Source organism: Benincasa hispida, chromosome 3 (genome assembly GCF_009727055.1).
Source record: "Benincasa hispida cultivar B227 chromosome 3, ASM972705v1, whole genome shotgun sequence".
Taxonomy (NCBI): Eukaryota; Viridiplantae; Streptophyta; class Magnoliopsida; order Cucurbitales; family Cucurbitaceae; genus Benincasa; species Benincasa hispida.
Window position 1 is genome coordinate 62,012,538 of NC_052351.1, and position 72,089 is coordinate 62,084,626.

General features: G+C 33.9%; 3 protein-coding genes and 2 non-coding genes across 7 annotated transcripts; all 5 read right to left on the reverse strand.

Annotated features, from left to right (window-relative positions):
* Positions 1-1,918: 1,918 nt before the first annotated feature.
* LOC120074830 lies at positions 1,919-2,127 on the reverse strand. Its single transcript, XR_005481109.1, has one exon. It is a non-coding gene; the product is annotated as a small nucleolar RNA U3 (small nucleolar RNA).
* Positions 2,128-13,857: 11,730 nt separating this feature from the next.
* LOC120074832 lies at positions 13,858-14,064 on the reverse strand. Its single transcript, XR_005481111.1, has one exon. It is a non-coding gene; the product is annotated as a small nucleolar RNA U3 (small nucleolar RNA).
* A 2,728-nt stretch (positions 14,065-16,792) lies between these two features.
* Positions 16,793-20,055, reverse strand: LOC120073932 (magnesium-protoporphyrin IX monomethyl ester [oxidative] cyclase, chloroplastic). Its single transcript, XM_039026852.1, has 5 exons — positions 19,507-20,055; positions 18,902-18,966; positions 17,841-18,168; positions 17,435-17,533; positions 16,793-17,204 (listed from the first exon to the last, which is right to left on the reverse strand). Exons 1-5 carry the CDS (start codon positions 19,984-19,986, stop codon positions 16,941-16,943), a joined length of 1,236 nt encoding a protein of 411 aa, XP_038882780.1. The 5' UTR covers positions 19,987-20,055; the 3' UTR covers positions 16,793-16,940.
* An 8,997-nt stretch (positions 20,056-29,052) lies between these two features.
* LOC120072906 (probable protein S-acyltransferase 1) lies at positions 29,053-33,156 on the reverse strand. Its single transcript, XM_039025436.1, has 6 exons — positions 32,463-33,156; positions 31,240-31,419; positions 30,848-31,153; positions 30,226-30,447; positions 29,545-30,006; positions 29,053-29,384 (listed from the first exon to the last, which is right to left on the reverse strand). The coding sequence occupies exons 1-5, from the start codon at positions 32,565-32,567 to the stop codon at positions 29,590-29,592; spliced, it is 1,230 nt and encodes a 409-aa protein (XP_038881364.1). The 5' UTR covers positions 32,568-33,156; the 3' UTR covers positions 29,053-29,384; positions 29,545-29,589.
* A 3,236-nt stretch (positions 33,157-36,392) lies between these two features.
* On the reverse strand, positions 36,393-41,259 carry LOC120072888 (histone-lysine N-methyltransferase, H3 lysine-9 specific SUVH1-like). Of its 3 annotated transcripts, none has more exons than XM_039025417.1 (3): positions 41,106-41,259; positions 37,894-40,284; positions 36,393-36,842 (listed from the first exon to the last, which is right to left on the reverse strand). In XM_039025417.1, the coding sequence occupies exon 2, from the start codon at positions 40,099-40,101 to the stop codon at positions 37,957-37,959; it is 2,145 nt and encodes a 714-aa protein (XP_038881345.1). In that variant the 5' UTR covers positions 40,102-40,284; positions 41,106-41,259; the 3' UTR covers positions 36,393-36,842; positions 37,894-37,956. The 3 variants fall into 3 exon arrangements, with proteins under 3 accessions (XP_038881345.1, XP_038881347.1, XP_038881346.1); XM_039025419.1 differs by having other exon boundaries at positions 37,853-40,284; XM_039025418.1 differs by lacking the exon at positions 41,106-41,259 and adding an exon at positions 40,971-41,078.
* Between the last annotated feature and the right edge of the window lie 30,830 nt (positions 41,260-72,089).

Here is a 72,089-nt window from a genome sequence, read left to right on the forward strand (position 1 = left end):
TTAAACATATATAAATTTAATAACGTTGTAGTATCAAAATTAACAAATAAGTATTTGTGTGAGGGAAATTTTTTATTGATAAAAAAAATGTCAAACTAGTTACTAAAATACGAAAAAACACTAATAGATAACGATAAACTTCTTATAACCGCATTAGATCATAGGTATATTTTTCTATTACGCTTTCTATCCATGATGACCGTCGATAGATCTTCTACTCTCGTATCAAAGAGATTTCTACATTACTAATATAATAAGATATCTAATGCTGTGAATGTTTTCTCAGTTTAGTTTTCTTATTTTTCTTACCTTTTTTAAAAAACTCCTATGGTGTAATGTATTATAAATTATATAATATTACAAAATAATTCAACATAATTTTTAAACATAAAACATTTTTCATAAATTAATTTATAGTCAATTTAAAATTTAGTCCAATGGCACAATTAGTTTTATGGTTTATAAAATATAATATCAAACCCATTTAAAACAACGATTTAAATTAAAATTCAATTTTTGAATCTGCTCTTAAACACATATCTAAAACAAAAAATAACAACTTTATTTCATTGAATCATTGATACAACCTTGTTTTCATTGAATTCTTTGTTTTTAAAATTTTTTGTTTTTCTACTTTGTTCTATCAAGCAATATAGACCCTAAATGTTTTATTTTATTGAATAAAAATTTTAAAAAAGAAATTAAGAATGAAAGATATTGAAATTACGGGTTTTAGCAACCCATATTGAAATTTTGGTCACAATCAATAATTCAAATAATCACAAAAACAAGGAGATTTCCTTCATAGGGTTTACTACAAACAAGCGCAATTGTGATTAGAAACTCATTGGTGCTATTTCTTTCATATGGAATCATAATGAAATATTCAAAATATAGATGATTATGGAAAACTCGTGAAGGATTTACTTGCACTTGATCTAACATAATATAATGGACAACTCGTGAAAGATTAAATTGCATTTCGTGATTATATCCACGATACAACTTTTCCCTTATAATGCATAAGAGTCTAACTCTGAATCTATAATGGAGTGATCTATAGTTAATGAATGAAAAAAATAATTTACATACCATCCAAAAACAAACAATCAATTTGAGATATCAATAAAAGTATGGAAAGGTGTCAATCATATAGATAATCTAGGGTGTTTCAAAGTGCGAAAAACCTAAGCAATGGTGTCATGGCTACTCTAGGGTTGAGCTTTGGTGTAATTCTACATACCAACCCTCATTGAAAACTACTGCGCCTTCTACATTATGGGTACTAGAAACACCATAAACGCATCACTTGAACCCAACATGGAATGTGATAACCACAACAAGCTTCTTCACATCATAGTGATAAAGAACAGACAGACAAGTGCAAAGATGAAATAACTCACAACTAATTAACAAAATCTACATAACCATAAAACAAACTCTGATATAAGTACAACCAAATTTAGATAAATGAAGTAACTGACTACATAACTCACAACACCAGACAAATGCAAAGACGACGGAAGAATGGAAAAGAAGAAAAAACATTTCAACAAACACCTTACGAGCATAAACCAAATAAGTAAACACCCCCCATCCTTCTTCTCTTCACACAACACCATATAGCAGTAGCAGAAAATCGAGCCCCCATTCAAGGAACACATAAAATTAGAACAGAAACACCTTATGAATTAGCCTCTGATATTGGAGACATTTCATCAAACACCTTACAAGCATAAACCAAATGTCCACCATCCAAGTAAAACTCCCCCATCTTTCTAATCTTTTCACACCAAACCACATAACAGTAGCATAAATTCAAATCCCCCATCCAAGCAACACAGAAAACGGAAGCACCCAAATTTGTTTTAGAGAAAAAAAAAGAAAAAAACTTATATGAGGAGCAAAAAAGTTAGGAAGTCTGTCAGACAACCTTGCAACCATCCCAGCAGGTTGGAGCCTGCTGAGAACGATCCTCTACAGCCACCGGACCGAGGCCCATAGGTTATTAATCACGCTCTAGTCACAAGGGAGCAATTCATCCACCAGACTTTGGTTCTTGTCTCCTTAGAACTCAAGGACACAGTTGTACAACCTATAGAACAGATCCTGTTCAAGTAAGGTCGTGCTCCATTAACTTCCTCTTTCTATTTAAATACCGTAGTTTTCTACCCCAAGTTTTCAATGTGGGACTTGGCTGTCAACATGGCACAGGTGTTTAAGTGCGTGGATTGAATTAAGTTAAAAGAGAGTTCTTTTTATGAAATCTAATTTAATTATTGCCATTGTAAATTTATTTTCAACTCAAATGAAAAATGATAAAACTTATACTCTAAAAACAAAATAGATAAAACTTAGGTTAAAATACTATTTATGAATTGATTTAGAGTGTGTTTGGAATGCTCTCTCAAGTGATTAATTTAAAAAAAGATTATTTCGAAAAAAAAGTTTAAGTGTTTGGCAATCATTCAAAATAGATTTTGAAAAAAAGATTATATCATTAGCATTTTGGTATACAATGTGAATATTTTGGATTTATTTCATAAACATACTGTAATTCTAAAACGTCCAGCTCAATTATGCTCATTCTGAATAATACAAATGACTAAACTACCAACATAAATTAGGTTTAGGTTTTATAAATGACTGAACTGCCAACATAAAAGTAAGATAACAAACCGCAATATCAATGCAAATAACAAATTCCTTTCATAAATGCCATTAAGTTTGAACATTAAAGAACTGTTTGAAGAGGGAAACAAACTGCGAAGTAAAGAAAAACAATACTAAAAAATATAACACTATAAGTGCATTCAATGATGTATGGATCCTTGCAAGACCTACGATTAAGACCCCTCTTACCGCACGGACTACAGAGGACTGTAGCTTTGTCTTCTAAACAAGACGTGATTCTTTTTTTCTTAGGCCTCCCAACTGGATGATTCACATTAGGAGGAAGAACTGGATCATTGCCAACTGCATGAATTGCAGTGAGTTATTGAACATTGCCAATAGGCCGCGTTTCCTTTCTGTAAAACAAACGTGGATTGGAAACACGATAGAAATCATGTGCGGATGACTACAGTTGAAGGTTCCTACGAGACAATGCAATGCATGCATGAGAGCACGGGATCATGTCTAGGTCCCAACGCCGACGTGAGCAAGTACAATTCAGAATGTTAACAACAAATTAGTTTGAGCGATCATGCACTTCAACTTCATACTGGTTAATGGGATATAACTGCAAAAAAAAAAAAAAAAAAAAAAAAAGTCGATAAACTTACAATGTTTACTATTAACAATAGGCTCAATTGAATACAAATATTGTGTAAATAAAAGAACACTTACATCCATTGACCAACTGTCACTTAAGGCTGATCAAATAATGTTCTCTGCATACGATGACAATTCAAAATGCTGGAAAACTCCAAATGACTACGATGTTTGTAAAACCATTTTTGAACCAAACTGCGGATAGATTCAAGGAGGCTAATAACGAGTAATTTGCGTGCTTCCTTTAAAGCTAAATTCATGCATTCAGATATATTGGTTGTCATCAAGGAATATCTTTTCCTCCAACAAATGCCCTAGCCCATTTGGATTTGCCAACATCCTCAAATTCAAGCCTAATGGACGGAGCAACCTGATCCAACTGCCTCATGTAATACTCAAATTCACCAATTGTATATGCTCTTGCACACATATGGAAAGTGTCTTCAATTGGACATGACTTATGGTTCTTAACAAGGTTCTTATACAAATGAAATGCACACAACCCGTGTTCAGAAAAATCATAAACAGAGCTAACACCATTGACTATACTTTTATGACCATCCGACACAATAACATGGTCGTTAGAATCCCCAAAAACAGCTTTAAGATTACGAAAAAACTAAGACCATGATGCATCACTCTCAGAATCGACAATGGCAAATGCAAGAGGTACAATCTATGAATTGCCATCAAGTGTGTAAGCAGACAATAATGTCTCAAAAATTTGTTCTTTAGACTAGCACTATCAACTGACATAATAGGAAAACAAAATTTTCATGCATCTATGGAAGCAGCAAGGGCCATAAAGTAATACTTAAACCTACCTTTATCATCAAATTCTTGTGTTGTATATGTTCCTATAAGGAATAAACGTTTAGATTGATTATACAAGACAAAATAGACTGTATGTAATTGCTTAAACTAAATATAGACAAGAAAAATACCATGATTGTTTTCAACCAATGTAGCTAAAATGGTGACAAAATGGCATGTGAGGACTCAGGAGTCCCCCTGAGGGAATTAAGGGCAATCTCACGACCTCTCCAAGCTGTATCATAACTTATATTTACACCATGTTGTAATCTCATATAGCTTACAACATCACGAGGTCGGCATGGGACTTTGTCATTCATTTTAAAAAATGACTTTGTACACTCAGCAACAATCTAAGATGTTGCTTGTCGATGACCATCTTTATCAATGTCAATAGAACATTGATGGATATCGATGTATTTCCCAACCATCCACACACCACCCCCTCTATATACAGATTCACGTAGATACCACCCACAAGACATATCCTTGCAACAAATTTCAAATGAAGTTTTTTTTACCTAGTAATAGTAAGTTCAAAACTGTTTTTAAGAGCAAACAAATAAATTGCTTTCTTCAATACAGACTTGTTGCTAAAAAGTAAACCTACTCTAAAGGAAATACCAGATTGAAAGGAATCGAAGTCTTGAAAATCAACGATTTCAATGTTGCCCTCGTTTGGTTGGGAAGAATGATCAATGTTTGCTAATTTATTATTCAAATACAATGTATTTCAAGTGTTTGGGGCAACAGATGAGACATGGTCAACCACCACACATAAATAAATTTTGGGGGAGTCTGATAACACTAACATCAACCACAAAATATCTTTATCTTCGATAATGCTAACAAGATTCGAATTGGCAGAACCAATCCGGTATATTATCAAACGAGATATACTTAACTCACCAGAGGGAAAAAGTTTACCTTGGATATATTCCACAAATTGTTGGAACGATGAATTTGATGAAATATGTGCCTCAAAATTTTGAAAATGATGGTATTGAGAATTCTCATCCCATCGACCATTAACGAGGAGTCTAATCCATGTTGGGTTTTATGTCCTAAAACTCGTGGTTTGTAAACAATGGAACTAATTCTAAAAATTCAATAAAGGTGTTATTGAACAGATGTATTGCTTGATAGAAATCTAATAAACCTAAAAATCCCTTGACTATTGGGTGAGTACTTGAACTTTATTTGGAGACATAACGGTGGATCATGTTCGAGTAAATAGTCAAAATGAACTATAGTATATGAATAAGGTTGGGTAAGGTTAGGTACCTTATTCTGGTAACACTATTGGATGTGGCCTGCTCTGTAGTTGTTACAAGAAGTTATAAAGTGCTACAAAGGAAGTGATCCTAATTCGTTCACGTTTGACATGAGGAATGAGGGTGTCCATGTGCAAAAGAGTTTGTACAAGATCGGACCACAAAATTAGTCACTCTTACTTTATAACACTGTTTATTGTTTAAGACTGACTATTTCAAAGCGATGACTAGGTAACTTGACCTTAATCTTGAGCTAACTATGAACTCCTGTTTATTTGGAATTATCCTTAGATTTGCATAGGTGATGGTTGGCTCAACAGCACCGGCTCAATAAACCTCCCATTTTAGGGTTAAGACTGGATAGATAGCTAGGGACATAGGGTGCAAGACGTAATTCACTCCTACCTACTTTAGGTATAGTAGAGAGGTTGTTCCCTTAAGTGCTAATTTTGGATCTTGAACAAGGGGCCCCGCCCTCTCACTGGCCTGAGAGGGACTCAGTTTTGTTGATTGGATCACAAAACAATTGTTCATTAGGGATCAGTGGAGACTTAAGGAACAAGAGGTAATTTCAGGTAAAACAGAGATTTGACCCAGCCATTATTACGAATAACCTGTGAAGGGTTGACTTACTAATCATGGTTATATCGAGTGGACATAAAATATCTACAGGGGAGTTCAACTATGGGCTTTAGTGGAGTGACCCATTAGTTAACGAATGGGGGTTAGATTAGTCTAATGTGTTTAGTCGGATCATTGGAGCCCATGATCTGTAGGTCCACGAGGTCCCCTACTAGCTCAGAAATTAATTAGCTCTAGAGTAGCGTGATAAGTTAATTTGAAATATTCAAATTAGAATCAAATGGAATTGGAGAATGTATATTAAATATATGAAGATGGATTTATGTAAAAATTAATTTAATATTGGATATTAAATTAATTAGAATTATTTAAATTATTTAAATAATTATTTATTAATTTTATTATAAAATTAATTTGTAAAATTAATAATTTTGGTTTTAGAAATAAAATATGGTTTTAAAATCAATTTTGGATTTTGAAAATAGAAAAACACAAGAAAATGAAAAATTAGATTTTTCAACTTCATCTCCAAACTAGCTCACAAAGAACCCACTTCTTCAACCTTCATTTACTCTAAACATGAGCTGCATCTCATGCAACAAATTCTTTGCATGATAGTCTGTAATATATTGAAGAGATTGGAGTGAAGTTGAAGTGAGGTAACTGATTGAATTTTTTTCAGGTAGAAGAAAATGTTCTTCATATGGGTTGTTGTAGTGAGCTTTCTCCAAATTCCCATTGATTCCAGCTTATTTTGAGTCCCACAACTCAATCTAGAGCACCAAGAGAATAGTAGGGAAGATCTTGTGGTGGTCTGCACAAAGATTTTGATGATTTAGCAGCTGGAAATAGAGATTTCAACGGTTCTTCAAAGATATATTCTTGAAACCCATTAAACTCGGTTTAAGCATGTTTTCATTTTTGCCAAAATTAATGAATTAGAATGCTTATCGATCCTCGTCACTTCCGCTGCGTGCTGGTGCCTTTTCATCAATCCATTGTAAAGCCAGCTTGTTAAAGAAACCAAAAGAAAACCTAAATCGATGAACACTTTGTGTGAGCAATAAAAGTTATGGCAATATACGGAGTAACAATTCAACCGATTCTTGTGCAATCAACTATTTTTTAGGAAGTGATATTTCTTTTTCCCAAATCGTTAAAATAATAGCAAAAATAGTATATACAACTAATTTATTAAGAATGTGAAAAATATACAACTAATTTATTAAGAATATATATATAAAATTATGAGAAACAATATAAAGATCTAAATAAAATTGAATACGTATAAACCATTCAAAAGATTTGAATAAAATATATGGATAAAATAAATTATAATAACATATGGATATTTCAAATATAAATTTGGTAGAAAAATCTGGATATTTAATTAAGGTGATATTAATTCGAAAATTGGTTAAACAGAATCTAAAATAATAATAAAATATAGAGATTATGTTAACGCAAAATTAGGAGGGCAGTTGTCCTTGACAAATATCAACAATTACCCTATATATATACCTTAACCCTATATTCTATTCTAGAATTATCTAGTATTTGTAGTTTCATCAATAACAACACCTACGAACAAGGCAAGGGCAAATTAGGGATTTAGAAATTTGTGGATGTGCATGTCACGTAAGTTATAATTCTTATTCCTGCGCAATTTTGCCATTTTTCAGAATGCAACCTTAAATTCTATCATACGCTCCAATTCCTCTTTAGACTATAATAACTTACCATTTTTTTTAATAAATAATCAAACAATATTTTTTTTTTTATAAGTAACAAGATTGGACAGTTTATACACTTTTTACATTCTTTTCAAAATTCACTTTTCATCTCAGAATATTCGATTAAAAAGATATCGTTCATTTTCTGCACATAATTTTTATATTCACATTACACTTTATATATTTTTGTTTGTTTACATATTATTTTTACATTCACATCTACTCTTATAGGTTTTTAAAATTAATTTCAGAGTTCAAGCAAAGGATTATTTACTGTCATTCGTATAGATATACAAACTTGACAAGTAAGTTTTAAAATCTTCTTAGATTTTAAGTATTTATGCCTTTAAATCTATATAATGGAATGTAATATTCTTATTATTAATACTTTTATAGATTTAATTTAAAATTATGGAGAGATATTATAAAAGAAAAACAACAATAAAGACGATAGAGGTATCATCTTCAAAGAAGAAAAATGTTTTTTATTCTGATTGATCTTATACAAAAATCAATCTAGAAAAACTAGTTGCATATCCTGGTCTAAGAACCAAAATTTATTATTATAATTATAATATTCGAGATCAAGTTCGTAGCATATTTACTAAATGGTCCTTGTCAACTTCGAAATCATACTTTTTCACTTAAAATTTTTGGTAAGAAGTCAAGACAATGTAATATAGCTTGGTTAAGTGAATATTCTAATTAGTTAGAATATAGTATTTCAAATGATGTTTATGTTACTATCTATTCAAACCAGAAGTAAGTGAAGAGTTAAATCAATTTCAAAACAAGAAAACTTGTAGAGGGTAATTGTAATGTAATAAATTAATTAATATTTGAAGTATGAATATTTTTTTTTTTACATTCATTTATAGATTTTTTTTTTTTTTTATTAGACTTGTACATATAACGTCCCCTATATAAAATTTTTTACTCCACCACTGGCTACAATCAAAGCTTTCAATTACAATGTGAAAGAATGTTGACATCTTAATTATATGAAAATACCGAAAAAATGTTGATGTTGATAAATTTTCGAATAAGTTTAAATTCACAATCATTAATATTAGAGTCATGTTATTAATATCAATATTACTGGTATAGGTATTTATATTTAATTGGATATGGGTTGGATTGAAATAGGTCAAAAGATAATTCTTTTAAGTTAAATTTCAAATTTAATCCCTATAATTTTGGAAAATATTAGAATTTAGTCCACATTATTTAAAAGTTAGAATTTGGTATTTATGGTTTGATAAAACTTCATAAATAGTTTTTATGATTTAATAAAATCGTCATAGTAGTCGCTAGAGATTAAATTTTAAATATAATATAAATTATAAGGACTAAATTCTAATTTTTTACGTCAAATTGAGCATAGCTCAATTGGCATATGAGTGTATTCAAATTCCCCACCCCAATTGAACTTTAAAAAAAAAAAAAGAAGAAGAAGAAAAAAAAAACTCTTCCATTTCAATAATATAGACCAAATTTTCAATTTAGGAAATCTAATTAAATTATTTGAGTTATAAATTGATTTAACTCTATGAGGGCGTTTGGGGTACTGAGTGGGTTATAATAGTCCGTGGCTATTATAGTCTATGAGTTATAATAGTCTGTGAGATATAATAGTCTGTGTTTGGGATGCAGATTATTTTAGTCTGTGTTATAATAGTCTGTGTTTGGAGTGCAGGTTATTATAGTCTGTGTTATAGTAGTCTGATTTGGTATACAGGTTATTATAGTCTGTAGTATAATAGTCTATGTTTGTTGTGCAGGTTATTATAGTCTGGGTTATAATAATTTGTGTTTGAGATGCAGATTATTATAATAGCTGGTTATAACAATATATAAACTAAATGCATGTTATCTTAGCATATATCACAATTGATTCTACTTTTCTATATATCAAAGGAAAAAATGTTAAATGAAAAAATATCATATTTTCACGAACCTAAATAAACTTGTTTGTTCCACCAATTTGTATAAAATGTGTTGAATGTTGTATTGTCCATTCCACCAATTTTAACCTTGTTTGACGTATCAAATTTCGTGAGCATGCAACAAATACAATTCCATTATCTTCAAAGGATATTAATCATTACCCAACACATAAATGTATGTAGAGATAGAGAAATTTCACAAACAACAAAAAAAGAAAACCAAATCACATTCATGTTCATCAAATAGTACGGAGTCAAACATAAAAAAATATTATAAAGTACAGGTCATAGATATGTCCAAATTAAACATGGAAAAGCAGGTGATGAAAATAGTTGGCCAGGCGTTGTCTAGAAGAAGCAGCTCGCAATACTCCAATTTCATATCCACTGGAACAGACAAAAAACACTTTGTATTATACACACTGCGGAATATGATATTCATAAGCTTCACTTTCTGTCGGATTTGCAATTCCGGAATATCGTTAAGTTCATTCACAACCTTGGCACGTAGCTTAACCCCTATTGCACGCTACTCTTTCGGCCTTCTATCAAGTTTGCAGTTTTAGAATATCGTTAAGTTCATTCACTTTACTAATAATTTATCAATAAAAAATTTTGTTTGCATTTTTATCAAATATATTAAACCATACCAAATCAAGGTAAGTAGTTTATCTCACCTTCTCTTTAAGTGTTTTATAGTAGTGTACCTTTGATATGTTGCTTTATTATGTTCTTATTGTTATGTTGCATTACATGTTTAAAACACGTTTCTCTACAAGGGACCACATGCATTATGTTTGTTTACGATTATGTTAAGATCAAGTTTTAATTAGGTATAGGTTATGCTTCCAGAGCTGACAGAGCATGTATGGTTGCACCCCTCTAGGCCCAATCTTACGTTATGTTTATGCTAGGGACTAGCAATGTATGTATGGTTGCACCCCTCTAGTCCAACCTTACGTTTATGCTATTGGTTAATGTTAGATGCGACTCTAACCCTACTGATTGCATAACCCACTAATCATAAGATGAGTTAGTTTTCGTTTAAGTCCTCATATCTTCCAACCAGGGCGGAGGAACTTACGTTGGAAGCATAACCGACCACCTCATGCTGTTATAAGTTTATTTTGGGTCCCAATCATGTGTTTTCATGATATGTTGCATGTAACTGTGAATTTGGTCACTACCTTAAGTGAGAACTACTTACTGGGTATATTATATACTCATCCTATTTTACAGACTTTGTAGGTAAGGACACAACGTAGGTGGCATGACTAGACGTCGCTCAAGTGGCCAACCATCAAACTCACTATTTTCTTCATATAGGCATTTTGTTCCACTACGCTAATGTTTAAGGATCCTGGTGTTTTTTTAAAATAAACTTTTATATAGTTTTGATACTTAATTCATAAAATTTTAGATGTGTTTTTTTTGAAATTTTTACCAAAATGCATCCCATAATAGAAAATCTAAGTATGCATGTCGTAATGGTCAGACCTTATTATGTAAGAATCTGGTCGTTACAGCAAGCGTATCGAGTGACCATGAAGTTGGGTATTGAGTGACCTTTAACCATGTTTTGAATTCAAAATAATTGAGTATAAAGTAATTGAGCATCGAGTATGACGTCGATATGATCGAGTATACACGTGCCAATTGCAGCTGTATCGAGTGACCATGAAACTAGGTATTGAGTGATCGTGCATCGAGGAACATGTGATGAGCCATTGAGGATAGAGTAATCGGAGTAAAATAATCGAGCGTATAGGAGTAAGGAAAACGAGGGAAAGTAAGGAAACAGACCAAAATAATCAAGCACTTAAAGGAGCGTTTGGGCTCCAACTATTTTAGTTGAGCCCCAAACATTGGGTGGGCTATTATAGACTACCCACCCAACCATAAATAGGGGGCCCAAATGCCCCCTAATACTTTTAGTACAACAATTAACTAATATATAACTTATGAAATATTTGAGTTTGGTGGTTGAAGATACTCTATATTAGTTTAAAATTAGTACCCAGAGAAAAGGTTATTTAAGCATCTTTGTACTAATTTCTAAACATGGATTGTGGATCAAATCCTAATTTATACGTTTATGAATAATTACACCCTAACAAGGGTTTATATGGTTGACAAATCAAATTCTATTTTATGTTTTCAGATTCATTAAATTCAACAAATATATATTTAAAATAATCTCAATTCTATTTCAGAAAATTGTTTACAGATTCTGTAAATTAAATAGTATAAATTCCAAAAATAACATTTTTATATTTATAATATAACTAGATTTTGAATTTTAAATTTTAAAATGCATAATTATATTTATTAATAATGTTATTATAAATTAAACATATATAATTTATAAGTGTAGTATCAAAATTAAAATAAGTATTGTGTGAGGAAATTTTTTATTGATAAAAAAAAATGTCAAACTAGTTATAGAAATAGCAAAAAAAACACTAATAGATACAGATAAACATCTATAGCATTGATCAATGGTATATTTCTATTAGTTTCTATCATTGATCGACCATGATAGATTTCTACTAGCCTGTATCAAAGAAGATTAAAATTGTGATATCCTATGTGAATATTACATAAGATATCACAATTATGATTTCTATTAGTTTTTCTTATTTTTCTATTTTTTTAAAAAACTCCTATGGTGTAATGTATTATAAATTATATAATTTTACAAAATAACAACATAATTTTTTTAAACATAAAACATTTTCATAAATTAATTTATAGTCAATTTAAAATTTAGTCCATGGCACAATTAGTTTTATGGTTTATAAAATATAGTATCAAACTCATTTAAAACAACGATTTAAATTAAAATTCAATTTTTGAATCTGCTTCTAAACACATATCTAAAACAAAAAATACAACTTTATTTTCATTGAATCACTTGATACAACCTTGTTTTCATTGAATTCTTTGTTTTCAAATTTTTGTTTCTACTTTATCTATCAAGCAATATAGACCCTAAATGTTTTATTTTATTGAATAAAAATTTTAAAGAAATTAAGAAGTGAAAGATATTTGAAATACAGCCGTGTTTACGCACCCATATTGAAATTTTGGTCCAATCATAATTCAATAAATCACAAAAACAAGGAGATTTCCTTCATAGGGTTTACTACAAACAAGCGCAATTGTGATTAGAAACTCATTGGTGCTATTTTCTTTCTTATGGAATCATAATGAAATATTCAAATATAGATGATTATGGACAACTCATGAAGGATTTACTTGCACTAGACCTAACATAATCATAGATAACTCGTAAAAGATTAAATTGCATTTCGTGATTATATCCACGATACAACTTTTCCCTTATAATGCATAAGAGTCTAACTCTGAATCTATAATGGAGTGATCTATAGTTAATGAATGAAAAAAATAATTTACATACCATCCAAAAACCAACAATCAATTTGAGATATCAATAAAAGTATGAAACGTGTCAATCATAGATAATCTAGGGTGTTTCAAGTGCGAAAAACCTAAGCAATGGTGTCATGGCTACTCTAGGGTTGAGCTTTGGTGTAATTCTACATACCAACCCTCATTGAAAACTACTGCCTTCTACATTATGGGTACTAGAAACACCATAAACGCATCACTTGACCAACATGGAATGTGATAACCACAACAAGCTTCTTCACATCATAGTGATAAAGGAACAGACAAGTGCAAAGATGAAATAACTCACAACTAATTAACAAAATCTACATAACCATAAAACAAACTCTGATATAAGTACAACCAAAATTTAGATAAATGAAGTAACTGACTACATAACTCACAACACCAGACAAATGCAAAGACGACGGAAGAATGGAAAAGAAGAAAAAAACATTTCAACAAACACCTTACGAGCATAAACCAAATAAGTAAACACCCCCCATCCTTCTTCTCTTCACACACAACCACTATTAGCAGTAGCAGAAAATCGAGCCCCCATTCAAGGAACACATAAAATTAGAACAGAAACACCTTATGAATTAGCCTCTGATATTGGAGACATTTCATCAAACACCTTACAAGCATAAACCAAATGTCACCATCCAAGTAAAACTCCCCCATCTTTCTAATCTTTTCACACCAAACCCATAACAGTAGCATAAATTCAAATCCCCCATCCAAGCAACACAGAAAACGGAAGCAGCCAAATTTGTTTTAGAAAAAAAAAAAAAAAAACTTATATGAGGAGCAAAAAAGTTAGGAAGTCTGTCAGACAACCTTGCAACCATCCCAGCAGGTTGGAGACTGCTGAGAACGATCCTCTACAGCCACCGGACCGAGGCCCATAGGTTATTAATCACGCTCTAGTCACAAGGGAGCAATCATCCACCAGACTTTGGTTCTTGTCTCCTTAGAACTCAAGGACACATTGTACAACCTATAGAACAGATCCTGTTCAAGTAAGGTCGTGCTCCATTAACTTCCTCTTTCTATTTAAATACCGTAGTTTTCTACCCCAGTTTTTCAATGTGGGACTTGGCTGTCAACATTGCACAGGTGTTTAGTGCGTGGATTGAATTAAGTTAAAAGAGAGTTCTTTTTATGAAATCTAATTTAATTATTGCCATTGTAAATTTATTTTCAACTCAAATAAAAATGATAAACTTATACTCTAAAAAAAAATAGATAAAACTTAGGTTAAAATACTATTTATGAAATTGATTTAGAGTGTGTTTGGAATGCTCTCTCAAGTGATTAATTTAAAAAAAGATTATTTCGAAAAAAAAAGTTTAAGTGTTTGGCAATCATTCAAAATAGATTTTGAAAAAAAGATTATATCATTACATTTTGGTGATACAATGTGAATATTTTGGATTTATTTCATAAACATACTGTAATTCTAAAACGTCCAGCTCAATTATGCTCATTCTAATAATACAAATGACTAAACTACCAACATAAATTAGGTTTAGGTTTTATAAATGACTGAACTGCCAACATAAAAGTAAGATAACAAACCGCAATATCAATGCAAAATAAAATTCCTTTCATAAATGCCATTAAGTTTGAACATTAAAGAACTTTTGAAGAGGGAAACAAATGCGAAGTAAAGAAAAACAATACTAAAAAATATAACACTATAAGTGCATTCAATGATGTATGGATCCTTGCAAGACCTACGATTAAGACCCCCTCTACCGCACGGACTACAGAGGACTGTAGCTTTGTCTTCTAAACAAGACGTGATTCTTTTTTCTTAGGCTCCCAACTGGATGATTCACATTAGGAGGAAGAACTGGATCATTGCCAACTGCATGAATTGCAGGAGTTATTGAACATTGCCAATAGGCCGCGTTTCCTTTCTTGTAAAACAAACGTGGATTGGAAACACGATAGAAATCATGTGCGGATGACTACAGTTGAAGGTCCTACGAGACAATGCAATGCATGCATGAGAGCACGGGATCATGTCTAGGTCCCAACGCCGACGTGAGCAAGTACAATTCAGAATGTTAACAACAAATTAGTTTGAGCGATCATGCACTTCAACTTCATACTGGTTAATGGATAAACTGCAAAAAAAAAAAAAAAAAAAAAAAAGTCGATAACTTACAATGTTTACTATTAACAATAGGCTCAATCTGAATACAAATATTGTGTAAATAAAAGAACACTTGCATCCATTGACCTATTGTCACTTAAAGCTGATCAAATAGTGTTCTCTGCATACGATGACAATTCAAAATGCTGGAAACTCCAATGACTACGATGTTTGTAAAACCATTTTTGAACCAAACTGCGGATAGATTAAAGGAGGCTAATAACGAGTAATTTGCGTGCTTCCTTTAAAGTTGAATTCATGCATTCAGATATATTGGTTGTCATCAAGGAATATCTTTTCCTCCAACAAAATGCCCTAGCCCATTTGGATTTGCCAACGTCCTCAAATTCAAGCCCAATGGACGGAGCAACCTCATCCAACTACCTATTGGAATTGAAAATTTATTTTCAACTCAAATAAAAAAAATGATAAAACTTAATACTCTAAAAAAAATGATAAAATTTATACTCTAAAAAAAATAAAACTTAGGTTAAAATACTGTTTATAAATTGATTTAGAGGGTGTTTGGAATGCTTTCTCAAGTGATTAATTTTTTTTTTAAAAAAAAAGACTATTTCGAAAAAAAAGTTTATGTGTTTGGCAACCATTCAAAATGGATTTTGAAAAGTTACTTTATAAAATAAGTTGGTTTAGGATAGACAATCGAAACCAACTTTTAGGAAAATAAAGTTTGAGTATTTAATGATTAATCTCTCTCTAATTTGTATGAAAAACTCCAACCACACCTCCAATGACCACCTCTGCCCACCATCTCCAGTGACCGCCTCCAGCCACCATCTCCAACCACCACCGTTGCCAAAACATTTCTATTACATAACAAACAAAACAAACTTATATATAAAAATATTTTTTTAGAAAAAGTCGGCAAATATAGGTGTGCATTTATTTTAAGGAGTTTTTATCAATTTAAATGAAAATGAAGTCTTGAAAAATATATTTTTTTTAATCACTCGAAACGGCAGTTAAATTCAAGAAAATTTTAAAAGAACTTATTAATCAACCCAACTCAACGGAAAAAATATACTTAAATTCTAACTATAAATTTATCGATCCTTAAAAAAAATGCTTACATCCTCACTCTAAAATTAGCTCTAGAGATGGATAAAGATTGGAATTGTTTATATATGCAAAATTTAGGACTACAATCAAGGTTTTCAATTACAAGGGAAAAGAAAAGGTTGACATCTTAATTTTAAGGAAATACAATCAATACAAATATCAATAAAATATCAATATTGATAGATTTTCAAATAAGTTTAAATTCACTATTGCTAATATTACGTTTATATTAGGATAATTGTTTTAAATGGTAAAACTACTAAAAATATTTTCAATTATAGGAAAATTTGATAGATTGATAGATCACGATAAACTTCTATAAGTCTATCGCGATTTATCACTAATAGATAGTGACATTTTGTTATATTTATAAATAAGTTTGCTCATTTTTCTTTATTTAAAAAGAGTCTTTTATATTAGAAATATTTTGTTATATTTAGTCGATTTCTCAATAGAATAATAGAATTGAAAGCCTGATTACATAGGACATTTAGAAGTTGAAAGATCAAAATAAGCTGCAGCAGAAAAGGAGGCTCATTAACTAAGACCAATTCATTACTCAATGTTTGTGATGAGATTTTTTTACAAACATTACATAACAGATTACACTCATTCAAACTTGACATACTAAAAAGATGAGTGGAGATAAGCTAAGTACAAAAATTTAGTACACAAGTTGAGGCTCAAATTCTGCAAAATCAACAGATCCAGATTCAATTGGAGGCATCAAATACGCAGCCAAAACCTCAGATACTAATGCTGCAGCAAGTGGGATCCTCTTCAAGTTCTTCACCAATGGAAGTTCATTGCTTTCTCCTACAGCAATCAGCTTCTCGTTGATCTCCACCATCCTGTCCAGTTTCCTCTTGAATTCGGGATTCTCAACATCTGGTACAGCCGGGAAAATTCTTGCCGTTGTTCGGTTAGTCTGCATTAATAGAAGTAAAATGAATTGGTTGAACGTTTAGTCATGAAACAGTTCAGTTTTTTTGTTCTTCTAACTAGGCAGATATATATTGTTGACCGCTAGAACATGGTTTAAAATAGACCTAAATTTGAAGGAACAGTTTCTTTGAATTTTCTGTTTGAAACAATCCCAAATTATCCCTTAGAAGATGCACATGGCTAATGAATGAAATGTGTAGATAACAAACTTACCTCAATGATTACATGCATGTCAAATTCTTTAGTGTTAAGTCCAATTCCTTCATAGAATGCTGTTCTTTGGCAATCATTGAGATACATTGTCACATACACCTGCAAAATATTTCATCAAGACAAAAAAGGCAAACATTTAAGTCAACTTCAGTACACCAGATCCATATTTGATAACAATTTTGTTTTTCGTTTCGTGTTTTATTAAAATAGGTTTTTTCTGAAAAAACTTTGACTATGAAGACAAAAACATTTTCAAAGTTAGACTAAAAACAAAGAAAAATGTTAGTAAATAAGCATGGTATTCAAAAACAGATTACCAAAAACAGAAACATTCTTCTTTCCGTTGTTTGTTGTTAAATGTAGAACTCTACTCGAATTTCAGTAAGAACGAGTATCCGTGAATTACCGATAAGCAGAAGAATCGAGACCACAACTTAGCCTTCCAGTCATTGAGGAACTGAGGCTGTGCCTTGAGCAATGCAGAGAAGAAATCACCGTGCCTGTTCTCATCCTGGCACCAGTTCTCAAAGTACTTGAAAATGGGATAGCATTGGAACTCAGGGTTGGCTTTGAGATGTCTGTAAATGGTTATGTATCTCCAGTAACCAATTTTCTCAGACAAGTATGTTGCATAGAAGATGAACTTGGGCTTGAAAAATGTGTATTTTCTAGCCTTTGTCAAGAATCCCAAGTCCAATGCCAAGTTGAAATCGGATAGACCCTTGTTCAAAAACCTGCAATGAATGGTACGTTAGTATCAAAAGATATAAGACGGTAACAAATTTAAAGACATTTTTGTTACTTATTCTTAATCTATGATTAAACTTTCAAATCATTTGGATTTGTACATTCACTTCATATAATATTTTGAATTTATTTCAGTTCGTAAACTTGGACGTTTGTTACATTTTGGTACATCATCAAAATACTTTGTTCCTGAGAAATGCTGGTACATGTACTATACTAACTAAAGCTACGCTAAATAACCATTTGGTTATTTTGTTTATGAAAATTAAGCTAATAAATAAACACTACCTCTCCATATTGGTTTCTTTGTTATGATATTTACTTTTTAGGACTGCTTTCAAACTTCAAGCCAAGTTTTGTAACCTCAAAAGATGTAGTTTTAAAAAACTTGTTTTTATTTTAGGAATTTGGCTATGAATTCAAATGTTTTCTTCTTATAAAAAAAGTTAAAAATAATAAAAAATAATCCTTAAAGATGAAAATCATGATAAAGAATGGTGGAAACAAGCACAATTATCAAAAACTAGCTGGATGTAAATATTTGGGTTTCAAATGCATTCAAATCTTTACGCTAGATACTTGAAATATTAGTATTAAAAGGCTAAAATAAATATTTATGCAAAGTTGAAAATAAATATGAAAGTTCAAGTATCATATTAAATTTAATAACAATAAAGGAAGCTTATGTGATGCTTTTGAGGTTATAAAATCAGTACATACCCAGCATGCCTGGCTTCATCCCTGGACATCAGAGAGAAAATCTCAGCCACCACTGGATTTGTTTTCTGAAACACATCAAAACAATTGGCAAAGTGAGATAGAAAAATACCATCCATATTGCTGAAATTACATATAAGGGATAAAATGCGATTTCAAAGTGACAAATCAGATCATGATTTGGAACCTCAGAAGCAATTCTGCAGTATAATAGAACAATAGAACAGAGGACAATACCATCAATTCTCTTGAATGAAAACTAAATTTGGTTACTACAGAACAATGTTGGTGTAACTTGAAGTCAGACTTCATTTCTGTCTCTAGATTTATGGTTTCTTACTTCCTAAAATTATCCTTACAAAATCCACAAACTATATTTAGTCATCACTTCTTAAACAATTGTGTAATCAATAGTTCTCTAATCTCTGCATTTGTTCTCAAAACTCTTTTCAAAGACATTTTGGTGAGATTTCAAGTATAAAGTACTATGGAAAAAAAAACAATTCAGAATCACAGACCATCCTGTCAAAACAAACAATACAGCTATAAACAGGATTTCCAAACAATTCTCCACAGAAACAATTCATTCTGAAATTCATAAGCAATACCTTAAGCCTCCTTCCCAGCTCCTTGTAGAGAAGAAACCCAGAGAACTCAGCAGTACAAGACCTCTCCAGAAACTCCACAAAAATCTGTCTGAGAGCTCCTTCCATTTTGTCAGCAGCTTCCTTAAACTCCTTATTCCTCACAAAATGCGTCTGATTATAATCAGTCTTGAACTCCTGGAGCAAAGCCTCAAACTCAGCTTGGTTCAAATTCTTGTTGATTTCGGTGTTGAAAAGCGTCTCCATCTCATCAAAATCAGTCGTGTAGAACCTCGGAGTCAGAAGCGTCTCCTTAATCGCAGCCTTGCTAGCGTTCTTCGAAGACTTAGGAGGTGATTGAGAGGAAGTCGCAGACATTTTAATGGCGGTGAATTTGGAGTAAGAGAATGGAATTGCTCTCGTTCTAGGGCTTCCGAATTCAGGAGTTCTGCTGCAGAACTTCGACATAGGCTTCACGAGAGCCATCTCGGCGGCGGCGGCCATGGATGGAGGGAGCTTCTTTGGAGGTGCTGCAATGGCGGATGGGATAAACACAGAGGAAGTTCAGTAGAGAGTGAAATATAAGCTCTGATATATAAATATGAGGATGGTGATGTAATATAATCCATCCAATGAAATTGAAGATTTTGTTGAATGATTTGACACGTGGCTTGTAATTATTGGTCTGTCTGATTACTTGTTGGGGCTGATAATGCCATGTAAGCACATAAATATGCGGTTCCTATTTTTCCTTTTTCTTTTAATTTCTTTTAAAAGGCGTGTGGTTGCGATTTCACAGACGTGGGATTCTTTCTGGTGGTATATTTACATGGGCCTAAGATTTGGGCCGGGTTATTGGGTCCATTTCTATTATTTGATGGGCTAACCAGAAAAATAGTGGATTTTAACTTTTTTTTCATTTTTAAAAATAGCAAATCATAAATTTCATTCTTAAAAATGACAAAACAAATTAAAAATAAAAATAAACGAATTTATAAAAGTCTAAACTACCCCAACTATACAAATGGGATTGCAATTAATTTATTAAGAAATATTCGTAATTACATTGTAATTAAAACAAATATTTAGAGACTATTGATTGGCCAGACACTAAACACTGCACCGACCTCTTCTCTAACCAAGTTGCCGTCGTTTTCCTCTCCAAAATGGGCTCCTCCACCAACAATGGTGCAACAAATTGGTTAATGTCAACACTTTCCATATGCTTGGTCTACCTTTTCACAATGGCTTGATAGGAATCACTTTGAAAAGAAGGAGACTTTGCGATTTGAACTCTTGGTCAATGTTGATTAAGTCGAGCATTTCATCTATGCACCAATGGATTTGATTGATTAAGTCAAACCTCAAAAGTAAGTTGTCGTTGATTGAGAACAAAAAATAAAATCTTGAAATTGAAGATAAGATCAAATATAATATTTGAAAAAAAAAATTATATTTGAGTTTTTAAAAAGATTACTGATTTGAATTGGTTGCAACGTAACTAAAAATCCACGTGGGGGCATTTTAGGGTTAAAGAAAAATTAATTATACTCTAATTTAGATGAGGGTTTTGTAGTCATCAAAGATCTTTTGAAAGTTTTTTAGATACTTCTAATGGAATTTTTATGTGACCTACAAATCCACGCCCAACAAATAAACTAAACTTAAAAACAAGTATACTACAATTGAAAACCACTTAATAAAATCATCTAGATCGATTTTGAACTTACACAAAATTCTGTAACAATAATTTTTCTCAGTTCTAGACCAAAATATTAGTTTAGAAAGTGAGAGTTGGACTGATAAAAACTTTATCTAAATGATTGCAGTCATGAAGAAAGAGACCGATTTAACTTTATCTAAATGATTGCAGTCATGAAGAAAGAGACCGATTTAGATTGAAGCATGAAAATCTCAATTAAAAATCATCAATTGAAATTGTTAATCAATTATGTGATGTGGTGTTGATGTCAACCGTAGAGATTTTTTTAAGAGAAGAGAAACAAACAATATTTGGCAATTCCTTCAACCTTTCTTGATCGAGCCAGGGTGGAGTATAAGACCCAAGGCAAATGGGTTAATACCAACATTGTCTACATGCTTAGCCTACCTTTCCACAATGAATCCCTTTCAAAAGAAGAGACTCTGTGACTTGAACTATTAGTTGTGATCGATTAAGTCTTCAAAGTAGACTTGTCGTCGATTGAGAACAAAAAAATAAAATCAACAAGAAAAATATGAAAATTGAAAAATTAGATAAAATAAAATTTGAAATTGAAGATAAGATCAAATATGATAATTGAAAAAAATATATATATTTGATTTTTTTTAAAAAAAAGATTTGCATTTCATTTTTTAAATTCGAAAGTGTAGGGAGATAATTTTGGAGAAAATTAAGATTCATGCTAAAAAATTTGCAAATGGCAGAATTGGTTAATGTAACGGTATCTTAGGACTAAAGAAAATGGGAACATGTGTGAGAGTGTATTTGCTATAAATTTGATGAAATTTCTGTTTTGCTTTTCTTCCTAATGGAATCTTTAAAACAAAAAATAATATGATTCAAGATTATATATAAAAAAAGACTAATTAATAAAAATAAGATATTTTTTTATATTCTACGTTTTAAACAAATTCATAATAAAGATAATCATAAAAACAATTTAAAAATGCATGATTTAATTATCACTAAATCCAAAACAAGATAATAATAGAAACCATTTAAAAATAAGATGATATGATGTTTTAAATTTCAAACCAAGATTTGAAAATGAGTTATGGTAGAAGATTCAAATATTTAAACTAACTATTAAATTTGATACAAAAAATCAAAACAATAATTAAACCGCGATATTTATGAAAAATTATCCATTTGAAAAAATAATGTTAGTTGGCCTTGAAAGTATATTGGATATATAGTTGGGTAATTAATGTTGAATTAATTACACTACAATTAAAAGAGACAATAAGGACATTTTAGAATTTCAAAAAGTTGGACTCGTATGGTCCTATGCGTTTTGTTATAATTCAAAAGTACTTCGCTTTTTGCTATTTTTCTAAATGATAGTATAATTATGGCTATATACCTGATTATTCTTTATTGGATCTCATTGAATTACCCGTATTATTCCTAATCTTAGTGTTACTAAATTAAAATAAATGTGAAATTAAATTTCTGACGTCATAGTGATATTTGCACATTTTTTAGATTTCATGTCGACATGAGAGATACATTGATATTTTTATTATATCATTAAAAAATCCATGAAATATTAAAAGTAAGGTTAAAAAATTCTTTTAGTTCATAAACTTTCATGAAAGTAATAATTTAGTCCCTAAACTTTAACTGGTAACGATTTAGTCTCTATACTTTCAATTATGTAACAATTTAGTCCCTGAACTTTAGTATTAATAATTTAATCCTCGTACTTTTGAATTTGTAATAATTTAGTCCATAATGTAAAAAAATTTATCAAAATTTGATGTCAAATTTTATTATTTTCTGATGTAAACATTTTTTTTTAATAAAAAAATATTGAATCTCTAATTAGTTTATCAGTTTATTTACGCATGAAGTCTCATTAAATTTTAACATTAGTTTCTATAATAGGAACTAAATTATTACAAATTTAAAAGTATAAAGACTAAATTGTTACATAGTGAAGTTTAGGAACTAAATTGTTACAAAATTGAAAGTTCAGGGATTAAATTTTTACAAACCAAAGTTCAAGGATTAAATTGTTACTCTTACGAAAGTTTGGGAACTAAAAGTTAATTTTAACCTAAAAATAAACATCGAAAGGTCACTAATGTAAATATAAATAATAAACATGTCAACATGTTTAAAAATGCATAACATGTATTCTAAAGAAAAGAAGCTTAAAATATTTATTTATCAATTTAATTTTTTTTAATTTTTTGTTTTAAAAATATCCATTGACATTTTTATTGAATTGAAATCTCGACGTATCCATTGACATTTGATATTTTAAACATGTGTTTAAATTCTTATACTTTCAGTTTTTAATCCAATAGGTGCCTAAATTTTCAGTTTTATCTCTAATAGATCCTAGACTTATTTAATATATTTTTAAAATTTCATTAACCTACTTGACTCTATATTGAAATTTTAGATTTATAAGAAACATAAAACTAAATTTTAGATTTAATGTATTAGATCATTTATTATTATTATTTTTTTAATATATTAAGGATTTTAAATAACTTGCCCCAAAAATTTAAAGTTAATTAGTGATGATAGATTTAATTATATATTATCTAACAAGGGACTATTATACAATTGTTAAAGTTTAGGGACAATGTTAGACATAAACTTAAAATTCTAGGAACTAACCATGCGATTTAACCTATCTACGAACTCAAAATACTTAAGTCCCATTTGGTAACCATTCTATTTTTTGTTTTTGTTTTTTTTTTTTTTTTTTAGAAAAATCAAGTCTATAGACACTACTTCCACTACACGAAATATGCCCTTTCCCGATGGCAAAAATTGTCAAAAAAAAAAAAAAAACATTGAGAAAGACTTTCTCGACGCCTTTTTCACCATCGACAAGGTCGTCAGAAAAGCCTTATCCCGACAAAAAAAAAGCTAGTTTGTCGGGTAGAAAATATTTCGCGACAAAAAAATTGGAGAGGCTTTCTCCTAATGCCCATCATTTGGTGTCGGGTGAGAATTTCTAGCATCAGGAAAAGTGACTTCTCCCGATGCGCATATGGCAACGTCGGGAGAAATGTCTTCTCCCAACGCCAAAAATTTGGTTTTTGGGGTCGGGAGAAATGGCCTCTTCCAACGTCAAATGATGGGCATCGAGAGAAACCAGAATTTTGTAGATAATATTCATCCTGATGCTAAAATCTTTACATTTTCGTCGGGAGATGCTACATTCCCCGACACTAACATATTTGGTCATCAGGAGTGGTTATCTTTCCCGACGATCTATGGGCATAGCGTCGGGAAAAGTCTCAAAAAAAATGTTGATATTGTTTTTCCCGACGACTTAAAATTTGGTGTCAGTAGAGGTTTTTTTTTTTCAAATTAAATTTTTATAATTTACTTTATATCAAACCTATTTAAATCTTAAAAATGTAGTCAAATAAATTAAAATCTTGAACATTCAATTAATTTTCTTCCATAATTAACATCCAAATAGCATTACAATTTAACTCAACATCCAAAACAAACTAATTAACTCAACATACAAAATAAATTAAACCGACTCAATCAACATACATAATAAACCAATTTAATCTAAATATGAAATTCAAAATAATAACATTTAAATCTAACATTTATCTATAATTGGTTTCAAGCTTATAAATGTGAAATTTAATTTTAATACTTGTCTCAAATTTCAACTTGATACTAAGAACTAAAGAAGATGAAACTTGAACTAATCTCAAGCTACTTTGTTCTTCATTCATCAACCAAAAACAAATCCCTAAAATTACTAAGCAAACCACTTCAAATTCAAAATAATAACATTTAAACCCATCCAAATCATTTTACATTTCTAAAATAAACAATCTAAACAAGTAGAGCACGGTTCAACGCAACACAAAATCGTATCCATAGTTGGAACTAAGTTGAGAAACACAAAATAAAAAACAAACAAAAAATCATAGAACAAGATATACCTCAAACCGATTCGAGAAAGAGAGAAGATTGGATGACAATGGTGGTTGTCGACGTCGGCTCCGGTTGGAGTAAACTACATTTATTTGGGTGTATGAAACTTAAAGTTACTCACACTCACCCAAGACAAAGCATCAAATTATCAAATACAAATATTTTGTAAGCCACAAATCAACTACTCCATGGTCATCTATTCAAAATACTAAATATACTATAGATGAGCACAAACCAAAAACTAGCTGATCACAAACCAAAGCTAAAACTAGCGCAACAGGTGGTTACACCCAAAACACTGATTACTTAGAAAAATAAAACAAGCTGGGCATAAACAAAAAACACTGATTACTTACAAAAATCCCTAGAAAATAGAAAGTGAAAGTGAAATACCTCCCCAGCCAAAAGCACTGTTAACTTAGAAAAATCGCTGACAATGGCTGGGGGTGGGTTTAGTGCAGCAGGTGGTTGGGGGTGGTTTCGCGCAGCAGGAAGCTTCTACAGGAGTTGGCGGCGTCGGCTCCGGTTGAGGTCGAGCAGCAGCGGCACAACAGATCGGACAGAGGCAGCCTCCACTCATAGCGTCAAGATAAGCGCTTTTTCGCAACGACCCAACAATAGCATCGGGAGAGATCTACAGTTCTTTTCCTTAAAAACTTTTTTTAGGGCCAACGGTCAAGGAAACGATGTTGGCAATACTTATTTCTCCCGACGATATTGAAAACGTCGTCGAGAGAGCCTCTTTTTCCTGAAAATGTTTTTTTCCGATACTTTTTTAGCATTGGGAAAATTTTCGTTGGAAAAGTTTGAATTTCTTGGAGTATTCCACCTCTAAATTTCTTTCTTTGTTATCTACTTTTCATCGATGGTTTAAAAAATCAAACCAAAATTTGAGAACTAAAAAAAGTAACTTAAATTATTTTTGTTTTTTAAATTTGACTAAGAATTCAACCATTGTATTTAAGAAAGAACATAAGAAATGTGATTATTATAGAATTAATTTTTAAAAATAAAAAAAATACCAAATAATTATCACACAGACTTGTTATTTCCTCTTATTATTTTTTATTTTTTATTTTTGTTTGTTAGGAAATAAAAAACTGTCTGAAAATGTGTGTATATATATATTGACGCACGCGTTTTTCATGGTAACAAAGAAATAAAAGTCAAGAGGCTTTTTGTATTGCAATTTTGAGGGGTCCATAATAGATGAAAATCATAGTGTAGAAGATTGGTAGATTGATTGGAAAATTCTATTCATTTGCAAAAATAAGGGAGAATCTTCCTTGAGACAACACTAGTCTATTCATTTGTGTGATTAGTGTGAGATGCATAAAGATATATTGTACTTTTTTTTTTTTGTCAATCCATAGGACTCCACAATACGAGTATTTATTTAATCAACAATATCAACATACTCCCATGTGTAGAGTTCATGTGATACGAAAATCCTAGCAATTTAAAATTTAGGAACTCTTTAGTTGAATCCCTAATATCAAATTCTAAAACCCTCAAATCAGACGTCAATCCAAAAGGAATGATTAGATTTTGATTGTCTTCTGATTAAAAACCAAGAGATAAGGAGAACTAGTCATCTACTCAAGGTTTGAACACTTCACTAGCAAGTTGATCAATCTTACTTGAATGTTCAAAATATGCGATCTTAGATCAAGAATTGCAAAAGGTTGGTGATGATTTTTCATCAACACAAAAGAGAAATCATCGTTCCTAAAAATAAAAAACTAAAAAAATGTTTAAAACAACCTAAAGGCAAGATGTTAATAACCTCCTAAAGAAAACTCTAATGATACATCATAGTTTATGACAAAATTACAAAAATGCCCTTAGAAGTTCATAAAAAAATGATTAAACTAAAAAAATACTTAAATTACATCAAAATTATTAAATAAAATATAAATAATTATTTGATGCCTTGGACGGTTCATGTCACTATGTAAATTTTTGGTGTTGGATAAATTTGTCTGTGAAGAAGTGTGGCATGTGGGGTAGGTGATTCGTGGTTCCTTTGGATCTCCTATCTATGATAGATATCAGATGAACACCCAAGAATGATTGGTCATTCTATTGAAAGCTCAATCCATTATTGAGGGTTTGACCATTACCTCTTCTTTTCGTTCCCCTCTCTAATGTCTTTATAGTTGGATATATGATTCTTGGAAGGTGATTAATTTGGATAACAATTACCCTTCTAACTTTACTGAGATGAAGAGTGCAGTTGAAGAGATTGTCTTCTTGGTAAAGAGTTTCGGTTTAGTCTCTTTCTCGTCTTAGAAATCTTATTGCTCGCTACATAGCTCGATTTGCTGGTTTTCTCTTTTGATTCTTTTGTCTCTTCTAATTTGGAAATTGAGAGAAAATGTTGGGTCTCTAGCTTTCCTAGCTAGGCTTAGGATGTAATTAACTAAGATCCTCATTGGTAACCATTTTGTTTTTAGTTTTTAGTTTTTTAATATTAAGCCTATCATCCTCGTTTCTTACAATAGTTTGCATCTAAGTACAATAATTGAATTTTTAGCCAAATTCCAAAAACAAAAAACAAGTTTTTAAAAGCTATTTTTTTAGTTTTCAAAATTTGGCTTCTTTTTTTAAATCATTGGTAAGAAGTAGATAAAGGAAGAAATTTGGAAGTGGAAGTAGTGTCTATAGGCTTAATTTTTTTAAAAAAAACTAAATGGTTATCAAACGGGTCTTAGTTTTTAAAACCCTATTTTTTCTTTTAGAATTTGGCTAAAAATTCAACTATCTAACATTTTACTTAAGAAAATGAAAATCAAGCTAAGAAATTAGGAAGAAATATGCTTAATTTTCAAAAACCAAAAACCAAAAATCAAATGGATAATTGCAAATAATTTGACTCAAAGTATTAACAGATATAACATTATGTAAAAAAATTTGCAAATATAACAAAAATTTAGATCAAACTCTCATAATCTATCCGTGATAAACCATGTTGCTAATAGGATCAACGATAGAGTTTATCACTAATAAAAGTCTATAAGCGATAGAGTCTAGATTATTTGCAGTTCTTTTAAAATATTGCTATATGCTTAATTATTAGGCTTAAAATTGTTACCTATTATAATTTACTCAAAATCAAATGGTTTTCAAATGGGGCTTCATTTTTTTTTTTTTTTTTGTTTTCATTTTTTAAAATTAAGCTTATAATCAATACTATTTCTCCTTATATCTTTGTTTTCTTATCTACTTAAACTATTTTCAAAATGCAAGAAAAACTTTGAGAATTGAACACGATAATTTTTAAACTCCATTTGATAACTATCTAGTTTTTTAAAGTTATACCTATCTGCTCACAATTTCTTTAGTATGGTTTCCATCTTTTCCAAGAAAACATTTTATCACTTCATATCTAACTTCCAAAGTTATATATATACAGTTTTCAAAATTTAGGTTGGATTTTAAAAATACTCTAAAACGTAGACAATAAAATAGAGAAACCACAGTTTAATTTTCAAAAACCAAAAATCAAATGGTTATCAAACAAGATCTTAGACGTTCATATTTTTTTAAAAAAATTTGACTAAGAATTCAAATGTTTCTTGAGAAAGACAAAATCATAGTCAAGAAATTGTAAGAAAACAAACATAAATTTCAAAAACTAAAAACAAAATCATTCTCAAACAAACATGGATGGAATAGAATTGAAGCGACAATGTTTTGAACCTACCTGAGTCAACTACTTTGGTCCTCTATCACATATGTTGTGTAATTCTCACTCTCTTCAAGTATTCCAATTTAGTTAATAAACTTGGTAAAAACACATATTAGCTTTAATTTCAGTAATATATTCAACAAAAATGATAATAGAAAAGACATTAACTGACTCAGATTCTACACAATCAAAACACATCTGCCAAATGAAAAGAGGAGTTTAGAGTAGAAGAGAAAGTGAATGTCACACCAAAGGTATATGTTACATCACAATCAAAATATTTTCTTCAACATTGAGCTCAATTAACTATTATAAACAAGGTACAGGTTTTTTTTTTTTTGGTTTTTTTGCAAAGTCTTGTGGCACTGAGTCAATTCATAATAGATTTAGGTGAACATAGATATGAAGAGGCAAATGGAGTTGATTCTACACATTACTTACAATCATTTCCTCATGAAATCCACTCCCAAATCCGTTTTAGACTTAATCCCTATTCAAAACAAGTCGACTTCAATGCTCAATCCGTCGTCTACTACCACTTCGGAGGAAATATCTCCACGAGACCTGAGAATAACGCATGTGTGCATCAGGAAACTTGAAATGAATTGATCTTATTTGCAGATAATGGCAGTGGATATGGCAAAAAAATGTATAGACCCAAATAACGGACACGACAAGGTTTTCATGATATGTCGAATTTTGCAGCAAAAGCAAGAAGCAATACCTTTGTCTCCAAAAATCTTGGTGGTGATGAGATCGAGTTATAGCACTACTGAGTTCTCTTATCATTCATATCGTTTAACATCGAATTTTGTAAGGCCCGTTCTTGCATAGAAGGGAATGCGTACGCAATATTTCGGTCTACAATGTCCTTTTTCTTTAAATCATCATCAATATCGGTGTAATCCAAATTTTGCAACATATTAGGAAGTTTCATGTTAGCATCCTTGGGAAACATCATGTCCATTTCTATGTCAAATTTATCCTTTGAGATGATGAAGCCTCTATTGGTTGAAGAAGCACTGTATTGTAGGCTGGCATCTTCATCTTCTGCCACCCATGCTCGGAAATCAATCATTGAGGGAGGAATCTTAGACCAGAAAACATCCTTGAGATTTCCCACAAGCCCTTTGGTAAAGGGGTTGGCCTTCTTATCATAGCGATAACGAAAATTTTCATACGTTGTCTGCAAAAGATTAACCGTCAAGATGCAATCAATAATAGTTCGTTAGGTACGCAGATGCTTTCAGAAATCACAGATACGAAGCTCTACCTGGTTGGTACACATTAGATAAATATGGTAAATACTGGTGTTATATGTAAAAATATAAAATATAAAGCTTTCAGAAATCACAGATAGAAAACGGTAAATACAGGTGTTATATGTAAAAATATAAAGCTCTACCTGGTTGGTACACATTAGATAAATATGGAAAACCGTCAGCCCCCCAACGAACCAGACAGATACGAAGCAGTATACAACAAGGACAACTGACAAGATATCATTTGAGATGACAGTCCATACGCTCCCAGTTTGTCGAACAATGGTAATCCACGAAAATGTGAAGACGTATATACACAAAATGGTAGATGTTGATATGAACATGATGAAAAATCGATAATTTCTCTGCAACGAAATGAAAATAAAGAAAATGTTATTTTCAATGCAAGAAAACATATTTAAACTAGCATGTTTAAGCTGCTGTTTGATGTGCTCTCACAAACAGTTGAAGAACTCCGTGTTTAAGTAGCAGAAAGTAGTCTTAGGATATAGAAAAACGATATCTGAATCAAACGGAAAATAACTAGCTTCAATCAGCAAGCCTTGTACAAATTTGAACTGCTACCTCAAATCATTGCAAACAGACATGTTGACATAAAATTTTAAAAGAATAAGTGAAGATTCAAGTGTTCATTCACATAACGAATGGTTGAGTAGATGGTTGATTATATGGATATCGTGCAATGATGCAGTTATTAATGCTTTTTGCCATAAAAGGGTCATCCCATACTTCAGGATAACTTACCAGCCCAATACACTGACCTACCCACGGGCAGTGGTGATCGAACTTCTGAACACAATTGTTGCAAATAGAGCAATGAGAAGCCCGTGGTGGACGATACAAAAGGCAAGTGTCACAAAACTTCACTTTCACCGAGTATCCATTGATCGTTATATCCTTTATTCGGGGTATTTTCAGATTAGGCGTCTTGTGATTGACCCACTCCATAGAAGGGGTGGTCATGTCTACTTCATCTGAGTCAGGTGGCCTCGAGTTTCTTGGAATGATCCCGGGATCTCTACCAGAAGTCAAGAAGAGAAAAAGAAAATCCTGCACAACCAACTTACTGATCAGGTTTAATCCATCAGTTGTTGAAAAGTTTAAATTAGACAAGGAAAAGTCAGCCTTTCACAAACCAAAAATGTAAGAACCAATCCTCCAATCAGTGCAGGGAAGTGAAAAGGTTGATTAGCACTACGGACTGCCACTAGCATTCGTATGCAGAATGTTATTGCAGGACCACCAATTAAAAAGGATGTTAAAAAGAGTGACGTCCCGTCTTGACCAAAAACTAATCTCCCACCACATAAGAATTTCTAGCAGACAAAAGAGTATGCATCAGTACCAGAATCAGCACCGCCTTAAACAGCAAAAACTTATAAGATACTGGAATGAAGGATCCTTTCTATTAACAAGCATACATTCATAATGATAACTTCTTTCAATAACATTGGAAACTACCAAATTTAATAAATATCTACAAAGGATACGCGCTAAACAATGACTGCATTAGATTCAAAAAGTACAAGGGAAAATAGCACCAATTTGGGGGGTGGAATAGATAGACAGATAATGACTGCATATATGATAAATTATCTCACCCAATCATAGTAAATAGATTATTTAATATAACAAAGGTTCAATCAGTTGAATCCATAGAATTGAGGATATCCCATGATTACCAAGGGAGACCCCTACAACAGATATGCATTAAACTTGGATTCATAAACTAAAAGGACCAAGTAGCTTATTAAAGAATTAAGAAAAAAAAAAAGGTAGAGAGATAATGAATGCATCTATTACCCTGCGCAAGGTAAATTACAGAGAACAAATATTTTTAAATAACAAAAGTTCAAACTATTGAATTCAATGAATTGAGGATAAATCATGATGATCGAGGAAGATCTTCATAACTGATACTAACACCAAATTAAGATGAAAAAAGAAAAGGAAAGAAAGAGAGATAATGGATGCAGCTATTACCTCACCATGTAGCTAACTAGAGGAAATAGGATGATTACTATATCAAAAGATAAAGAAAAAGAAAAGGTTCACCAAGGGGGATCCTTAAAACCCAATGGCTGCATTATATTCAAAAGCTAAAAGGGAAAATAATCTCACCCAGGTAGCTAACTATAGTAAACAAATTATCAAATATAAGAAAAGTGCAAAAGAATTTAACAGTGATTAAGGGAGATCTAAATAACATTACAGATTAAACCCAATGGCTGCATTGGATTAAAAAACAAATGGGTATAACATATTAACAAAGAAACCAGAGAACAGAGAAATTCATAAGAGAAAAATTCTCAAACAGTTGAAAGGCATGTGAATACAAGAGGAACAGAGAGAAACTTACATTGTTTCCTTTCCAAACATGGTAGAGCCTCCTTTCAGCTGGTTTTTGAGGAGCAATATGAATGGCATTAGAGGGAGAACCATCCCAGCCCGGTTCTTCGTTCATTTCTAAAGGAAATTATTTCGTTTGTTTGATGTAAAACACAAAATCTCAGGGTGTTCGTGATAATGATACACAGACACCCACATTAAACAGACAATTTTTTATTTTATTTTATTTTTGCCCCAAATGCTTTCAATTTTCCTCTTCAAATCTATGAAAGAACGACATGGGTTTTCAATTTCCAACAAAAATCGTTCAAAATCAAATCAACCCCAGAAAATTTTCAAACCCAGATCGATCTTACAATGGAAAAACAAAAACAAAAACAAAATTCCCCCTTCTCGTCCTCCTTTCTCTGTCCCTAGGTCTGAAGTTTTTTGTGTTGTTCTTCCCTTTTCTCTCTCTCTAACCAACTCGGTGGCTGAGATTCTCTAACAATTCCCTAGTTATTGCGAGGTTTCCGCCGCGAAACCTCTCATGACAGGGAGAGAAGGGAAGAGAGAGAGATAAGGGAAGAGAGAGAGAGAGAGGTGTAGAATAATAGTTTTGTTGAAGGTAAAAAGCAGAGGGCAATTGGTTTTGATGCTTCGCCGTGCAGCGTTTTCCGTTGGGATTTGGATGGATCGTGCTTGCATTTGTTGCATTACCCGCGCAAAACCATTTCTTCTATAATATATACATATTTTAGTTACATTGCAACTTTTTATATATATATTTAAATTGGTTCCCACCTCTCGTGAAAAATTTTATTTTAAATCCTATAAGGTTTAAATCCTATTTTAGTCCTCAATTTTAAGTTTTATTCTATTTTGATACTTTTATAAACGTTTTTTTTGCTCTTAAAATTTTAACGATAAAATTGTATCTAGCACGGATTGAATAAGATGAAGTGAAATAAAATGTTGACAACCAACGCACCAAAATAATGAACAGCCAAAATTTTGAATGCACTTTTGTTTTACCATCTAATTCAAAATTGAAATCCTAGAATTTTTTAGCATTGACTTATTTATTTGGTAGTTTAGTCATCCAAAAATACAAATCATCTCACTATTATGTTTAAGAGTCGACAACATCTTAATAGCAAGGACCAAAAGCACTCTTTAAAAACTTAAGGACTAGAATGAATGCTTCTTATAGTTTAGGAACTAAAATAGAACCGGATTTAAAGTTCAAAAATTAAAATAAGATTTAAATTGAAAATAAATATGCAACTTCAATTCATTGGTTGCTATGAGAGTAATATTGGAGAATTATGTGGGGTCTCAATAAGTAAATAATAAATTAATTTATAATTTAATGACTTGTCAAATTATGATGAAATATACCTCATTGAATGATTATTTCAATAGTTATTAATTTTTGAAGTTGTCATCAAGGATAACACACTAAAATAGAATCGAACCAAAAAGTTAATTTTTATTAAAGCCTTGGACGTTAGATTTAAAATTATAAGGAAACCATCAATTTCGGTTAGATTCCGTTATATATATATATATATATATATTTAGTAGAATATTAGCAGGTTAATTCAATTTGGTTTGATATATATCTAAAATCAAAATTTTATAATCGTTTCAGTTTGGTTACCAAACCGAACTCTGAACATCCCTAGATCCTAATGATTGCGTTACAGTTAAATTTATTTGAACTATAAAAAATTTAAGCCTTTGAGTTTTGAAGTATTTGCTAAGTTATAAATTTAATACATAAGCTTGGGCGATTGAATTTATTAACTTTAAATTTTCAAGTTCACATAAATTCGAATACATGTGAATTAGATATTTGAACTAAAACATTTTAGTCTATCGTATAATGTATTAACCAATTAAACTATACCCAAATTCTTTTAGTTCAACAATATATAGGTTAAAAATTGAAAGTTATAATATCTCAACTGCTTTTTTTTTTATTTCTTTTTGTATCGAAGTTGTAATATCTCGCTTGTTGTCCTGCTATTGTCCCTAGTTGTGGGGTTTTGGTTTCTTTTCTTTAGTTTTTTTCCGGGTGATTTTGGCTTTATTTTGATATTGTTGTCATGTCTTTGCTTGTACTTTGTTGCTTTGATACCTTAATCCCAGGATGTGGGTTCCCCTTGTCGTTGTATAATAATATCACCTATTCTAAAAAAGAAAATGTAATATCTCAAAGAGTTGAGTTATAGTTAGGTATTCAAGTTAATGATTTTTGAAAATCCATGTCATTAACACTAATAATAGAACTTAATGCCTATACGTCAAGTTTATTAGATAAGTATCATTGATGTAGAACAAAAAATAGAAGTTTGGAGTCAGCTAGAGAACTAGATCAACTAAACCAGTTCATCCATTTATCATTTTCACACATTTTAATGTGTTTGATGGGATAAATAAAGTCCGTCGGATAATTATTTCGTTTTCTATTTTTGGTTTTTGAAAATTAATCATATTTTCTGTTTATTTCTCGATTCGCATCTTTCTTGATTACAATAATTAAATTTTTAGCCAAATTCTAAAAACAAAAACAAATTTTTAAGGCCTCATTTAATAGTCATTTAGTTTTTAGTTTTTTATTTTTGAAAATTAAATCTATTGACATTACTTCTACCTCTAAATTTTTTCCTATATTATCTACTTACCAATGGTTTAAAAAACCAAGCCAAATTTTAGATCTGTTTGGTAAATATTTCATTTTTTGTTTTTGGTTTCTAAAAATTAAGTCCATTTTTTAATGGATAAATTTTTAGCCAAACTATAAAAACAAAACAAGTTTTTAAAAGCTATAATCCTGTTTGATAACCATTTGATTTTTTGTTTTTGTTTTTTAAAATTAAGTCTATTTCATTAACGTTTCTTACAATAATTTACATTTTTATTAAGTACAATGGTTAAATTCTTAACCAAATTTCAAAAACAAAAACTATTTTTCGAAAACTATATTTTTTAGTTCTCAAAATTTTACTTGATTTTTTAAACCATTAGAAGGAATTTGAAAGTTAGTTTGCAAAAACAAAATAATTGCTAAATAAAACCTACTTTTTTTTAGCTTTTAGATTTTAGCTAAATTTTTTAAATCATTGGTATAAGTAGATCACAAAGAAAAAAATTTGATAGTAAAAGTAGTATTGATAGATTTAATTTTAAAAAATAAAATGATTATTAAACAAAACCTTAATATTAAAAACTTTTTTTTTTAAAAAAAAAATTATCTAAGAAAACTAAAAAAAGAAAAAAGTAACATTTTAAAAACTACTCTTTCTTTTTTAAGTATTCAAAATTTGGCATGGTTTATCATATCCTTGATAAAAAAAAATAGATAACAAATAGATAACAAATGAAGAATAAAGTAATAATTATAAACTTAATTTTCAAAAACCAAAAAGAAGTTGCCAACTTCTTTCTAGACTAATAAAAGTAATAACTATTTCCATATCAAGACCTCCAACATGCTTATTGCTTAGACAATGGACAATAGATTGGGCAATTATTGTATTTGAACTTCCAACCTCAATGTCAGTTACCACAAAACTATACTTATTTTGACTTGTTGGATCTTAATACCAAATCCAATAAGCTCGTCGATAATAGAAATGATCGTTCATCTAATATTCCATTCAATCACACCAAATCAAAATGAGTACGTTACAATAGAGAATCAAACCAAAAGAATGGGATATTTTCATCTACACAATTGATCTTCATCTTCACAAGATCCATGTTCTCATCGTCATCAATCCTTGAACCTTCTCACCTTCACAGTTTTATCAACCTAAGACCAATACCAATGGCCTAGATATTCAAGCAAGGATGCTCACTCTTGTAAACATTCAAATCCACTAAAGGTTCAAAAACAAATGAATGCAGGTATAATATCAGCAATTAATTAGATATAAAAGGACATATTTCAACATATCTCAGTATGAAAGCACATCAAATTAAGATGACCAGTAAAATCAAATTGTGAGCCACAATTGATGTGTTGAATAAAAGGCAGGGCAATCAGCCATGCATTTAGGAGGAAAAGGGAAAAAAAAAACAGTATCAGTTGCTGATAATGAATAGAAACCCTGTCATTTTCTTCCCACATTCAAGAAGAGCATCCATGGCATGTGCTTAGCATCATCTAACTCACATTGAGAAGAAGATGCAGCTAGATCATAAACGAACTACAGCATCTAGCTAAAGGAACAAACAAAAGAGCAGGCTACATCATTAATATGTATTTTACAGCTTACAACAAGAGAGGAAAATTTGGGCATCCGTGAGAGAACTTGGTCGATACTGCTGCAGCGACAAGACAACAAACCGAATGCCTGGAATTGTTACATATGCTGAAGTGTCTGTCATTTCTTGATTTCATCTGGGCATCAAAGATGACAATAAGGCGTGGTGATGAAACCGAAACAAACATGACTATCTATTTGGTACATTAAACATAGCTAGTGTTTTCAAAAGCTCAATGCACAATAAAGCACAAAGGGCTTCAGCGCAACACGAAAAAATTTCTTTAGTTAATAAATTGGAAAAACCAAATTATTACTATTCTTTAAACATAATGAAAAATTCTAATGGCCAGGGCTTTGAGGCTTGGGACTTCACATTAACAAAAGGCACGCGCCTGAGGTGACCTTATTTTGTGAGCCTTGCTTTAGCGCCAGACCTGCGCCTTGAGCCTATGCACACGCCTGGGACTTCTTGAAGATAGCTGCTATATTCGACTACTTTCAATGTTCACTTCATACCACCACCACCATTTTTTTAATAATAATTCGGTATCACAAACCCCACTCCTTTCTTACATTATGCTCATGGCCCCTCAACCTACAAGCCCGGAGAGACTTCACCGCACTCCTTCCTTATAGGACTCCCAGACCTAGAACAACCCTGAAGGGTATCTCTAAATATCCAAGCGGTCACTACTAGTGTTGCCCCAAGTTGATCCCACGATTTCAAAACATGAAATGTTTGACTGCCAGATTAAATCCAAACCACAATATACTGCTATCTACAAGACCATGGAATGAGATCGATGCAAGCAAAGCACTACACTGAGCTGTATCATCATTCTAGAACCTACATACAACAAATCCTCTACAGCATGCAAGTTTGCCCAAGCTAACTCAACAAACCAACTCAAATATAAATTTAGCTCCCTCTATTTATAAGGCCCGAAGAAATTGGTATTATTGTTTTACCTACAATCTAAAAGGTCAATATCAGTGGGTTAACATCAGATAAATATATTCTTAAGAGCATAAGCAGTAAAATACTATCTAGCAGCCTCTTCCTTTTTTCATTTTTTCCCCCTTCTTTCTAACATTTGAACAAAAGAACAAAGCAACAGGAAACAGGCAAGAAATCCATCTATACCTCCACACGCAAGTAGCAAACGAAGAGTTGAAAGCTCTAACCTTATTTCAAAGAGCACATGTCAGGTGATTCATCCCTACTTAAATACACCTTTTGACAAAGCACTAACAAAAATAGCCTCTACATTTTATAGACCCACAGAGGCAATTGATCTTCCTTCCATCAGCACTCTCGGGTGGTATTATTCCATAATCATACGTCAACTCCATCATGGGAGGTATATGCCTGATTGCATGAAAGGCAATATGGACATCATGCTCACCTTTATTTTCCCGTACAATTGGCTTCCAGTATACATTTGGAGAGCAACTATGGTTCATAAAACGAGCAACATTGCCAGCGTTTTTTGCACTAATAACTAGGGAAAACGGGAGCCTTGGAGGCCCATCAGAATCACCAGACATAACTTCAAGGTTTGGATAAGAACGTGTAGCATCAAAGATATAACCATCTTCATTGTCCCGTACAGAGTCCTTAGCCTTTGAACTATCGATGACTTCCCCAGCATATTGGCAGATAAACGCTCCAGCACGAATGGGATCCCAAGACCTTAGTCCCCAGCCTTTACCTTTAGTTCTGAATACCTCCAGGCGGAATTTGAGACCTCCTTGGGACACACGATTCCTGCAAGTGGGAGGGCATTGACATGAGGCTCCACATTCATATATCATAGACAGTTGACTTGCAAGAACCCCATTTGAACTATAGGGGAGATATCCACCATTTTTCTGCATGCAAGGGCAATTGATATTGCCTGGAAGGCATCCACCAACACAGTTACAGCCAGCTGAAGGTTCCATCGAGTATACTGGTTTTAAATATTTGAGACCAGCATAATATGTGAAATATGCAGGGCCCTTCTCGTCATCAACATCATTAACAAGTGAGACGGGTAGACTTTCTGCACCAGAAGCCAGATCTGGTATTATGACCCCAATTCGAGATGCATTTCCATCCTTCCATTGTTGGACTAATTTCCAATTCAAAAATGCTTCCCGCTGTCCAGGTAATCGCACCAATTTGTATTTAAATACATTGCAGCCAGATTTGCCTTTCTCAACCCATGACTCTTGGATTTTATAAAGACCATCATAAACATAGATCTTCCCCGTTGGGTTACTAAAATCTCTTACCCCTCGAATAACTCTAACATCATTTCCACGATGCAAGCTCTTCTCTAGGGCAAGATTACCCCTTTCAAGCTTTTGATCTATTGATTCCTTATCCTTTCTGTTCACTCCACCCTGGCCACTGTAGATTAAGACATCTGCATCATTTGTATCATCCTCATACCCACCAGATGAGACGATGCTAACTGCAACCGGTTCTTCATCTTGACTGACCTTTAAACCCATGTAGTCAATCCCAGCCATAGATGGAGCATGCAACCCAACCAGGCACAATTCCATCCTGAAAAAGAAGATATCACCAACTTCCACACCAGGAACAGTTCCAATCCTTTTATTGATATTTGTCCGAACCCCTTTGGTCATCAGAAATGCACCTGTTTTAAGATCTGGACGCCTTATATTTCCAGGCATCGGTTCCTTAGACTCTTCAACTTGTGAAATTCTTCTCCTTAGCAGATCAAATACCATGAGTACGCACGAAACTGCTTCAATGCTACCATGAGCTTGTCGATTTGAATCTAGCACCGAAAGGTTGTAGGATGAAACCATATCATTGAGCATTGCATCAATATCAATATCTGATGTAAAATTGATGTCCTGGCCATTCCTTGTCTTCTTCTTCGCCTTGTTTTTCCTTCCCACTTTACTTGAATCTTCTCCATCATTCACAACCATGCCATAATACTGAGAATTATCATTTTGACCATCACTATACCCATCTTGTAACTGGGCACGACTTCGGGTATTTTTTCGGGTGCCAGTATTTGGTGTTGAAGTACCCTCAGTTGGTGTCCTGAATGAAGATATTGGAACTGCAGTTGATATAGGACTATTGAGGCCAAAAGATGCATTAGTATTTGTTGTTCCACCTGGTGTCTGTTGGTTTTGGTCATTTGGTGAAAAGAAGAAGGGATAGAATGGAGCAACCCCAGGTGGGAAAGGACCAGAAGGACCAGCACACACAAACGGGGCAGCACCTTGAGGAGTTGAAAAAGATGACACATTTTGTGCTGATGGGAATACTGGAACTAGTTGGCGCAACGGTTTTACATTCAATACCTTAGATTTGTCTAATGATCCAGCAACGGGAATGGAATCCTGATCCAAATGTTGTTCCATTGAAACTCTCTCACAATACAGAAATAAAATATTACAAATGGAAGTTTCCACAGTAAAACACTCTGTACATTATTTCCAAAACTACAATCTAAAAGGAACAACTCCCAATCAAACTCTTTTTGGCTATCATTCTCCAAAACTATCCTCCTAGTAGCTGATGAGCGTAATTATATAGCTTGAAATCTGAAAAACACAACAAACAATTACTATTCTGCAAAGAGAAGACAGGGTGAACACAGTGGCATTAGAAATATGAAAATTATCATTCTTTTAGAAAAAAAGAACTATGGATTACTCACCAACTGTACAGCTTATTATTTACATACCAATCCAAAGAGAACTAATATAGAAGAAACCGAGTGTACATCAAATATAATGAGAAAAGGTTCCCGCAACATGCAAGTGAAAAAGCAATGTTTTTGGGTTACCTTAACTCAGTGTAATCAGTCAAGGAGAGATTCCAAATCCCTCTTTGCAGCTTTTAACTTAGAAAAGGAGTCCAAAATCTTTGGATATAATACAACTAGGAAAATTCTCTTTCCAAATCTCTTGTAATTTCAATTATTCTTCAACCCCAAATGATCAGAGTCATTTTGAAACCCCTTTACAGAAGGATTTCCTCGTATCTTTCAATCAAGAACAAACAAGAACAAAAATAAAGCGGAATTGGGTAGCTTTAAGCTACTTGTAACTGACAAACAAAGAAAAAAAAGGAAAAGGAGAAACGTCTCAACTTCCTTCAATTACCCTCAATGTTCTTCCTAACAAACAAACAAACAGAAACAAAAAAAAATTCACAAAGGAAAACAATCATGCGATCTAGAAAGCCAAAAAATCAAAATGAAAACAGAAGAGAGGGAAAACCCTACTTTTGAAACAGGGAAAGCATGGAAATGTGGTCAGATCAAAGCCAAAAACACGGAAGAAAATCACAGATCAAAGAAAAACAAAGAAGAAACGAAAATCAAGAAGCCATTAGTCGAAAGAAATCTGAAAAATTTTACCAAATTCGTTGCGATTTTAACCCTCTGAAAATCTCCAAAAACCCTCCGTTTGAACATGCGGGAATTTCTCTGTTTGTCCTCTTGGGGGAGTTTTTGAGTTTTGAGTTTTTTCTATCCCGAGCAAATAACGTTTTCTGCTTAATTGTTTTGTTTTTTTATGATTCCTCACCAGCCGTTCGATCATTTGATCGTGGGAAATCATCCAACGGTTCAAATGTGTTTCGGAAGCATATTTGTAGTTACTGTGGCGGGCCCCAACCCCACTTAAATGACAAAAAAGTAGTGAGAGAGATGACGTGTCATGATCTTGTAAGATCCATAATGTGAGATTGACCGTACCTGATCGACAGCTTGTTCAGGGATCTAACTTGTAACTGGGCCGAAATTGTTCGGCCCATTATATCTTACTCACGTGTACTAGTCAAACCATGTATATACTTTCATTATTTGTAAAAAAAAATTCAATAAAATATTAAAATACCAACAAATATTAAATATAATATAAATAATAATCCTTTTAACTTGTTTAAGAAATGCAAATGGTTTGTTTGTTAATTAATTTTTTTTTTTGTTTTTATAACTTTTTTATAAATTTATATTTGCGTCGATATTGTTTTGATATTTCTGCCAATACTACTATAAAATTAAGACATCGATATTTTAAATATTTTATCTTAGTCTATTTTGTTTTCATTTTTAAAAAAAATATTTTTTTTTATCGTATGTTATAGACTATTTTAGACCAAATGAAAGAAATGTAAAAAAACAAGAGAGAGCAACGATGCTTTAAATTAAAGAGAAAAGTCCAAAGCAAGATAAGGTTTGGATGTAGAAGTAAGAAGTGACATGGGTCGAAGTCGAAGCCACAGGACCGACCCAAAAAACATGCCCACAAATGATTGTAGTGCGAGATCCAACCCAAAAAAGAAAATCCAGATGAGGAGATAGCTCGAAAACCCTAAAGAAAGAGGTTAGGTCATAAAACTTTATAAATAGATGACAAATATTCTAAGGTAAGTCAACTTACTCAAATCTTTCACTTGCTATATAGCCTTACTTGCTAACTTAAGCAATAAAGCTTGTGTGAATCTCTCATTCAATCAACAACATAATTTCACGATTTGTTCTATATTTAATCTATATACTTTCAAATATGTAAATTTAATCTCTAGTACTCACAAAAAATCTTAAAAATTGTTTGTAATGTTGTTTTCTTTTATTAGCCTTCCCACAATAAATTTAAAAATATTTGAGAATAAGATTTTTGGAAAATAAATGTGTTTTGTTCTACGTAAAATCCTATCAAGTTTTTTCACAATAATAAATAATGCTTATGTCTGTTCTTATAGAATTAATGTTTTAAATCTTACAAATTATTAAAAACATTACTATAAGATTATCAAAATTAATTCCAGAAAGATGTAGGTAAGCTTTTTAGAAAATGATACAAATAGTTAGTTAGTAGATTAAAATATCATTTTAGTCATTATACTTTGAATTTCATTTAATTTAATCTAAATATTTTAAATCGTCCAAATTAGTTATTATATTATCAATAATTCCTCAATTTAGCCTTTTATTTTTAAAGAGAACTTTTAAATTTAGTTACGGTACCTCTTTAAATAATCTTAAATTTAATCATTGTATTTTAAATAAATCTTGAATTCAATCGTTTTTAATAGAAATTTGTTAAATGGTAACAATAATTTTTCTCAAAAATGATACCATGTGAATATATTTTCAAAATTTATAAAAACTAATTTTGATTTTTAAAAAATCAATAATGAATTAAATTTAAGATTTACCAAAAGTATATTAACTTAATTCGGATACTTTGTATATGTGACTAAAATAGAATTAAGGGGCCGTTTGGTTTAAGTTTTAAAGATACCCAAAAATTAAGTATGTTGGGAATAGAAAACTTGGGAATAAGATTGCTAGGAATTAAGGATGACTATATTTTGTTGTACATGCAAATGTTATCAAAATTTTATGGTAACAAATTAGTTTTATATTTTATTTATAAAATTAATCATGGACACCTCTACAAAATTTTGATAGATCAATTGATAAACAATTAAATCAAATTCAAAGTCTGGAGCAAAATTAATTATTTGACAATTAAATAATAATATTAATTAAATTATTAATTATAAATATTTGTAAAATGAGTAATTTATAATTAAAATTACTTGATTACGTAATTTGTGGATTTATATAAATATGATGTATTAATTAATAAAACAATCAAAATCAGTTTAAAAGAATAAATATAATATTTTGTGATTAAAAAATAATTAATTATAATAATTAATCAACGATAAAGTAATTATAATTATTAAAAAATAATCTCATAAAATATTAATCATAATGATAATTAATTAACTACATATATAATTTATAAATAAATTAATAGTACTAATGTATCGGTTCTTTACTGTTTATTATATAATTAATTTATTTATTTATGAATCTAGAGTAATTAAATTCAAATNTAATAATATAAAATAAAAAATAAATTCATGTATTAAAATGAGAGAAAGTGTACATTAAGAAAACTCATACTTTTGGATAGGTAGCATCCATGGATATAAGGAATGCATGACTTCAAACTTGTGTGTATCTCTTACCCATTTCTATCCTTATTCCTATTCCATTTCTCTCAATCCAAACGCTTCCTAAATCTAGAGTAGAATACCTAAAATGACGTTTCACTTTAATTGATAATGAATATAATGAATAAAAATGAATTCTTATACTAAAAAAAAATCCTTATAATAAATGAATAATAATGGTAATAATTTTTTTTTAGAATAGAATAATGGTAATAAATTGATTATATATTAATATTAATCAATGAATTAATATTTTCAGAATTGATTGCATCAGTTATTATTAAAATAATACCCGTTTTTGTGAAGAAAATAATACCGGTTTATGATGTCACTTTATAAACAAGTTTTTGGGAACTAATCCCTAGATTTTTAGTCTAATTTCAATTTAGTTTCTTAGTTTCACAATGTTACATTTTTAATTCTTAAGCTTTAAGTTTTATTTCAATTTAATCTTTAGGCTTTGAGTTAATTTCACAAATAATAGAGTTTTTTAAAAATGACAAAAATAGGATGGTGTTTCACTTTTCTGAAAAAAAAATGTGTAGCTGGAAAGTATTGACAAAAATAGGTAAGAAAATTGTGTACAGGATCTACGAGTTTCTTCAATTTCAACTTTGATCAAACTTTGGTCCATGTCATTCGCCATGACATATAACTCGTTGACTTGGTCCATAAGTAAAAGTGAAACTCGTGAACCCTATCCACGAATATGCTTTTTTTTTTTTAAGATTAAAATTAAATTTAAAAATGAGTTTTTTTTTTTTTTTTTTTTTTTTTTTTTTTTTTAATTTTAATTTTTATTTATTTATGTTTATAAAACATTTAAAACATGTAGTTTGACACCTAATAGGAAAAATGATTAATTAAATTATATTTGAAGAAAAATATATCTAAAGTCAAAACTATCAATTAAAGTCAACAAAAACTCATGTGTCACATGGTGGTCGTCTTCTTGCATGTGCACTACGACAAGGTATAGGAACCTCAAAGTGTTGTTGATGATAAATTACATCATCAATATCTTGTTGGGTGTGACAACAAACGAAAATCCGTCAAGTGTATAACACTTGTATTAATGAACAGAACTCGATGCGATGTCTACTTAAACTCTTACTAAGTGTCGAGAAAAAACTAGAATCAGATCATTAACTACATAAGGTTTTAGGTCAACATGTTGCTCTGGAATATTCTTAGCCTATTGTCTTTGGCATCTACGATGAGCACGTCTTTTATCAGTGTCATCAACATTAAGTCGATGTGTCTGTTGAATGATATCTTATACACTTATAATATATCAGTCACACATTTAACCTAGCTCTGATAAATTATGTTGCACGAATATTGTTTTACATCTTGAACAAAATTATTTTGCATGAAAAAACAGTATAAAATAATATTCATACAACATAATTGAAAAAATAAATAATAAAATTCTTACCATGCAATTATATTAAATGCTGTTAAATGTGATATATCTTCTTATGATTTGGTCGTACCAGGGTAAATAGTCCTTTAATACAGCTAGCTCATCTACTACATCTCCTATGATACAACTCGTTTATCTACTACATCTCCTACTACACAATGATCACGATGCCCGCCAAAATGATATATAGTCGGCATGAAGTCATTGCCAGTTTTGGTCATGCTTACCTCTTAAATCAACTTGGTGTAGTTGGCAGTCTGTATAACACACTGGTGATACCGTTTCTCTCCGTTCAAATTGTCTTAACATTCAATTTGGGTAATGCCTCTCTAAGTTTTAAAAGCATATTAGATGGCTCACCATCGACTTTTACAATAGTAATTAGGCAATAATACCATAATCTCTTGTGTGAACTGTTGGGGTTGATGCCCTAAAGTCTCGTGTCTTGTAGTTTGTACGAATGCTTGTGATGTATAATATATGATATTTTACTTTACTTCTTGATTTTACTCAGTTGAATGTTTTATTTGCTTTACCACAAACCAATAAACCTAAAATCCCTTGTAACTTAAGCATGTATGTGGTGACATACAAGTGGATTATGTCTTAAGGGATAACCAAAATGGTCTGTAGTATATGGATATAGGAGGGAAACCTTATCTTGATAACACTATGGATGCGGCCCGCTTTGTGGAATGGTCACAAGTGTTGTGGCTTATCACAGATGGTCTAATCCTGATCATTCGTGTAGAGGACATGCGAGCGAGGGCGTTCTATACAAAGAGTTTGTATAAGACCTGACCACGAAGTGTTAATGTCTCGTTGTATAACACCGTTCAGAGACTTCACTTCACTAGGATGACCATAGGTAACATGACCCCAATCCTGAGTGAGTTGGGAACTCTTGCCATTGAGGGCGATCCTTTGATTTGCATGGGTGTGAGTGGCCAGTTCGCCGACTCAAACCTACTACTTTGGGGATTCGTCTGATTTGAGAGCTAGGAACTCAGCTACACAAGAGGGAATTTGTCACACCCCCTCCCAGATTACCCACCTAATCTAGAAAAAGGCGTGAAGATGCTAAAAATCACCTCCCCCGATGACATTTAGCATTTTACTAACCAACTTAACCTGTGCTTAAATCTAAACAGTTACACAATAATTCTTTAGTACATTTAATTTCTATTCAGCATATTCCATATTGCGATATCCACAAACAAGTTTCATAAACTTTCTATCTCTTGTTATATACAAACCATGAACAAAGTTTAGACACAACGGAAACACTTTTAGACATTATACAACAAAACAACTCCTCGTCCCGTACTTCCAAAACCATGACACATAAGGTTCGTGATATGAAATCTATGTACATCAGTGCAAGGTCTACAATGTAGCAGGAGACTCTTGTCGTGTGGCAGTAAACAGCTTAGCGTGTTTCCAGAACTTTAACGCTACCCTGGGGGGGGGGAGAAACATAAAACATCGAAAGCATGAGCTAATGCCCAATGAGTGGTAATTGAATATAAACATAAGTTATCGCTTTCTAAATCATCAATAAAAGTAATTAAATCATTCAATAAAACATTGGCCAAGTATAAAAGATTTAATAACATCTCAAACACGTGCTAGTAAAACAGTGGCATGATCAACTCTCATAAGCACATTTTAAAGCATTCAATCATTATAAAAAAAAAACCACACCAACTCTGTACCCAAATACTCGTTTACAACGGCGGGTTACTTTGGACAAAGAATGCCCCCCGCACGGTGTAAACCAAATCACAAGGTCATATGTGCACGCAGAGCTACCTCAAGGCTAAGCATAGATACACACCATAGGCCCAGGTTACTCTGGACTCCCCGGCCTAATACTCTGGCCACATCTGACCCCGGTGGTAGCCCCCTGATAGCCTGGGTGGTGCTACAGGTGCAGGTTCCTCTGGATTTTTCGGTATACTCTGGCCACATCTAACCCTGGTGGCCCCCTGATCGCCTGAGCAATACTACTGAAACACATTCAAGTAGCACGGGAACATAACCATCTCTCGGGTACAAGAATCAGTAGTTTGAAACCATTTCCATAACCATTTCAACAACCTTGATTCCCACCATCAAAAGAAGTTTTCATAAAAACCATACAAATCACAAAGTATGTAAACTCTGATTTCAAACTACATTTTGATAAATCAAGATTGTATAAAACCATCGAGAGTTTAGAAATTATGATTTAACATTTTTGAAATATCAGTCAAGTAAAACAGATCATGCCATCACATTTCAATAAATTCATAGATACTATCATATATAATTAATTTCTATATTAAAAACATTTGAAAAATAAACCACTCACACAATCACTGGCACGAACTACTTGGGTTGTAAGCCTTTCCAACCTCAATTTGACCTGAAATAAAGCCCCAAGGTTACTAGACACTCACGATAGGTAAAATCAACCCAAAACAGGCCATAGTGATTCAATGTAACCATTTGAACTCATTTTAACACCTAAATATTCACATTTTGCTCTTTAAGTCCATTTTCCTCACATTACCCAAAATGACCCAAAACCAGTTTTTAATCCAAAAGTATTCATTCTAGGGTCAAAATATCAAGAAAATATTAATTGGGATTCAAAAATGCTCACCAACACCCAAAATGCTTAAAAAAAAAAGCATTGGGCACTAGAAATGGGCATGGGCGCGGGCTGTGGCCGTGGATGGGTAGGGCTAAATGGGCTGAGACGTGCTGAGGGCGCTGGCATGGAAAGAGGCACGCCTGGTGGGGCTGGCAGACTTGGGGGGTGGCTGGCCTGCTGCTACCCTGTTCGAGAAAACACTGGTTTCAATTTAACCAACATTTAACCTAACTTAAAGCGAAAATTTGCACATACTTCCTTCCTGAAATATGTTAACAAACCTTTAAGCTAACTAGCCTCAAAATTAAAGCTCTTAACTCGTATTCCACAGCTCAGAATCTCTTCTGGACTACACCTTACTCGGATTTTCCAATTTTCTGGACCTTCACTATTTTCACGATTTCTTCAGTTTTCCGATCCCAAATCTCTCAAGCAGCCCTAGAATAGACTCACAACTCAATAAGCTTTAATTTGGTTTAAATATGGAAGCTTTTGCACGAGTATTTTGGAGAACCATCACATTCTTCAGACCCTAAATTTTTGGTCGAAGCTGCACACTTTTTCCTCCAATCAAAGTCCTCCACCCAGCTGCTTGTTTGCCTTACTACGTGGCTTTTCCTTTATTATCCTTATCCTTTGTAGCCTTACAAGACTTATCATGTTTTTTTAAAAAAACAAATAACTCCAATACCCCTCTCGGCTAACTTGCATTTCCTACAAAATTTGTTCTTTCTTCCTTGTAACCCTTAGCCAATAACAAATCATGTTCTCTATACAAGTGCCCAATTATGAAAATTTTTTCCAATAATAACATGTATTAATACATTACTAAAAGAACTTGCATTTGTTAAGTAATTTCCAACTTTCATTCCAACACTTAAAATTAGAACTTTCTTAGGTCATACAATCCAAGTTATTCATTTAGGTACATAAGCTCACTTATCTAGGTTGATGCTAAGCATAAACAAGAGAAAAAGGGACAAAGGCTTACAGAATTCACTCCTTCCCTGAAGCAGTGGTAAGTAGATAGATAGCTACACAAGAGGGAGTTCGATTATATATGAATAATTGAACTGGTTAATTATATATGATATAATTGACTAAATGTATGAGATACATCATTTTGGAGGAAATTGGATATAAATATGATTTATATCAAGTAGAGGAGAAAACACTATAGTAGATATATGATATCAAAATATAAGTTAAGAATATAATATGATTATATTCATTGTTTAATTAATTAGGCGGTTATGAGATAATTGGCTAAGTAATTCTCCAGAATCGTGTGAAAGTGGGAAGTTCGAATTCAGTTCTTATAACTGAAGAATAAAATGAAAATTGTTTTCATTTTGCAAGACACGAAAAAGAACGCAAGAAAAATCGCTCACAGTGTGAATCTATATGATTGCTTAGCGTTGAGAGCCTATACAATAGTGCCCGTCTTCCTAAACGATCGCACATCCGCATACTAAACGATCGCTTATGTTTATTATACGATCGCTTAGCGCGTCGAGCAGACTTAAATGATTGCTTACCATTTGATAAACGATCGCTTAACTAAACCTACACGATCAACTTTTTCTAAATGACAAGCACCTAACTATACGATAGTCTTCTACTATCTCCCACTTCCTTGTTCGTACTACACGATCGTCTTTTCCTCCTTCCCTCTACCATTTCCATCAAAGTACACCCTTTGGATTCTCACTCTGAGAATACCGAGGGCTTCGAGTGGTGGTGTCATCCTCAGTTGTTGTTGGTTTGTGTGTTACTAATCATGTAGACGACCATGGTGCTAGTAGACGACTGTTTGCTGGACGATAAGGAGCGTAGAGGAGTTCGCTTCCGTTGGACTGAGTTTGATTGAAGAAAGTCTTCAACTGGTACGTTTCTCTTGGTCTATTCTATTTAATTGTTAAAACATGCCAATAATTAGTGTTACAATGCATATCTGTTTGTTCGAATGTATGTGTGGTAATTTTATAACAATGAAATCGGAAAGATCCACTTCCGCTCATGGATTCTCTTTTTTAAGAGATCCTTCAATTGGTATCAGAGCTAGGTTGCTGATATTCCAATTTCATTGATGCAAAGAATTTCATATACATTCACAGTGGGTGCAATTTATCTATTCTCTGTTTAATTGTTAATTTTTTTGTGGATGTGCGAATTAATGGAGTTTTCTGGGATGATACCTCGGTTTGATTAATTCTTTTTCATTTTCGATTAATTGCAAAGGCCCCTACGTTTTTTGGCGTAATTAATTGTTATCGAGTTTGTAATTTAAAGTTAGTTTGAGTCTTGAGTCGTTCGTGAAGAAGTTCGGAGCAAGGGTTGCTGTTCTTTGAGGAAGAAGACGATCAAGTGTTGATCGGGTCGTGTAGACGATGGGGTAGGCGATCGTTGAGTATCTGATGCTGGGGTGTTGTTTAACTCGTGTACGCACTAGGTGATCGTTTAGCTCAGCAAGCTTCATCGCATAGTACCTGACTAAATGATCACAGAGCAAATCGCATGGTAAATCATTTACCTTATGTCGCGTTAAGCGATCGCCTAGATGATCAGGTGTCACAGCCTCGTTGTCGTCTAAACAATCATCTAGTGTGCACTAAGAGATCATTTACTCGCGACGTTTACTAAACGATGGAGCTTCACCTGGCAGTTCAAGACCCGGTTCGCTTGTGAACTGGTTTGCTCGATGAAAAATGTAAGAGATAGAATTATTTCATTTTGGTTTTGTAAAGGTTCATCCTGGTCCATTAATCTTTGGTTTATTACATGAGATGTATAGTTATTTATATGTCATATGATATGCACATATAGTAAATCTCACCTTAGGTTATGCATTGGTCATGCATCATCTCTTTATTATAAATGTTATAATTTAGAGAAGCATGATTTAAATTATGTAAAAGCATGCTCATGCATCATATAATATAAGAGTTATATTTATGCATGCATAAAAAGCATTGACATGCATTATCTTTATATTATAATTGTTATAGTATAAGGGTGTATGGAAAGCATGTTTGCTTGGTTATTACATGTATATAAAAGTTATGTATAGTAATGACCGGACATTGCATGAAGCATGACACATAGGTTTCTTTATATGCATTATAAATACCTAGTTATGAGCAATGTGTTTTAGTTGTTTCTTTTTAAAGGTTAAAGAGAAATTAGAACTAAAAGCAATAAGAATGACATGCACGCTCACTTATGTTTAATTCATGGTTTAAAATGTTTAAAACTTGGATGACATAGACCTAAGATCACAGTTCTAATATGATTAGTAACCCTTAGGCTTTAATCTTTTAATCAGTTTAATAGGATTAAATTGACTAATAAAAGGTTAAAGTGTAGCAAACCTATCCACAAGGGACCTTTTGTCTAAGGTGGATTTTGGCTAGGCTGGGGTATTTAAGTTGACGGAAACATAACACCCCTACCTGGGAACCTACCTAGAAAGGTGAATTAGATAGATTTGATGCATGCATGCAAGTTAAGGACAGTCCATTAAAATGTTTAAATGTGACTACTTGAACTTATTCATTTTTCATAGATTGTTTATGAGCGGACTTAAAAAGATGACTTAGACTAAAATTAGTAGCTGGATTGTCTAGGTTAATGAACCCTTAAGTATAACATTCAGTGGGAGGTACTTGGGGCATATGATGCTTCATTTGAACCTTTCACGTATCTCCTATATAGTCCACACCGTGAGATCTACCCTCGGCCTCGTGGCACCCTGGGAGTGTCCCCCTAAAGGATGGTGTTTGGGTAGGTCAATATCAAGGTGGATGAAGAGAGTGTTCATAGTAAGTGGAAGCGGGAAATGCGACAACATATCCCACAGTCTCCCTTGTTGGATTGAATAAAGTTTCTGCACATCGTCTTGAGGTACCCTAGGAGTGTCCCCCTATAGAATGGCAGTTTTGCGCGTTTATTTATTTGATCTCATGTAAGAGGATAAGGTTACTTAGTCTCTTGTCCTAATTTGCTTCTTCTCTACGGTGGGCTCATTAGGGCGGGACTCTAGCATCGAAAGCGAGGGGTCACACTTATGCAGAATTGTTAAAGGTTAACAATTCTGGACCAAATAAATGGTGGTTTTTAGGTTGAGTTCCAAGAGTTGGTTCTGCCTAATGGTTGAAAATGTCTCATCCTAGTGAAAGGGCAACTGATCACCTCACCAATGATGTTTGTCCTGCCTCGGTGGGGCATCATTGCAAAATAGAAGTCTTACATTTAGGTTACTTGGAAACTATTTTGCAAAATTAATTGGTTAAAATGTGGTTTAGCAAAATCTTATAAATGTTTGTTTGTTTTTTAGCAACAAGTTTTTGAAAATGGTTACAATCACGTTAGCTTTGCTAAGCGTCGAAAAACGTACTAGCGATAATTTTTCAACATGGAAACATATGTTCATGACTATTTTAATCATTGAGGATCTCATGTTTGCTCTTACGGAGGCCTGTCCTCCTATTCTAGCTCTTAATGCATACGAGCGATGGATACGAGCAAATGAGAAGGCCCGAGCCTATATCTTGGCAAGTCTTAATGGCGTCTTGGCCAAGAAGCATGAGCCTATGGTCTCAACGTGTGAGATCATAGAGTCCTTGCGGGGATGTTTGGACAACCGTCTGATCAACTCTAGCATGAGGCTCTTAAGTAATATTCAACTCTAAAATGGAAGAAGACACCTCTATTCATGAACATGTGCTTAACATGATGGTCCACTTTAATGTGGGGGAGTTGAATGGGTCTACTATCAATGAGGGCAATCGAGTTAGCATAATCCTACATTCTTTGCTGGAGAGCTTCTTGCCGGAGAGTTTCCTGCATTTTGTTAGCAATGTGATTCTTAACAAAATGAAATACACCCTTACAACTCTCCTCAACGAGTTGTAGACATACCAATCTTTACTGAAAGTTAAGGAGAGGAAGAAGGTTGAGGAAAATGTTGCTTCATCTTCAAGGACATTCCATAGAGGTTCAACCTCAGGAACGAAGTCTGCACCTTCTACTTCTAACTCTGCAAAGGGAAAGAAGAAGAATGATGGTAAGGGGAAAGGAAAGGCGCATGCTAACCCACCCCCTGTCGCCCCAAGAAAGCATCCGCCACCGGTTGAAAAGTGAAAATGTTTCCACTACAACCAAGATGGTCACTGGAAGAGGAATTGTCCCCATTGGCTTAAGGAAAGGAAGACCGCCAAGGCTGATAAAGATAAATATGATTTACTTGTACTTGAAATATGTTTAGTGGAGAATAATGATTCTGCCTGGATAATTGATTCGGGCGCCACTAATCACGTTTGTTCTTCTTTTCAGGGGATTAGATCCTGGCAACAACTGGAGGCTGGTGAGATGAAGATGTGAGTAGGCACCGAGCATATCGTCTTAGCTGTGGCAGTGTGAGGGATCCAGTTATCTTTACAAAATAGGTTTCTTGTTTTAAATGATGTATATATTGTTCCTGAACTTAAGAGGAACATTATTTCTATCAAGTGCTTGTTGCAATGTAAATACACTTTTTTTTTTAATGTGGATAAAGTGTTTATTCATAAAGTTGAGGTTAATATTTGTACAACATATCTAGAAAGTAACTTGTATGTGCTAAGACCGTTAGCCATAAGTGCCCTCCATAACACTGAGTTGTTTAAAACTTTCGTAACTCAATCTAAACATCAATGAATTTCTCCAAAAGAAAATGCCCAACTTTAGCACCTTCGATTAGGGCACTTCAATCTCAATAGGATTGAGAGATTGGTGAAGAATGGACTTCTAAGTGAGTTAGAAGAAAATTCTTTACTGGTGTGCGAATCTTGCCTTGAAGGTAAGATGACTAAAGAACCTTTTACTGGAAAAGGTTATCGAGCCAAAGAGCCTCTTGAGTTAGTACATTTTGACTTTTGTGGTCCTATGAATGTGTGAGCCTGAGGTGGTTATGAGTATTTTATTAGTTATTGATGATTACTCTAGGTATGGGTATGTTTATCTTATGCAACGGAAGTATGTCCAAGGATGAAGTTGAAAACGCATTGGATAGATGGATTAAAACACTTCGATCGGATCGAGGTCAAGAGTTTTTTGGACTCAGCATTCCAAGACTATTAGATAGAACATGGAATTGTTTCCCAACTCTTAGCATTGGGTACACCTCAGCAGAATGGTGTAGTAGAGAGGAGAAATATGTCACACCCCGCCCCGTGCCCACACTCCTGAGCTCGAGGAGAGGTGTGAGGGACCGTAGATGCCACCCTTTTGGGATACCTACTGTCTAATTGAACCTCTTTACTACACTCAATAAACTTTATGTCAAGGAGATAACAACAACTGATTAAGTACGCCTATTTTATATTACAACAATGTAATGTTCATACAACTCTAAGACTTAATTACAATGTTTACAACAACCATTCTTAAAACTCTCCAGAAGTGTAACTGTGGCTTGTGGCAGACCTTGACCTTAGCAGCACCCTGGAACTCCTCACCTTCCACTACCTGGGGGGGGGGAAGACATAAAACATGGAAAACGTGAGCTACAAAGCTCAGTGAGTGGAAGTTTTAAACAAAAATAAGTTTGATTTTAGAAATTCATCTTTGGGAAAACAATTCCACAATTAACAACAATCACATAGCAAAAGGTAATCTCCCCAACCTATCAGCTAGACAATCCTGGCATGATTATGTATTTTTCCCGGGTATTCTCTGCGAATGACTTGTGATGACCAATGTGGACACAAGCTCAATACCCTATAACCCATCGACTGTGCACCATGTCGACATTCTTTATTAGCCATGTTTGGGTACGCTGACAATCCCAGCCACATATTCTGACAATCCTAGCCAAGAGTCCCACCAAGCACGCTAACAATATCCCGAGTATGAATCCCATTTCCTAATGCAAATATACACGCATTGTGACAACAATACAACAACAATAAAATCCAGGCAAAACATATTTCCCAATCATGCCATACTTTCAAACACCACCTATATATAATAATCACGTATATATATAGAAATCAACCATTCAAACAATGGAATAACCACTCACCTTGTTGGTTAGGAACTTTCCTTTTCGAAGTTCCTTAGGTTTCCTTAGTTTCCCTTTTTGAACCCTAAATTCCAGATTCAAATATCAGCTTAGATTACTCATAGTTCCAGAACTATTATTAAGATATTTACTTTTGAAAAAATGTTCTAAAATATCTCAGGAAGCTTACCCTAAAATCTTAGCTCAGAACTCTTCGTGATTTGGCCGGAATCATCAAAACATCAAGGCTGGCTCAAACTTACTCGACAGCTCAACCCTTCTGTTTTTTTGTGTCATTCTTTAGCCTGATTCCTTGGAGCTTTTTCTCCAGCAGCCCTACCCTGAAAATAGACTCTCAAAAATTTCAGGTGGCTTGAAATCACTCCAAACACAACGAGTATTCTAGGAGATATCATCGTCCTAAATTGATGCTACTTCTAGACCTTCCTGCCCGTCAGCATCTTCCCCACTTGGAACCTCTTGACCAACGCATGATCTTGCTACCAACGCATGCGTTCCTTCATCAATGCATAGATTCCTCACAATTAGCCTTCATACACTTCTTAATGTCCCTTGAAGAGAAATCGAGTTATCATCTGAAGTCCTTGGCCCTATTTATAGGCGTCCAAAATCTCTTCAAGGCCAACACCTCCTACTTGGCTGCATGTCCAAGTGTCTTTTCCCCACACTATCAACGCAACCTTCATGCCATCACAATCTAAGGTGTCTTCTTCTACATTAGTCAAACATAACATTCAAATTTGCATGTCTCCCTGTGCATCCACCTCACTTGCTTAAGGCCCAAGATTTCTCCCCAATAAGCCACATGTCCGGATGATTTAGCATCACCATCGACGCATTCCACACTCTCATGATCGCAAGCCATCTTGGCAAATGCATCCATCCAACCACAAATGTGTCCATCTAACCATAAATGCGTCCATCCAACCAAAAATGCGTCTATCTAACCATAAATGCATCCATCCAATTGTCGCAACATACCTATGTCCGGACACCACCCCTTGGCGCATGTGTCCATCCCATCTTTGTGCCCTTGAGATGTCTTTTTAAATCTCAACATAGCACCCTTCAAGCCATTGCCACCTAGAATCTTTCCCCTATGCGACCTAAAAACCTCGATTGTGCCATTTTTGATTAACGTAACCTTACCTTGTGCATCCAATTGACGCAACTTGGTTACATATGCTAGATGCTCGCAAGGCTCATCCTGACCTTATTGCTTAGCCATGCATATCCTTTTCTCGGTTAGGCATCATCAACTCGTGGCTTTCTCATCAACGCATCACTTGAGTCAAAACTCAAGGCATCGCATCCTTGGCCGCATACCTTCCTCTCCCGCATGGCTTACCTTTGGCCTATGCCTCAACTAGGATTATGACCAACACTCTTCCAATGCATACTATTAGCCTTGTCCTATGCGCCCATTGTTCTATGCGCTCACATGCCCTCGGATGTCCAATGCATATAGCAGGTCACATAGTTCACACCATGCGCTCAACGCCAATGCATATCAACCCTTGAGTCAAGCTAAGTCTCAACTCAATGCCTCATGGTATAACTTACCATCACCTAGCCTCTTGCTAACGCATCCCTTATGACCAACGCATGTATGTCCTTATTGCCTATCAACATCCTTAGTCTCTTGCTCAAGACCAACGCAACTAACCTCATAAACCTTATGTACCGCAAGCCTTAGCAATGTAAGACGTTTGTCTTATCGCCTAGCTCATCGTTTAGCAAGGCCGACGCATAGCACCATCGCATAGCGCCTGCGCCTATCGCATAGCACACAGCCTACCGCACAGCTCTTGCTCATCGTGTAGCATTGATGCCCATTGTGTAGCGAATCATGGCTATCGTCTAGTGCATCATCGCTATCGCCTAGTGATAACGGGCAGAAATGCACGTTATCATAGTGCTAAGTTCTTAAACAATGTTGGCTTGCGTTGATAAAATATGTTAAATTGCATCCAACAAGCATTACATTCATAGTATTGCGATCGCATGTGTTCATCGCATAGGAACAGTTAATTTTTGTGTTTTTATGCAGATTATGCGTGAACGTAAGGCGGAAATTATGATCATAGGAAATTATCGGTCGAGCGTAACTTCACTGCAAGGCTTTGTGATGATTGTGCTCGCAAACATTTGCTCAAGAAGGATTGTTGCAACCTGGTCAATGCAACTTGGTGGGCACATCTGGGTGAAAGATATAACTAATCACGATGGGACAGAAAGCTGATGACAGTCGAATTCGAATTAAGTTGATAACCACTAACGAACAAGTACATTCAGCTTTTCAGTGACAAATTTTCGGCGCATCAGTCAGGAATTAAAGCCATCCCATCTGTACAATCATGGGAGAGAAGCCGTTTTTCACCCTGGAAGTTCTATAAATACCAAAGGCATCCTTCAGAAAAGGGGTTCCACCAGTTCACGAGTTCACCATCTTATGAGTTTAGCCTGGTTCTTAGATTTTCTTTTACTTCAAGGTGGATGCGAGAGAAGAAGGTTGTGTTGACAGATCATTCCGGTAAGCTTGAGAGAGCACCGGAAGCTGCCGGAACAGAGAGAGGGCCAACGCCTGCGGAAGCAGGAATATCTTTGGAACCGAATAGAGATTGACTGTGTAAAAGCCTCGGTCAGCAAGGAATTGCTACTAGGCTCTCTACCTTTATCTTCCATTGTTATTTTGTACTCAAACTCATTTATAAAAAGGAATTTCCTTCTCTATATCTGTTCACTCTCTGTTATTTACGCATGAGTAGCTAAATCTGTTGAATGGGTTGAGAAGCACTTAGCTAGCTTGACTGGGAATCTTCATTCTATGCGATTATCTTGTATTATGTATCTTCATTCATCCATTAGAGATACTCGGGAGGGTAGTCTATGGACAGGATCTAGGCTTGTGAAAGTCAGGTTAGAATCTAGGCTCAAAAGAGTCAGATTAGAACACATAATCAAGAGATAGGAGCTTAGAAATAAGCACTATTTGCTATTAACGCATCACATGCATCCTAGAGATAGGATATGATTGTGTGCGGTCACCTTACCTTTATGCATCTTGCATCATTGCATCGGACAAGAGTAGAGACTTAAGAAAAAGCTCTATGGACACTTTTGCATTCAACACATGCGTCCTAGACTTAGGAGCATCGCATTTGCATTGGAAAATGACTTGCTGTGCATGGTTGTAGTATGATCGCATAGTTTGACGCATTCCCAGGTAACGATAGCTAAAGACCTTCTAAACCCGTTCATTGCATACTCAGTGCATCTATCACACAATCCGACTTTTTCTCAAATTCGCCGCATTTATTTTTTTTTCACTGCAAACAACAATCCCAACAATTTATTCATTTATTTGGTTACCACAAAGTTTTCATAAGAAATACCAACACAACCTATTTTCACAAGTTCCTGAGTTCGACCCTGGACTTACTAGGAAACTCAGTGGAATTTACACTTGGATTCTGCTGAGGAAACTTGAGTGCACAACGCAATTTCACCATCGCATATCATCCATAATTCACTTCATAAAACCAAGCATCACCTAGTTCATCATCGCATAGCGCTATCGTTTAACGCGACTCCCCGCATCGTCTAGCGCCATCCATTCTGCACGATCACCTACCGCATCGCTTAGCTCCACGCAATTGCTATACGATCGCCTAGTGCCTGCCTACACGATCGCCTACCTCATCGTGTTGTTCCGCTCACTTACTAAACGATTGCATACCCCATCGTGTAGCACTGCTCATTTGCTAGATCATATACCTCATCGTGTAGCACTGCTTATTTACTACACGATCAACCAGTGCACGCAACTCCACGCCCAGCGCCCATGACCGCGCAACTTGAGGCTGCCGCATGCTTTGCTAACCTCTCAAAACATTGGTTGCCGTATGCTTGTCCCCATATAGTCTTTCCTCTCGGCCACACTTTAGCCTCTTTCAACGCCTAAATAACCTCTCAAATGTTCATGGCCCACGCATGGCACAACACCAACGCTTAGCACAATGCAGAAATTTTTTCCTTGGCTTCCTACTTAACCCAATTTTCACTAGTTAAGGCTTATTTCAAAGTTATTAAACAATCTATTTAAACACTTAGAATTTTCCTCCTCTTTAACATAGGATTTAACTTATACTTAGTTAATCCCTTTTATTTCTTGCTTAAGTAGGGAAAATGGAAATCCAGGTTTCACAAAATAGAACCTTGTTGGACATGGTTCGTTCGATGATGAGTTATGCTTCCTTACCGGACTCGTTTTGGGGTTTTGCAGTGGAGACTATGGTATACAAACTCAACCCTGTTCCTTCCAAGAGTGTTTCGAGAACACCTCTGAAGTTGTGGAACGGGCGTAAAGCTAGTTTACATCACTTCCGCATTTGGGGTTGCCCAACACATGTGCTTGAGGAAAACCCTAAGAAGTTGGAACACTGTCGAGGTTATGCTTCTTTGTAGGCTACCCCAAAGGTACACTATGGGGTTATTTTTATGATCCGTCGGAAAATAGGGTGTTTGTTTCCACGAACGCTACTTTCCTGGAGGAGGATCATATCAGGGAGCACAATCCACGAAGTAAAGTCGTGATTGCGTGAACTTTCCAATGAAACTACTGAAACTTCAACAAGAGTTGTTGAAGAGCCTGCTTCATTAGCAAGAATTGTTAATGGTAGTTCATCTAGTAGGTCGGTTCCACCTAAAGAGTTGAGGGAACCTCAACGCAGTGGGAGGGTTGTGAACCCGCCCGTTTGCTATCTGGGTTTCACGAAAATCTTCGTTATGGTAGCAGATGGAAACGTTGAGGATCCATTGTCTTATTAAGAAGGCAATGGAGGATGTAGATTGGGATGAATGGGTCAAAGCCATGGATCTCGAGATGGAGTCGATGTACTTCAACTCAGTATGGGATTTTGTAGATCAGCTTGATGGGTAAGACCTATAGGTTGTAAATGGATCTACAAGTGTAAACAGGATGCTGATGGGAAGGTGCAAACCTTCAAGGCTCGACTTATGGCAAAGGGTTATACCCAGGTAGAGGGAGTCGACTATGAGGAGACTTTCTCGCCTGTTGCCATGTTAAAGTCGATCCACATCCTCCTGCCCATTGTAACTTTTTATAATTATGAGATTTGGCAAATGGACGTCAAGACGACCTTTCTGAATGGCAATCTTGAGGAGACCATTTACATGGTGCAACCCGAGGGATTCATAGCCCAAGGTCAAGAGCAAAAAGTTTGCAAATTGAATTGGTCCATTTATGAGTTGAAATAGGCGTCTAGATCTTGGAACATACGGTTTGATACTGCGATCAAATCGATTGGCTTTGACCAGAACGTTGAAGAACCTTGTGTTTACAAGAAGATCATCAACACTTTAGTAGTATTCTTAGTGTTGTATGTAGATGATATACTACTCATTGAGAATGATGTAGGTCTACTAACTGCAGTTAAGAACTAGCTAGCGACCCAATTCCAAATGAAAGATTTGGGAGAGAATCAGTATGTTCTGGGTATACAGATCTTTCTGGATCTTAAGAAAAAAGTCCTAGCACTGTCTCATGCATCATACATTGACAAGAAGTTGCTCAAGTACTCGATGCAGGACTCCAAAAGGGGCCTACTGCCATTCAAGCATGGAGTCACTTCGTCTAAGGACATGTGTCCTAAGACGCCTCAAGAGGTTGAGGAGATGAGACGGGTCCCATATGCATCTGATAAGGGGAAGAAATGCATGTTATTACGGCGCAAATAAGTAAAATAATGAGGGAATGCAACGGTAAAAATATACAAAATCATGTCCAAAAGCTTTAAACTGAGAATATTGCGATCAATGTGCCCATCGCATAAAAGCAGTTAATTTACTTATTTTGTGCAGGAAAAATGCATTGGTGCAAGTAAAATTTCGATCCAAGGAATTCAATGTTCGCGTGCATGGAAAGATTACGATTGCAAAGCCATGCGATCGTATGCGCTCGCGCTCAAGAAGGTGGCCACATAAAGACGACGCATCAAGGCGAAAGCATAATAAATCATGATTGGACGGAAAGTTGATGACGATCGAATCCGAATTTAGTTGACAAGTCGTTAACGACACATTGTAGCAAGTATACTCAACTTTTTGGTGACCATTAATCGGTGCATCAGAGCAAAAGATTTAATGACTGCCCATCATTGCAATCATTAGGGAGAAAAGCTTCTTCACCTTGAGCTCTATAAATACCGAAGGCCACCATCGTTAAAGAAGTTCGTCAGGTAGAAGAGAGACCATATAATATAGTTAACCGTTAGTCTGTTCATAGTCATTTTTATACTTAGAAGACGAAAAGGAGCAAAGAGAAGAAGACGCCGAGAGATCATTCACAGACAGCTCGAAAGACTGACGGGAAGCGCTACAAAAGGAAAGAGGGCCAACACTTGCAGAAGCAAGGATATTCTTCTGGGCAGAGTTGGAGTGCAAAGACAGTGTAAAAGGCCACGGGAAGCAAGACATTGCTTCCAGGCTTCTTATCTCTACATTCTGTTGTTATTCTGTATTCTACATTTAATCTTTAGACAATGGAAAGCTCATTTCAACTTATGTTCAATCTCTCCACATTTCGCATGAGTAATTAAATTGCTGAATGAGTTAAGAAGAACTTAGCTAGTGTGACCTGAGATCTTTACTTTATGCGATCATCTTGCCTTATGTATGCGTCATTCATCCTTTAGAGATGCTCGGGAGAGTGGTCTAAAGATAGAATCTAGGCTTGGGAAAGTCAAATTATAATCTAGGCTCAGAAGAGTTAGATTAGAACCGCATAAGCAAGAGATAGAAACTTAGGAATAAGTTTTGTTTGCTATTAACACATCGCAAGCACCCTAGAAATAGGATATGATAGTATGCGGCCACCTTGTGTATGTGTGCATCATTAATCATCGCATAGACAAGAATAGAGGCTTAGACATAAGTCTTATCGATATTATCGTATACATCGCATGCGTCCTAGAAATAGGAATTATGGCATTTGCATTGGGAGATGACTTGCTGTTGTGTGTGTGTAGTATGATTGCATAACTTGAACGCAATCTTAGGAAGTGTTAGCTAAATCCCTTCTCAACCCGTTCATCGCATACTCATTGAAATTCTCGATTTCATCAACTCCTCACTCGAATCTGCCGCATCGGATTTATACTTAAACAAATCACCAACCAACTTATTTGTTTTTGCCACCGCAAAAGAATCAATTTTACTGTCGCATAGTAACTTAGTAGTCCCATTGTTCGACCCTGGACTTACCAGGAAACCTGGTGAGATTTATACTTGGGTTTTACGAGGAAAACTTGCATGTGTAATGCATAATTCATCACCACAATTTCATACCATTATTTAATCACATTTACAATGCATCAGCATCTGCTGTTGGCAGTTTGATGTATGCAATGCTCTGTACTCGACTAGACATCTGCTACGCTGTGGGCATAGTCAATAGGTATCAGTCTAACCCAGGGCAGGGTCACTGGACCGTAGTGAAAAACATCCTCAAGTATCTTCGNAGTCTAACCCAGGGCAGGGTCACTGGACCGTAGTGAAAAACATCCTCAAGTATCTTCGAAGAACAAGGGACTACATGCTCGTGTAAGGATCTGGGGATTTGATCCTTACTAGATACACGAATTTTGATTTTTAGAGTGATAGGGACTCTCGCAAGTCCACGTCAGGGTCAGTCTTTACTCTTAACGGAGGAGCTGTAGTATGGCGAAGCACTAAGCAGGGGTGCATCGCCAACTCCCCTATAGAGGTGGAGTACGTAGCGGCTTGAGAAGCTGCTAAGGAGGTCGTCTGGCTTAGGAAGTTCTTGACAGAACTAGAAGTTGTTCCAGATATGTCTAGGCCCATTACCCTCTATTGTGACAATAATGGGGCAGTGGCGAACTCTAAGGAGCCTAGAAGACACAGGCGCGACAAACACATAGAGCGAAAGTATCACCTGATCCGTGAGATAGTGCATTGAGGAGACGTGATCATCACGAAGATCGCTTCAGAGCACAATGTTGCTGACCCATTTATGAAGGCTCTCACGGCTACAGTGTTTGAGTGTCACCTTTAGAGCATGGGTCTATAGGATTGCCCGTGGCTGGACTAGGGCAAGTGAGAGATTTTCTTGTGTTGGGCTTTTATGCCCTAGTTTATTGTTTTGTACTAGTTTTTGTACACCCTACTTCGCTTTAGGACAAGTGGGAGATTGTTGGGGTTGATGCCCTAAGATCTCGTGTCTTGTAGTTTTAAACAGTTTGTACGAACACTTGTGATGTATAATATATGATATTTTACTTCACTTCTTGATTTCTCTCAGTTGAATGTTTTATTTGTTTTACCACAAACCAATAAACCTAAAATCCCTGGTTATCTTTATGTAACTTATGCATGTATGTGGTGACATACAAGTGGATCATGTCTTAAGGGATAACCAAAATGGTCTATAGGATATGGATATAGGAGGGAAACCTTATCCTGGTAACACTACGGATGCGGCCAGCTCTGTGGAATGGTCACAAATGGTCTGATCCTGATCATTCGTGTAGGGGACATGCGAGCGGGGGCATCCTATACAAAGAGTTTGTATAAGACCTGACCACGAAGTGTTAACGTCTCGTTATATAACACCGTTCATGACAGAGACTTCACTTCACTAGAATGACCATAGGTAACATGACCTCAATCCTGAGTGAGTTGGGAACTCCTGCCATTGAGGGCGATCCTTTGATTTGCATGGGTGCGAGTGGCCAGTTTGTCGACTCAAATCTACCAATTTAGGGATTCGTCTGATCTGGAAGCTGGGAACTCAGCTACACAAGATAGAATTCACTCCTTCCCTGAAGCAGGGGTAAGTAGATAGATAGCTCCTTCAAGGGCTGATTCTAGGGCTTGAACAATGTGGTGCCACACACCTTCTCTTGGCCCGAGAAATGTTCACACATAGTTGGACTATGTTGTATTGTTTAGTAGAGGAATCAGTGATACTTAAGGAGTGAGATGTAACTACAGGTGCAAAACGGTAAATTGGTTCAGCTGTACTTACAAACATCTATGAAGGGTAATCGTAATCATGATTAGTTATATCCGATGGACACAGAAATATATCTGTGGTAAGAAGAGTTCAGTTGTTGGTCTTTAGTGGAATACCTGCCAGTTAATGGATGGTGGATCTCATGGCTAAAGAGTTTAGTAAGCTATTCACATACCGTTGGAGCTTCGAGCCATAGATCCATAAGGCCCCTTGGTTGCTTGGATAAAGTAGAGAATAAGTTTTTGGGTTAGTTTGAAATGTTCAAATTGACAAGAGGAAGTTCAATTATGTATGATAAAATTGAACTGGTTAATTATATATGATATAATTGACTAAATGTATGAGATACATTATTTTGGAGGAAGTTAAGAATATAATATGATTATATTCATTATTTAATTAATTAGGCGATTATGAGATAATTGGCCGAGTAATTCTTCAGAATCTTGTGAAAGTGGGATGTTCGAATTCAATTCTTATAATTGAAGAATAAAATGAAAATTGTTTTCATTTTTCAAGACATGAAAAAGAACACAAGAAAAATCGCTCACGGTGTGAATCTATTCGATCGCTTAGCGTTGAGATCCTATACGTTAGTGCCCGTCTTCCTAAATGATCGCACACCCGCGCACTAAACAATTACCTGCGATATCTAAATGATCGCTTACGGTTACTATATGATCGTTTAGCATGCCGAGAAGATCTAAACGATTGCTTACCATTTGATAGATGATTGCTTAGTTAAACCTACACGATCGTGTACCTTTTTCTAAACGACAAGCACCCAACTATACAATAGTCTTCTACTATCTCCTACTTGCTTGTTCGTACTACACGATTGTCTTTTCCTCCTTCCCTCTACCATTTCCAGCAAAGTCCAACCTTTGGATTCTCACTCCAAGAATACCGAGGGCTTCGAGTGGTGGTGTTGTTCCCGATTGCTGTTAGTTCGTGCGCTGCTGATCGTGTAGATGATCCTGGTGCTAGTAGGTGACTATTTGCTGGACGATAGGGCGTAGATGAGTTTGCTTCTACTGGACTGAGTTTGATTAAAGAAAGTCTTCAATTGGTATGTTTCTCTTGGTTTATTATATTTAGTTGTTAAAGCATGCCAGTAATTAGTGTTACAATGCATATCTATTTGTTCGAATGTATGTGCGGTAATTCTGTCACAATGAAATCGGAAAGATTCGCTTTCACTCATGGTTTCTCTTGTTTAAGTGTTCCTTCAAACGATGTCCAATTGATCTAAAATTTTAAAAATGAATAATTATAACCCAAAAATATTTAATTTTTCTCTTTATATGAACGATATATGCTTTTACTTGATTGTGCATTAGACAATCAAATGATAATCAGTATATTAGTAACATATTTGCATAATGCTCAGATGCAGTTAAAACATCGCTCCATCTACACATGCATGTAATATAATTAAAACTCTCTATTATATAAAATTATATTGAAGTGAAGATGTAGCAAAAATAATACTTGGCACTGAGTGGACGTCCAATAAAATGATTGAGAGACGGTAGCTCAACTTGTGGTGCTATGGTATAAAACCGATCATAAGCCCATACTTGTAGTAGTATTAGTGGGTCTGGTATTTCTAAAACAGGTGCACGACTAGCTCGACATAGTTCCCTGTACAACCATGCAAGATAGACACTACCCCATGAATACCTATAAGCTTCCTCAAAACTTCCCAATAAAAGAAAAAACATTAGGTAAACTAATGTGTTTGACTTGTCAGTAAACAAAAATCCTCCAATGAGCTGCATGATATATACCCATGCACACCTCTGTATGGTAATCTTGAAAGTATCAAGAGACAACTCTGTAAATTGTGATGCTAATCAAGGGATACTCAGGTTGGACCCTTTCAATTATAAAGGTCGAATGCCCATAAAGATCCTTACAGGCATGTTTCCAATTGTACACTAACGATTCAGTCACAGGTCCTTCATCAACTGGTAATCCAAATTGTATTGCAACGACTTGTAGTGTAATTGTGCATTCCCCACCAGGCATGTGAAATGTATGGGTTTTCAGTCTCCATCACTCCACTAAAGTAGTAATGAGATGCCAATCCAATTGGATGAACTTAACCTGTGCAACCTCGAGAAAACGGGAATGTTGTAAGTAAAGAATGATATGTAGATCTAACATTATACTACAATAAACTACTTGGTCTCTTCTATGACACCCCAAAACTATAGTGGATTGAGTATCTCATACTGATTGCAAAAGATGATTTGATTGTAGATATAATTGTATTGGATTAGAAGAACCAAGATTCATAATCGAGACTAAAAGATTATAAATATAAATTAGCTACAAGATTAATAAATATAGTCCATTACAATAATTTGGATAAAAAAATAGAGTTACATCACAATTAACAAATAACATCACAATAACAAAAAAGAAAAGTTCTATCACTAATTAAAAAACTTCATTACAATTACAAAATGAAAGAAGTTACATCAAAATTAACAAACGACATTACAATACAAAAAAAAAAAAAAAAACTACCATTAGTTATTCATCAATGACCCAAAGAGGAAATACTTAAGAAATGAGTTGGACAAGTACACTTGTTATGTCCTTCTCCCTTGTATAATGTACATCAAACTTTTGTACCTACTTCGCACCAATCCATCTCAATGTGAATTCAAGAACTTTTTGGGCATCCACATTCTCTCAATAAGTTTTCATTAGGATGAACTATCTCAAATGTGTTAGGAATGTCCTAAAACTCGCAGTTCATAAATATTGTTAACATATTCTATTTATCAATAAAAGTATTATTGAGTATTTTATTCAATGAATTATTATTGATATTGCATTCTGTAATCCGAAAAATGCCTATTTGTCCTGGGTAGATAAAAAGTGGCACTGAAAACTGCAGCATATTATTCGATGTCTGTTGGATTTTATGTCCTAAAGCTCATAGTTTGTAAATTAATAAACATATTCTGTTTTGTTTTTTGATAAAGTTGTTATTGAAATTGTAATCTTGAATCCAATAAACTAAGGTCCTAAGGCTATTTAATGTAGTTTGAACTTTATGTAGTGACATAAATGTGGATCAATTTCAAATATATAGCCAAAATGGTCTATAGTATATGAATAAGGTTGGGCGCCTTATTCTGGAGACACTATGGATGCGGCCCACTTTGTAGTTAGTACCAACGATGTGATCCTGAATCATTCATATAGAGATATGTGAGTGGAGGCATCCTATGCAATGAGTTTCCATAAGACTGAACCATGAAATAGTCACTTTTTACGTTCTAAATGTTGTTTTATGTATAAAACTGACTATTTCGTTAATTGATGATCTAGGTAACTTAATCTTAATCCTGAGCTAACTATGAGCTTCTGTTCACTCGGAATTATCCTTAGATCTGCATAGGCGAGGGCAGCTCATCATTGCTGGCCCAATAAGACTCCCATTTCAGGGGTAAGATCAGGTGGATAGCTGGGAACATAGGGTGCAAGACGAAATTCACTCCTACCCGTTATAGGGATAGTAGATAGGTTGTTTCCTTTAGTACTGAATCGAGGTATTGAACAAGGGACCCCACCCTCTCCTTGGCCGAGAGGGGTTTGGTTTATAGGTTGGACCTTAAACCAATTGTTCATTAGAGGATCAGTGGAACTTAAGGAACAAGATGTAATCTTGGAGGTAAAACGGTTTTTATGACCCAACCGAGATTACGAACAACCTGTGAAGGATTATCTTACTAATCATGGTTATATCAAATGGATACAAATATATCTATAGTAAGAGGAGTGCAACTACGGGACTATAATGGAATGACCCGTTAGTTAACGAATGTTGATTAGCTCCATCTAAAGAGTTTAGCTAGCTAATCTCGGATCGTTGGAGCCCATGATCTATAGGTCCATTAGGTTCCCTTACTAGCTCATATGGAATAAACTTAGAACAGTATGATAGAATGATTTGAATTGTTCGAATTAGGTGAAGAGAGAGAAACTGACAAGTATATGTGATATAGTGGTCGGGTTTTCAGTTTAGAGATACAACTTAATATTTAAATGTGATTTAAATATCAAGAATATGAATAGGTTCATATTCAGAAGCTCGAAAATAATGGAAATGGTCAAAGATTTAAAAAGTCAAAGAGTTGACTTTTGACTTTGAAAAGTCAAACTTTGACCGACCTTATATTCAAATATGATTTGAATTTCGAGAAAATGAATGTGGATTCATGCTTGAGAAGTCAAAATTAGTCAACATGGAAAAATCATAAAAAGTCAAAATGTTGACTTTTTGATCAAAGTTTGACTTTGACCAAATGACTATTTTGCCCTTTGACTAAAGTTAGTGGAAAAATCCAAACTTTTGTTGGATAATTCCACTAACATAATAGTGGGTTAGGTGTTGGCTTATAGTGGAGACATTAAGTCCACTTAGATAGTGGATTCTAGGTGTTGGATTTTTATGGATTTGTTTCATGCAATTGTTGCATGATTTTTTCTATAAATTTGGGCTGGAAAAATCACATTTTTTAGAGAAAAATTTAAAACCCAAACCTAATCCAAAATTCCATTTCTTTTTTCCAACTCTTTCTCTCTTTCGGGTTCTTCATCCATCAGGTCCCACAACCCGGTTCTGAGTCAAGAGGATAGTACGTCAACTCTAGTGGTGGTCTGAAAGAGTTCGGGTCGAGATTCAGGGAGGAAAAATGAGTTTCGGGAGCTTCAAAGGTAAGGTTTCAAATATCCTATCCACTTCAATTTGCATGCTTATTTCCTTTTGTTTAGAAGCAATTAGAGTGTAATTAGGTCCTAATTCCGCTGCGTATGTCTCGTGTTCCATCAATGTCATTGTCTTGTTAGCCAAGCGAAAAGTTTGAATGAAGGCCATGTCTTTTGCCGATGGAGTTGCATTTCGAGTGGAAGTTGGAGTGGTTTTCTAGCCCTAGGCTAGAGTAGTTTGTCGCCCATTTCTCTTCATGCTAGTTGCTTTCTTTCACCCTATCAATCCTATCTCCTTGCAGCCCTTGGACTAATATCATAATTGGACTTGTGAATTTCGAGTTCTAAACTGAGTACACTAGGAGAACTTTTCCTCTTGTTTCCTTTTTATGAACACGGAATGATCAGCATTCCTTCTCTGGAAACCCATCGATCTTCGTCATAACCAAACTTCATATCTCGAACCAAGCCCGAGGAGCCGAGGAGAGATATATATGAGACCATATATCGCCTTTTTTCACCTGAAAACTTTCCCTTCCTCCCCCTGAGCTCAAAAAAGTATAAGGGAGGGGAATGATGTGGATTTATGAAGGCGAATATGGGAGAACTAATGTTTGGAGGATTGTAGGAAAATGAAGGAGCTACTTGGGATTAGAGGAATGTCGAATGCATTGCAGACAAAAATCCAATAAACGAATCCATGGTTATAATATGAATATTTTAACTTTATATGGTAATATAAAAGAGGATCAAGTTTTAGTATGTAGCCAAAATGGTCTATAAGTATATGGATGAGATTGGGTACCTCATCTTGGTGACACGATTGGATGCGGTCCATTTTGTATACTGACATAAATTATGTGATCCCAAAATCATTCATGTAGAGACATGTGAGCAGGGGCATCCTATGTAATGAGTTTGCATAAGACCGGGCCTTGAAATAGTCACTTTTTTTTCTTTATAACGACCGTTTACTGTTAAAACTGACTATTTTAAATTCAATGACCTAGGGTAACTCGATCTTAATCTTGAGCTAATTATGAACTCTTTTTTATTCGGGGTTATCCTTTGATCTGCATTGGTGAGAGTAGTCCAACAACATTGCTCAATAAGTCTCCCATTTTGGGGATAAGACCGGATAGATAGTTAGGGACAGTTCTGCAAGATAGAATTCACTCCTACTCAGCTTAGGGTTAGCAGATAGCTTATTCAGATAGCTTATTGTCTTAAGCGCTGAATCTTGGTCTTGACTAATGGGGCCCCACCCTCTCATGATCGAAAGGGTCATGGTTTATAAGTTGGACTATAAACCAATTGTTCGATGGAGGATCAGTGGGAGTTTAAGGAGCAAGATGTATTTTCGGGGCAAAATGGTAATTTTGGGCTAACTGTAAATACAAATGACATGCGAAGGATCGACTTACTAATTATGATTAAAATGGATAGAAATATATCTACAATGAAGAGAGTGCAACTATCGAGCTATAGTGACGTGTCTCAGTAGTTAACGACTATTGATTAATTCGATCTAAAGAGTTTAGCCAATTAATCTCAAATTGTTGGAGCTCATGATCTGTAGGTTCATAAGGTCCCTTTACTAGCTCGTAAAATTATTTTGGATTAGTGAATTGAGTGAATTTGAAATGTTGAGATTCGAAATTAAGGTTTTTGAATTTAAAAATGTTCAAATTCGGTTTAGGGTTTGGTTAATTATATTTTGATATAATTTATAAAATTGGAGAGCCGATTAATATTTAAATGTGATTTAAATATTAATTACATAAATTAAAATTCATTGTAGTGAGATTGACATTTAATTAATTTAATATTTGATATTAAATTAATAAAATTAATTAAATAGTTTAATTAATTAATAATTATTAATTTTACTTAAAATTTAATTAATTGAATTAATTTTTATGAAATTAATAAAATATCAATTTATTTATTAATAATAAAACTTATTTTTGAAATCAATTTTAAAAAAGAATTTGAAAATAAAAAGGCATTTCAAAAGTTGGAAAAACCTACTATGGGTAGCACCTTACTCACTATTCCACTCCAATTCCACCAAAATTTTGAAGAAAAAGCTGGCTTTCATGGATGCAATCTGATTGCATGGTGAAAGAAATTATAAATTGAAGTTTTTGGGCTAAGAATTCAGCCATGCATGCTGAAACCTCAAGCTGAAGCTTACTCCCAAAAACCTTCTTCTTCTCTAGTTCTATTGCTCTCAATTTATTGTTTCCACCACACAATCTGAGCTAGAGATTAGTAGAGAAACTCCTCTTGGTGGTCTACTGAAAGATTGAAGGTTCAACTTGTCAAATTCAACTGAAATTGAAAAGTTTTCATCAAAGGTAATGTATTTATAAAACCCTCTTCTGAAAATATTTCAATGCATATTTAAACTCAAATTAAGTGTAATTAGAGTGCTTATTGATTCTGATTTCTTTTGCTACGTGTTAGATTGGTATCAGAGCATGATTTAAGCACTCAATTATTGTTAATTTGAGTTTGGTGGGTGAATTTATAGATTGCATGTTTCTGTGATTGATATGGTTGAAATTCGACTAGCATTAGATTTCTCTTTAATTATGAAGTTTAATTTGTAATTAGCTCTTGATTGATGAGTTTATATATGTGTACTCTAGAGTCTGTAATTTTATTAGAATCAATAGAGTCCAAATTAGGCTATAATTGAAAATTGAAGTGAAGAAGTATATCATCATGCAACGGAAGCAACAAAGATCAACAAGCATTCTAATTCATTAATTTTGGTTGTAAATAAAATATGCTCATACAATAATAAGAGGGTTTCATGTCAACCTCTTGAATCTCGAATTTAGCTGCAAATCTTCTCCAATTTTCGCTGTGAACCACCTCAAGATCTTCCCTACTATTCTCTTGGAGTCTAGATTGGGTTGTGGGACTCAAAATAAGCTTGAATTGAGGGAATTTGGAGAAGAAGCTCACTGCAGAAGTTTGAAGAACATTTCTTCAACCTCTTAGTTTTCAACAAAGCTTTAGCAAATTCAAAACAATTTGCATCAACGATTTCCACTTCAATCTTCTCTATTTATTACAGGACAATCATATAATGAAGAAGGTTGCATAGAGAGCAACGCATGCTTGGAAGATTGAAGCAAAAACTTGAGTGGGTTTTGAGTGAGCTACTAGAGAAGATGAGTGGAATTTTCCAATTTATGACTTTCCAATCTTTTTGTGTTTTACAATTAATTTTGTTTTATAAATTGATTTCCAAAACCAATTTAGTTTTCAAAATTAAAAACTTTATTAATTTTACAAAATTAATTTTCCAATAAAATTAATAATAAATAATTAATTAAACAATTTAATTAATTCTAAATAATTTAATATCAAATATTAAATTAATTTTACACAAATTCCATCTTTATGTATTCAATATTTAAATCATATTTAAATATTAATTAATTC

Excerpts from the sequence above, each read along its gene's own strand:
- LOC120073932 (XM_039026852.1), bottom strand. The coding sequence starts at position 19,986 with ATGGCCGCCGCCGCCGAGATGGCTCTCGTGAAGCCTATGTCGAAGTTC. Across the intron at positions 18,169-18,901 it reads GATGAAGCCAGGCATGCTGG|GTTTTTGAACAAGGGTCTAT; the intron begins GTATGTACTGAT and ends CATTCATTGCAG. Across the intron at positions 17,205-17,434 it reads ACATGCATGTAATCATTGAG|ACTAACCGAACAACGGCAAG; the intron begins GTAAGTTTGTTA and ends CTATTAATGCAG.
- LOC120072906 (XM_039025436.1), bottom strand. The coding sequence starts at position 32,567 with ATGAACGAAGAACCGGGCTGGGATGGTTCTCCCTCTAATGCCATTCAT. Across the intron at positions 31,154-31,239 it reads GATTGGTTCTTACATTTTTG|GATTTTCTTTTTCTCTTCTT; the intron begins GTTTGTGAAAGG and ends TTGGTTGTGCAG. Across the intron at positions 30,007-30,225 it reads ATCTAATGTGTACCAACCAG|ACAACGTATGAAAATTTTCG; the intron begins GTAGAGCTTTAT and ends AATCTTTTGCAG.
- LOC120072888 (XM_039025417.1), bottom strand. The coding sequence starts at position 40,101 with ATGGAACAACATTTGGATCAGGATTCCATTCCCGTTGCTGGATCATTA.